Source organism: Pinus tabuliformis, chromosome 6 (assembly GCF_031772625.1).
Source record: "Pinus tabuliformis cultivar Carrire ecotype Pingquan chromosome 6, CPIR1, whole genome shotgun sequence".
In the NCBI taxonomy this organism is placed as follows: domain Eukaryota; kingdom Viridiplantae; phylum Streptophyta; class Pinopsida; order Pinales; family Pinaceae; genus Pinus; species Pinus tabuliformis.
This window is the reverse complement of record NC_142292.1, coordinates 275,493,796-275,565,884: the sequence shown is the minus strand read 5'-3', so window position 1 is coordinate 275,565,884 and position 72,089 is coordinate 275,493,796. Positions and strand designations below refer to the sequence as shown.

The window sequence follows — 72,089 nt, the reverse complement described above, 5'->3', positions numbered from 1 at the left end:
TCAGAAACAGAAAGGAAGGAATTTTTTTCTCATGCATATGCTATTTTCCGCCATGCCTTATTGCGATCTCAGAAAATCAGAAACATTGAGACAAATATTTAGTTTCCGGCTAAAGCTAACTTCAAGCCGTAAGGTTGTTTTTTTTGTATGTCCGTGTTGGGTTTTGTGTTTTTTGTTTTGTAGGCAAAAAGGAGGTTTCTCAAGTAAGCATGCACTCCAAAGCTTCAGTGGCTGAAAAACAAAAAAAACAAACAAACAAACAAACCCCCCTTCCTCTTTTCCAAAAATTACTAACCTTTTAATCTAGCTCACTTGGTCCAAAGCTACTTTATGAGAATAGAGGTCTTGAGTTCAAGTCTTTCATTTTGTTGAGCTAATTAGATTAAGTTTAGAAAGGGGGTAGATTTTTTTTTAAATATAACATTATCATTCATTTATGCACATTCCCGCACTTCGTCGGCATCTTCAACAACTTTTCTTCAAAAAGCCATAAATTCTTCATCCGAAAGCCGTTTTTAGAGCCGTTTTTTTTTAATCGGCCTAATTTTTTGAGATATTTCCATTGGAACACTTATTTTTAGCATCTATAGCTTCAGTTTCTGTTAAAATGGAAATTCCATGCCAAGTTATTCTTGACAGCACCAACTACTTCCAATGGTGGTCCTACATTGTGGATTTACTTAGAAGTAAAGGTCTTTATAGAATAGCCTTAGGCCAAGAAACCAAACTGAAAGATGAAGATAAAGCAACCAAATGGGAAAATAGGCAAGATCAAGCACGTGGGTTTATAGGGATGTCTATTTCTCCAGACCTTAGATTCCATATCACAAAACTTGATACTCCTAATGAAGCAATGAAATAGATCACTAAAGTTTTTGGAATTAAAAATGAACTTACAGCTCATCAACTCGAAAATGAGTTGCTTACATTGGACCCCAATAATTTTTCTTCCACTGAAGGTTTTTTGTCCAAGTTCAATACCCTTAGACTTCTCTTGGAAGGTGTTAAGGTTAAGAAAGAATATGTTAACCTTATCTATTCCATTCTTACTAAGTCGGGACTAGCCTACTCTGTGTTTGTTTCCACCTTCCATTCTACAAGAGAAGCCTTCATTTCTCAAGGACAAGACTACAAGTCCCCTTCCTCTGATGCTTTTTGTGATTCTTTAATAAGAGAACAAGAAAAACTCTTACATCTTGGTCTTCTTAATCTTGGAAACTCTTCTAAGAAAGCCTTAGCCACCCAGCAGCAACCAAATTCAAAGAATCCTAAGAAGCCATATCCTAATAAGAATGGTCCTAAACCAAACAAGGGTCCTAAGCCATTTTAGTCTCAAAATGAAAAATCATTTCAACAAAATGATAAGGCAAATAAAAACAAAGGGAAGAAGATTGATAGACATTGCCACTTTGTAATCGAGATGGACACTTAGAATCCAAATGCTTTAAGAAGATGGAAGCCTTGGAAGCAGCAATGAAGAAGCATAACATCCATTTGGAGCACTCAACATCTTCAACTTCATCTTCAGGAATAGCACTTTCTGCATGTGGTGGTTAAGCATCTCAGTCTAGATATGCACTAAATGTATCTTCTTCTTCTCATTCTCATGAGTGGCTCATTAATTCTGGAGCTTCTTATCACATGGCCAAAAACAAAGCCATGTTTTCTTCTTTAAATGATTGTAACACCAAAAATATATATGTTGGTTATGATAGATCTCTTAGTGTTGTAGGGATTGGAACTATTCATATAGACAATGGTCAATTCAATGATGTATTATGTGTTCCAACCTTATCCTGCAACCTTCTATCTGTATATCAGATAACCCATTAAAGTGAAGGTAAAATCATTGAATTTTCACCTCACAATGTTGTAATTAAGGACCTAAGAGATCCTAGACAGATTTTAGCTACTGGCAAGCTGATGATTCTACAAGGTTGTATAAGTTTAACAACTTTGGGTCATCAACTCTTCCCTCGGTATTTGTTGCTCATAATGATGAAGTGAGCAAACTTTGGCATGAGCAATTTGGTCACTTAAACTATCGCTCCCTTCAAAATCTATGTAAAGAAAATATGGTGACAAGTCTTCCAATGGTATCTTACAGAGATGGTGTTTGTTCGGATGTGTACTCAGAAAACATGATCAGGATAGTTTTGAAAAACATGCCTCTTGCCACGCCACAGCCCCTTTACAACTTGTGCATAGTGATTTATGTGTTCCACTTCCAGTTGTTTCATTCTCTAGCTACAAGTATTTCTTAACTTTCATTGATGATTTCTCCAGACGCACTTGGGTATACTTCTTAAAACTCAAGAGTGAAGTATTTAACATGTTCTTGGCCTTTAAGGCCTTTGTTGAAAAACAATTTGGACATAAAATTCTTAAGCTAAGATCTGATAATGGTGGAGAATATGTTAACAACAAATTCATCAACTTTTTCACTGAGAATGGAATTCAAATGCAACATATTGTTCCATATACTCCACAACAAAATGGTGTAGCTGAAAGGAAGAATCACACCTTAAAGGAAATGGCTAATTGTATGCTTCAATCTAAAGGAATTAGTCTTAATTTTTGGGCAGAAGCAGTTAACTATGTAAATTACATAATAAATCACACTCCTACTAAGGTTTTAAAGAATATCACTCTAGAAGAAGCATGGAGCTCAATTAAACCAGATGTAAGTCACTTTCGTGTTTTTGGAAGTGAAGCATGGGCCCATATTCCAGATGAGAAACATAAAACTTTAGAACCTAAGAGTGAAAAATGTATTTTTGTTGGATATTCTGAAGATGTCAAAGGATACAGACTTATTCCACTTAAGTCCAAAAATGTTATCATTAGAAGAGATGTAAATTTTGCTGAAAATATATCGGCCTACGAGCCTAGTTCGGTGGATGTGCCACCTCTCTCTATCCCTTCTACTTCTGAAAATATTTCTTCTTCAGATGATGACAGCGAGGATGACAATCCTCCCCCACCTCCTCAGGATCCTTCTTCAGCTCCTCAGCTTACAAAATGGGTCTGTGCTACTCGGGATGCAGCAGGGGCTCTTGTTGGTGATCCTACAGATCAGTGACGTACACATTCTCCGTTCGATAGAGCCTCTTCTTTACTAGATCAAGCTTCAGCTAATTATGATCCTGACACATTTGCAGAAGCTTCAGGACATCCAGATTGGGACACAGCTATGAATGAAGAATATCATTCATTATTGGCAAATGATACATGGGATCTTGTTCCCCTTACAAAAACTTGTTAGATGCAAATGGGTTTACAGAACAAAGTATGGACTAGATGGAAAAGTTGATAAACATAAAGCTCGTCTTGTTTCTAAGGGTTTTTCACAAGTTGAAGGCATTGACTATGCTAAAACCTTCTCCCCTGTTTCCAAAATGAACTCTATCCACCTTATTCTTTCCCTTGTTGCATCTTTCAAATGGGAAGTCCATCATATGGATGCTAAATCTGCCTTCTTGCATGGGGACTTGCATGAATAAATCTATATGGAACAACCTACTGGCTTTATCCAAACAGACTCCAGCCTTGTATGTCAGCTTAAGAAATCCTTTTATGGTCTCAAGCAAGCCCCCCGGGCTTGGTATGCAAAAACGGATAGCTTTCCTTTAGAAATTGGATTTTCTAGGTGTCATTCTAACAATATTGTCTACACCAAGAAAGTGGGCAAGTCTCTTATCATTATTGTTCTTTATGTTGATGATCTTATCCTTACTGGTAGTGATACCAACCTTATAAACCATGTGAAGTCCAGCCTTAAAAGGAAGTTTGAAATGACAAACTTGGGACACTTGCATTATTTTCTTGGTCTTCAAGTCTTGCAATCCAAGGAAGGTATTTCCCTTTCCCAGTCCAAGTATGCATGTGATCTTCTATGCCGTTTTCACATGGAAGACTGTAAGCCAGCCCCTTCTCCCTTTCATTCTGGAGCCAAACTTTCAATCACTTGTACTTCCCTTGAAGTTGATGCTACCTTATACTATCAACTTGTAGGAGAACTTTTGTATCTGACCCATACTCGTCCTAACCTTTCCTTTGTTGTCGGCCTTATTGCTCGTTTTATGCAAAACCCACATGAAAGTCATTGGAAAGCACCTAAAAGAATACTTCATTATGTTCAAGGTACAATTCAGTTTTGGATTCATTACAGTGCAGAAGCATCTCCTCTATTGGTTGGTTTCACTGATTCTGATTGGGCTGGTGACCCTGATGATCGGAAGTCTACTACAGGTTAGGTGTTCACTCTTGGTTCAGGACCTATTACATGGGCTTGCAAGAAACAAAGTGTCATTTCTCTTTCTTCAGTAGAAGCAGAGTATCATGGCGTCGTAGAAGCTAGTAAGGAAGCCCTGTGGCTTCGTCAGATCCTGTTAGAGTTTGGCTTTCAGCAGCAGCATCCGACTACACTTTGGTGTGATAATCAAAGTGCCATTCAATTATGCAAAGATCCAGTCCAACATCAGAGCAGCAAACACATTGAACTGCACATGAACTTCATCAGAAAGCTCATTCACAACCATGTTCTTGAAGTTCAATATTTTTCAATAGATGATCAAGTTGCAGAAATCTTTACAAAGGCTCTCATAGAGGCGAAGTTTACTAAACTTCGATTTATGGTTGGAGTTTAGGAAGTTTTCACTAAGGGGGGATAGGTTCTAATGCCTCCTTCCTTCTCCTATTGTGTCATATTTGTACATCCTTCAATCCTATCCCAAGTTGTTCTTAAGGGGGGATGTTAGGATATTCCGACACATAGGAAATAGTTAAGTATAACTTGGTCTAGTGTAGAGTTAGGTAAAGTGTGTTTCTTTACTATGTACTTTTGTAATTTAGAATCTGACAGTCACGATATGTAGTGATCCGACAGTTCATTCTCTCCTCGGTATTACCGACACTTGATCCGTGGCTTAACACCCGATTGGTCCATGATCTCTATTTAAAGAGCATGGAGGGTCATTTGTAGGGTAACCATTCATGAGAGAAGCTTATGTAAATTTTCATTCTTTTATTAATAAATTTCCTGAAGTGGTCGCGTTGGCTCAAGCCATGGACTGTTTCCCTCTTTGAGGGTTTTAACCACGTCAACAATATTGGTGTATTGATCTATGATCTGTTTGTGAGTGGTGTCCTTTGGTGTTCTATCTGAGGAACTTACCCTGTAAATTCCTACATAATTGTCACATCTTCAATGACCAACTTAACTTCAAGTCTAGGATTAGTTAATAAACTTATCTTAATTGTGAGAAATATCACTTTGTCTCATACAAAATATTAGGAAAACATTCCCTCTGTAAGCCAGATAGAAAACTCTTGGGTTTATCATCTAATCCTAGTTTGGTATTCGAATTATTTGTGTTGTGGACTGCTACTTCCAAATAGTTTGTCACCAATGTCATTTTTGGATTCATGGCAATAGTTGGTTAATTTTTACTGATACATATCCATTATGTCACTTTTAAGTTTTAAAAATTCATCAAGTTTCCTTATTTAACGTTCTACCATTGGAAGTACAAATCCTTATATTTTGTTTCTGATGTCTTTGAAGTTGTTTTAGGCAATGTTGCAAACATCCTAATTTTATCACGATTTTATCCCCATTTTGCGATTTTTTGGCCCAACTGATGTTTGTTGTTTGTTTACCGATATTTTGGTGGTATCTTAATTTTGTCGAGGTTTACTGAATTTTATTGAAATTTTCACTATTTTTATGATTTTTTGGTTTTCTGGACTCTTGCTGATTTTATCCCATTCTTGATGTTTGCAACATTGGTTTTAGGGTTGTCTTATCAGATCTTATTTCATAATTACACTTGAACTAGTAAGCAATAAAATATCAGCAAGTCCATGGATACATAAGTTACCCTTATTCTTGAGTTGATTGATGTTGTTATGGTCTCTGATGATTTGGTGAACTATGTAGTGGTGTGCAAATTAAGACCTGCAAGCAGAACATAATAGCTCCCTTAGACCCCACGACATTTGTGGATGCAGTGGTCCAAATCTATCTTGAGCATGATGGTGACTTGGTATGTTGTTTAAATGAAACTTTACATCTTTGTAATTATTTATGTCTCACCTTCAACAAATGGGGAAGTTAGTTGCACATTGTAATCAAATAAAAAAGATTTGTTAACTGGAAATGGTACACATTATTATCATGATCAATGAAACTAAAACTAATAAAATTGTAGCCCCAACTAAAAGGAATTTATTTTTTGCAAGAACTTGTTTCCAAGAGCATTGAATCCTCAGATCTTGACTTCTCAAGATATGGTGATACATTTTTTGAGGTCAAGATTTGTTATTTTTGTTTAATATGATTCTATATTGGACTTATTAATGGTAGTTTGGGTAACTACAATGGATTTGATGTCTGTGATGATGTATGAGTACTTTCTTTGAGGTTGGGTTTTAATTTTTAGTTGGACATCCTTACCTTTTTTGTTGTATGGTTCCATGCCCTTGTCTGTTGGATTTTTTGCACACATATCCTAATAGATTGTGTTATAAGTTAGAGAGCCTTAAAGTATAACTTTGCTGACAAGGAGTTGCCTTCATATAGTATAAGTTGTGGAACCAATGTGGCCCTTCTTCAAAGGTTTGGATGTGTTTTTAGTCTGTCGAGCCCTTTAAGAGTGACTTCATGATCATCTTGGTTTTTAGATCAATTTCTCACTGTGGTTGGTGGAGTAGGTCCATATGGAAATAATCCATTTATAGTTTGATACCTAAAACAAAATCTACTCCAACATTTGTGAGTCTACCATGGTAGGGTTCTACCTTGTGCATTGGCCCTTCACACTTAATGTTGATGAAGAAGTGTTCAAAAATTCCAAATGCTCAACCTGTTTCTCATCGGGAATGTTCAATGTGTTATTAGGATCAAGTATAAAATTTACACATTAATTTTTTAAATCTATTCAGCTAAAAAATTGTATGCCTTGGTATTTTTTTTGGTGAATTTTCCAAGGATAAGGTATCTATTTCACCAAAGTCACCTAAGACTTGTACATTCACTTGAAATAGTCCACTTGAGAATATTACAATATAGTGTAGCTTGCTTATAATATTTGAGGAAGATATCTTTAACTAATTTAGTTATGCCTCAGAATATATTCCCACTTCAGTGAACATCTCTCTAAAGGATTTGAACCTCGGTAAAGGGTATGAAATATGCCCACATTACAATCAAACCAAACCCTGTCAACATCGGGGATGATTATATGGAATGGCATAAGATTGACTAGGCTTTCTTTTTTATGGAAATTTTATGAGTGAAAGTATACATGATTCAAAATATCTTAAATAAGATTGAAATTCTTGATCTCAGATTATATTTTCCACAAAAATTGGCAAGGATCTGATATTTTGATGGATAAATTGAACATTCCAATTATTCTACTTTCTCTAATCGTAACCTGCCAATCATTAGAGTGGACGCAAATTTATTCTCGTAAGGAAATATGTTTTCTTATTTAATCCTTAGAATTTGATAAGTTTTTAACCATAGTTACGAGATCTGTGTTTCTACATGTTCGAATCGACTCAATATATGCTTCAGGTTTGGAAGTTTTGGAGATCCACTCGGGATCTGTTTCTAGCGAAAAGCATCCAACAGTCGGATCCTTAAAAACGTTTTTCAAAATGTAACATAAAATATAAAATAAAATTTTAAAATGACCAAGTATGGAGACCTAAAATCCTATTTTTTCCTTATAAAACAACCCTTCCCTCATCCTAAAACATACAAATATGGTCCTTTCATATCAGTCTGCATTTCTAAATTTTGTGATAGAGATTTGTAGCAAAACACATTTGAAAATGTGAATTTTCTATGTTTTTAATAAGTGTGGACACATGTTTCTAATACTATTTTTATATATCCAAATCTTAACTTAAAAAAAAAGATATGTTGTATCTGTTTGTTGTGTGTAGTTTCCATTTATCCAGATCTTGAGTTTTAAGAAATCTAGTGCATCCGTATCCGCATGTGTACGTGTTTCTATGCAACTTAGCTTTAGTACTGAAACATGGAGGTGATTTAAATAGTTCTACCTTTGTCAGATTTCAAGAGAATAGGAAGAGTAGATTTTGTTGTAATTGTAATTGTCAACTTCTTGTGTGTGCATTGGCAAGCTTATCAATTTTTTGCAATGTAATTTGGACAAAAGACACTTACGTTTTGGGAATATGCAACAGGTTTGAAAGAGTTAAAGTGGTCAAAGTTGTATATAAGAGGTTGGTATTAAGAATTCAAATCCTGGCATGTGTTCTTGAGGGGGAATGTAAGGACCTAGAAACTCAACTCCAGGAAGAAAAGAAAAGACACAACTCTACTTTGTTATAATTCAAAAACCTTGAAAGGGCAAGGTACATCGTCATATTTGCATAAACTCTCGTTTTCTTCTACTCCAGTTATAATTAAAAATGTTGTGTTGATATTTTCTTATGGTCCTGTAAGATAGAGTGAATAATGATTAACTCTGTTACTTTTTCTTGTATGGATGGAATCATTATTAAGCATATTTCTTCTTCCCTATGCTCTTAACAAGTTGTAGGTGTGTTATTGCTTTCCAGGATGATAAAAAAAATATTATGTTCTTGTTCTTGTTCTGTTAATGCTATATTGTACTTCTTCTCTTATGTGCATAAAACTTGAAGGTATCAACTTTACCCAAACTAGTGATTGTAGCAAGGGAAACCAAGGGTTATATTGTTTCTAATGATGGAAGGAATAGGTTTTGTGACCTGGATTCATGATTTGTTTCTTCCAAGAAGAGTATGAGTTTCCTCTGAATGTTCATATTTAGAGTTAAATTGGTGTAGGTTGTTTCTAGAGGCGATCTGGGATGGGTGACCTCCCGGGAAGTCTTGGTTACCAGGTGCAAACCCCGGAAGTGATGATTTACGCTATGTGATTCATTTCACTAGTTTCAATCCCACTTCTTCACCCCTTTGAGCATCACCCAATGCAATGAGTGCTAAGTCGATTATTCAAAAATCATGAGAAATTAGTCACTTATGACTACCTCTCATGGGAATGGTCATAGATGAATGACTTACTTAATGTAGTTGAATCCCAAAATGATATCTAAGTTTTAGAGTGTTGGAAATGTGGCCCTTAAACTAGGGTCTAGAGCATTTACAACATAGGTTTGATGGGGAGGGCTTTGGGTTGGTTGATGAAAAGTAGAGGTTTTGATTTATGGCATGCCATGCTTTCCCTCTTCCTTGGTCATCCTTTCTCAAAAGAGGTAGGTTGAGACATTTTTACCTCAATCTTGAATATTATGCTTACATTTGAAATATAGATGTCCCACATTAAATTTGCACGGTTTGGTCTTGGAATATAATTGATCATCAATTTAGCTATTAGTTGTTCAATAAATTTATTTTTTGTAAAACCATAATAATATATTAATGTTGTTTTTCATTGATAGGTGGTCTTCATTAGAGATTGCACACAATCGGGTACCATAAAACCTAAATAAGGGGATATGCATCCTTATTTTGTTTTGAATTGTGAACCTGTAAGGCATAATATATTGCCATATGTTCTGAATATACATAAGATACTTCACAAGAGGCCTTTCCTCATTAAGAATCTTGAAAATGTTATGCAAATTTTTTGTAGTCCCTTGATCTTTTTGAGGACAATGAAAGGAAAAAACTTGAAATTTTTACAGCACTCACTCTCTCATAAATTATCTGGGCTTCCACCCGCAATCATTTTTCAACCATTTCTCAAAGACAACCTTGTTTCCAAGGGGATTGTGCTTTCATTCATCACAATTTTTTTCAAGGAGTATCTAGTTGAAAACAGTCTTGATGATCTCATAGCATTGTTGAAGTGAGGGAAGATAGAAGATAATCTTCTTGATTTGTTCCCAATACAAAAATTCACCACTGAATTTTTTGCAGAATCGTTTAGGTGGGAAGACTTTTTTGTTGGAACCAAACTGTCTACTTAAAGTCACATGTTTTTGTTGTCGATTGTTACTAACATATGTCTTTTTGACTTTTTGTGTGGAAGTAAGGAGGGTTTGGATGCTCTTGTCAAATATAATGAAAAGAAAATGTTTGATGTGAAATTGAAGGACATGAAGAGTGCATTAACAACTTTGATTACAGAGAATGTTGATATTTCAGAAGTCATTGAAATTGTAAAGAAGTGCCATAAAGAGTCAAAGTTACCTGATATTGAAGTAGTGTGTATCTTATGGGATGTTATTATGGATGTTGTAGTGGTCTGGCAAAAACCAACAAAAAAATTCAAATTTGGTGTTGCATCAAGTTAGTATTTAATCTTTTTTGACCGTGTACTATCTTTTGTTTTTACCATATGTGTTATGCCTCATCATATCATTAACAATTTTATGGATTTTTACTGAATTTTGAAAATTATTTTCTTCTTGTTAAGTGTTTAATATGTTTACAACTTTTAGTCAATATTAGAATCTAATGGGAAAATGGGTCCATGGATAACTGTTTTAAGGGTCATCCCCATGGCTTGCATTTTGCTACTTTTAAGAATCATGTTTTGTTACATGCATTGATCATTTTATTGATGTGTTAGAGGAAATAGAATGTTTCAATTTCATAGACAGCATTTGTTAAAATATAATGCAACTATGGCTACTTCGTTTCTTGCTCTAGATATCATGTTTTTTCTTCTTGCACATGTTTGTTTTGTTTTATTCATGTGTATATAAATATTTTTATCAAACTCTCAATTCAATAGATTTTTCTTTTGGAAATTAATTATAGAATGTATACAGATGCAATATTCAATCCTTCAACCTGTGTTTCCATGAAGGTTTCATTCAATGTAAAGTGTGTGTGTTTATTTTCTTGGCCATAAATATGGTTACACTAGCTTTTCTAACATATGATACAAAAATTTAATTATTTCATTAATGTGTTTTGTTTTTATCTCACTTGGAATTCATAAGTCGATAATTTTTCATGCTTGTGCTAGATTTGATGTTAATTCCATGTTCAAGGAAAGGTGTTATAAGGATAAAACTTAACAGTGAGAGTATGTGTTTAATGGCAAGAGCTACCTCCTTTTGTTTGAGGGAATTATTATCTTGCAATTGCATTTTTTGTATGTAGTATGTGGGGATTAGTTATGCATGCAATATTTTTATCCATGGCTTTCCATCGAGCATGTACTTTTTTTCCCATGGAAAATTTCCTTGGGGAAATCCTTGAGGGGATTCCTCACATTCCTATGAATGGAAACCATGGTAAATGTTGTTGGTGTATATGTTGTACTCCTAACCCAGAGGGACTTTGTGGGACTTGAACCCATGACCTCTCTACCTTAAAGTTGGTCGATTCAAACTGATTGAGCTAACCCACTGGGTTACCATAATGTACTTATCAACTTTTGTGTGCAATATTTCTAATGAAAATTATCCATCTGACATGGATATTTTCCTTTTGCATGTAAAATGACAACATCTTTTGTTTTTTGGTTGGCATTTGGAATTCATTAGTTTTATGTTTATTTTATTTCTATTCAATGGGATTTTTAGAAACTGTATGAAGCTTACATATTTTACTAAAATTATTCTCTACTTTGTTGAATTATCAGGTTAAGAGATGGGAAAAATGCCTTGACAATTTATGTACAATTGCAAAACTACAGTTGGAGATAATGTACAAGATTCAAATTCAATGTTATGAGGATGTTATACTCATGAAATTGTTTCCTGAAATTGTGAGGTCTCTCTATGACGAGGAAGTTCTTGCTGAAGATATTATTCTGATGTGGTTTTGCAAAGGCAGTAACCCAAAGGGAAGGTATTAACAACCTAACATTCTTTTATTCTTTGGTTTTTTTACCTTTTTGTTATGAGGAAATGCAATTAATTTAGGTTTAGACAAATCTAATTGTATGATTTAGAGAGTTTTGAACTCTATTAAAATGAGACTTGAAATGCTTGATTAAGAAACTTTTGGGATTTCATAAAGCTAATATTGTTCTTATAGTTTGAGTTTTGTCAAGGTGAAAATAAGATCTGATGTGATTTTGGGCATTTCAGGAAAACCTTTGTGAAGTCACTAGATCCTTTTGTGAAATGGTTGGAGGAAGTTGAAGAAGAAGAATAATGTGAACTTATATTAGAAGCTTAATTATGACTACAATAGTTAGGGGGGAGGGGCGGTCAGGATGTTGTTTGCAACTCTGATCTATTGTGTTCAGTTGGTATATCAACTACGTTACATAGATAATAAATTTCTATTGACAATTTATGGAATATTAGTGTTATATTAGTGGAGTATGGTGTGATAGTATAAATACTTTAAGTGGATTCTATTGGAATTTGCATCACATATAAATTTATAATTGTTGTTTAGTATCTATAGTTTCCCTTGTGATTTTATTATTTTATAATTTAATTAGAGTTTTAGAATTTAGAATTTGTAAAGGTTCAAAATATAATTCTTTTAAGGGTGTTAGCTCAATGGAAGAGCACCTGCTTTACAAGTAAGTGGTTGGTGGTTCAATTCCATCACGCCCTAATATTCATAGGGAATGATGATGATCACTATCCATCCATATATATGTATTAATAGTGAGGGACATTAAAGGGCCATCATCAAAATTCATTGTTTATATATGACATGGTGATGATTAATGGACGCATCCATAAATATGCATCAATAGTGAGGGCCATGAAAGATTTGTCATCATAAATCACAGTTGTAAATTTGGGATGCAAACTAGGGCACAAAAAAAGAAAAAAAAAATATGTAAGAAAAGACAAAAAAAAGAAAAAGAAAAAAGAGATGCAAAATGGGGCTAAAAAAGGGTGAAAATAAGGACACCATATTGGATGCCAAAAATGATGCATAATCAGATGAAAATTCAATCTCAAACTTAGACACAAAATGAGGCAGAAAAAGGATGTAAATTTGGATGGAAAAAATGATGTAAAATTAGACAACAAAAATGATACAAAATTGGATGTAAATAATGGTGCAACATTGGACCACTTAAGTAGACACAAAAAATGGTGCAAAAATGGGCATAAAACTAGCTCAAAATTGGATGCAAAAAATGATGCAAACTTGGTGTAAAAACAAATACAAAAGTGGACATAAAAAATGGCTCAAAATAGAATGTAATAGTAGACACAAAATGTGATGCAAAGGTGGACACAACACATGTCTTAACATAGGATGCAAATATAGATGCAAATTTGGATGCTCAAAAGGATATAAAATTGGATGCAAGAAATGGTATTAAAAACGACGCAAAATTGGATGCAAGAAATGGTATTAAAAATGATGCAAAATTAGGGGCAAGAAATTGTATTAAAAACGATGCAAAATTGGATGCAACAAATGATGCAAAATATGGTGCAAAATGGGATGTGAAAAAGGGAGGCAAATCAAATTTAAAAGTGGATGTAAAAAATGGTCCAAAAAAAGATGCAAAAATGGGCACAAAAATGGATGCAAAATTTGGTGCTAAATCAAATTCAACACATGGTGCAAAGATAGACACCACAGTTGGTGTAAAACTAGGTACAAAATTAGAAGTAAAAGTTAATGTAAGACTAGATGCAAAACCTGGCACAAAATGGATGCAAAAAGACACTAAATTGGATGCAAAAGATGGTGTAAACTTGTTGCAAATGATGGTGCAAAAATGGAAGAAAAGAATGAACCAAAATAGGAAGAAAAAAACAATGAAAAATAGATGCAAAAATTCGCAGAAAACTAGAAGTAAAACTTTTCATAAACTCATATGCAAATCTTGCTTCAAAATTTTACGCAAATAATGATGTATAATCTAGTGTAAAACAGGATGTAAAATTTAGCGTGAAAAATGATGCAAAATCAGATGCCAAAAAGGAAGTTTTAAAAATTTGACAATAGAGTCAGATTGAGCGCCAGGTTGCTCATCCCAATTGTTAAAAAAGGGCACTAAAATCTTGTGCAAATTGTTGGTTTTATTGTAGTGAGTCGTTTATGTGTGTTATGCTATGTAGACTTCTCTTCAAGTACTGATCATTTTCTACTCTATAAACTGGACATATGTGATATGCTCCCCTTGAACATATACAACCACTGATTTGAATGCCTCTAGTTTTTGACAACTTATGGCTACTAGTTGAATACTCTCTTGTCAATGCATCATTTGTATCAGTTAAAAGTAAATTGATACCAATTAAACTACTTATGTTATTATTGTTGCTACAAATACCAATCATTACTGATGCATTTCAGCTTTCTCTTCACCATTTTTGTTGTTGTCGAGACTGTGTTTACTTCTATTGAGCATCTTAAACACTTCTCCCCTTGAGATCATACCTCTACAATAGGGACAACTGCCCAATTAATACCAATTTCACCAAACATTTGATACAAATTGGACAATGTACCAGGAAAACTCTTATATTTCTTTCTCAAAATAAATGCTCATTTACACAAATAGGTTTTCTCCACCTAAACCCAAGACTACCAATTGACATAGTGATACCAATTGAAGGTTAAGGGACATGCAAAGCTTGAACCAATTGTGTTTCATGAACACAAGACTGCTAGGCATAATCAAACTCACAACTTAAATGAAATAAGGGTATTTCACCCAAGATGAAAACCTTTCATTTCCTGAGCAATCTTTCTTCTTAAGGTTGATGATCATTGATTGTTACTACTTACTAAAGTAGCTCCCCCTGAGCCAATTCTCTTTGATCTCCTGCATTCGCTTCCTTACTTCTGTGTGGGGACTGATCATGTGGACCTAACTTGACTATGGACTTCCTGTCATTCCACACTTCTGCTACAGCTCATCTTCTTCTTCCCACAACACAAGATATTGTTGTGTACTCCCCCTATACTCAAGTTGGTTTCAATCCTCCTCTCTCTTTCAATGTTGATACATTTGAAATAAACAAATACATTATTGTAATCAACAAGGGGGACTCGACCATACCTTCAACAATCAGATGCACCTTTCTGTCTATTCTTTCTAGCTTCCCACATCTAACTTATTCGGCCTCCCTTGAGGCCATTCTCTTCCTTTACTGAAGAGAAATAGAGGATCTACACCCCCTAAGCAGATCATCCTCCTTCCTCATCCAAACCTTCTTTGGTCGAGTCCTGATAGGATCATTACTTTCCATCTTCTTATTTGCCCTTGTTTGGGCTTTCTCTTGGTTGTGCATGGATAGAGGAAACTTCTCCTTCAATTCCTCTTTCTTAACCCAAGTGTTCTTGCTACCTTTCTTCCTTATAGATGGGTCTACTACAATAGTAAGAGAACCATTCTTCCTAGTTTTCTTCTGATTCCTTCCTCCTCTCTTCATCTTTCTCTTTTTACACTAAGCACTGAAGACAAACTTGTATTCCTCTGCTCCATTGTTTATTCTTATCTGTTATAGGCCATTTTGTCACATTTGGTCAATAGGTCTTCAAATGTGACAAATTCACATCCTTCAACATATTGTCATCATCTCTACACAATTCCCTAAGCGTGACTATGTTGAATCCCTGAGTTTTTTCTCTTAACTGCTGAGTTTCTAATATTTTAAGGCCCAACGCACCCTAGATCTTTAAGGACCAACATTTACCACTAGGTTGACCCTCTCTGCACCTGTGTTGATCACCACCATGTTGTCCCTTGTTGGGGGTGTGCTGATTCTAGAAATTCGGGAAAATAAAAAGAATCTCAAAGCTTCCTCTTCCATAAGCTTCTTAAGGTTGTTTCAACCATTTACCTTGGATAAGAGTCTTGATTCCTATCTCATCCTACCTAGGAATTTTCACCTCTTATCCCTTGATTTCATCCTCCCATCTCAAGTGGATCTCAAGCTTATATTGGTAAATGGATAAGAACTCATGAACTACCTCCCTAATCTATATATTTGCAGCCATCCATGGGAAAGGGGTTTGTTTTTGGAGATTGATTCTACCCTCGCGATGTTGCTTTGAGAGTCATTATTCCATGAATTAGGGTGAAATAGAGGCATACTCTGTGGCAAGAAAAGGACAAGTCAACTTGGGGAGCTCTTCTACAAGATCAACTCCTGTTTTTTTTGTAACTCTCTCCATTTCTATTTATAAAAAGAGTATATTATTTTCCTATATATGTTGTTATGATTTCATGTATTTAAATACCATGTTGATCTATTGAATGAAGTGATTGGATTATGATATGTAGATGTCATAGATATTCGTCTTGTCTTGTTTGATTGTGCAGATTCAAATTATAGAAATCAAAGCTAGAATTTGAGTGTACAAGCCGAGGAAGGAGTGAAGCTTGTGACAAATACTAGGTAGGCCTTATCCCATCATTCAATTACTTTAAGGAAGACACTTTTATCCGCAGTCGTAGATTATGTATAACAAATTGGCGACCATAGTGGGGATCAATTCAATCCCTTGGTGGTTTTATTTTCCATTAGTGTCTATTTTCCCTCTTGTTTTGATCTTTATAGTTTCACTCAGTGCTGATTAGACATAGGAAGACTTGTCATTGAGATTCCATTACAATTTTGTTTCGAAACATGAGATTCCTTGATTAGCACACCCTTTTGTGTGGAGATAGTGCATTGCAGAGCACCTTATCCTTCCTTGTACCTGCATTGTAATGCACCCCAACCCTCTTTATGCCTAGGTTGCAGATCATTGGTGCCCCTTAAGAACCTACGCTAATCCCTGTTTCATGCCAAAATTTTCCTTGTTTTGGTTCGCTCTCTATCCAGCCTTCTTCCAACTGTGCTTCCTTGTGTCTGTCAATGTCTTAGTGTCTCTCAAAAGCCTCCATATAGTTTTCTTGTGGTTTGATTTCCTTTGATAAGAATTTGTTTAGATTTTCCTTTATTCTTGTCATTAGGTCATTAGCGAACTGATTTGTTTATTCATTGAGTACTTGAAAGAATTGGTGTTCCAATCATCGTTCTGAAAATTTTGTTTTTATTAGTGATTATACATGCATCTTACTTTTCTCTCATTTTGAAAATTAAAAGGAAATTGAAATGAAAAATCTCTTTGCATTGGAATCTAGGGTTTGTGAGTAAATTTGAATTGGACCAGTTGCATTTTAGGGAATTTCACTTAGGTATTGTCTGTTGCATTATTTTGTCTCTTCCCTTCTTTAGAGAGATTCTAATTGAAAGTGAAAGTTTACATTTCTTCATGCTAGCTTGTATTTTAGGATATTCAGGTGAAATTCGCAATGAGCCATGAAATTGAAACCTAATCAAAGATCAACTTTAAAATCTTCTGAATCAACCTAAGGAGCATTTGTCACATTAACGTAAACATTTAGAGGTCTAGGCTAGAGAGGTGTTCCGACGTCTATAAATGTAGGAGTTGTCATTGATTTCCAGTGTTGCATCCCGGGGGTGAAATCTCACTCCACGTATGTAAGTATATCAGATCATTCTCCACATACCTTTGGGTATATTGGATGGAGCTCCACGCATGAAAACTATATGGGAACGCTCTCATCGAATGGTTACACATTAGACAACACTAACACAGATTTCACGTCCATGTATTGTCAAGTATATTTTGGAATTCCACCATAGGTTTCTATCCTCTCCATAGGTAACCGAGTCAGTCGCTTTGTATACCATGATACATCGAACACAACATTCGGGGAGATTTCTTACATGTACGTTAATTCCTTGGTTCGCCAAGGTGTATATTGCAGTTCATGGTTGCTTGATAAACCTTTATGCCTAGTTTACCCTCTTTTTTATTTATTTTTTTTTTAATTATTAAATATTATTAATCCAACCTGGAATAACACACCCCTCCTCTTTGTTGTTCACGTAGAATGCAAAATAAGCCTCCTCTTCCACAAGAGGCTACTCCCGGTCATTGATAGAAGCATAAGAAGATGAAAACTGTTGAAACATGAACTTCGAGAACTACTTCTGGTCCTCCTCCTGAAGCTGATATGCTAGAATCATTTTTCCCTTTGAGTACTGAGCCTAAGATTACTTCATCATTTGTTGGTGAATCTGACTCAGTTGAAACTGAAGCACCTAAGACTTTGTTGCCGAAGGTAATTGAACTTGACTTTACTTAATTAGAGACTTTATTACCTGAGGTTATTCAACACGTGGTACCTTAACCATCTTCACCTGTCACTTCAGTACTTCCCTCTTCTCTTCCTCTGTCTCAAACACAATTGCAAACTATATATCTTGGACCGATAGTGAACCCCTTCCACCTGGTCTTATGAGTATTGAATAGATCCCACAGGAAGAGCCCCATCCCTCTACTCTTGTTCATTTGAGTGGAATCCATTTTTATCAGAATTATCATCTTCCTCTTCAAAATCCAACACAAACTCATTTACCTAATTCTTCCCACTCACCCATGAGTTTCTCATGAAAATATTCTTTGGGACAGTTAACAATGATTGAATCGGCTATGGTTTCCTAGCCTTTGTCCACCAATATGGCTGAGACAACTAGTGTTTCTTATTCATCCATGTTTTCGGCATCTCCAGAGGTACATTTATATGGTGGCATGTCCATCCCACCTGGTTATCAATCATTATCTAGCACCTTCTCTAGTGCGACATCCAGTCCATGGACCTCTCCCATGTCATCTACTTCTGAAATTCCATCTGGAACTTAATTAATGAGCGCTACACATCCTTCTCCTTCTCCTCCACCTACAACTACAGTTGAACAATAGGTTGGCCCTTATGTTAGTGGGCATGGTCACCTTCAATAGCCTAACTTTCCTTATGTTGGGTACCCTCTACAAGGGGGCAAGTTGCCTCCATCATCCCATCCTCCTTTGGCGAGGGGGGACCTATTCTTGGTATACCTCAAATTGATACTTAGCCTTATCCAAATCCTCCATATCTTGGAATGGCTACTAACGTTTGGAAACCTACTTTTCTTGTACAACCTGGTTCTATTATGGATCCATTTTGAATTCTTAACCTGTGTCGTCCACATCTCAAATTCCTACTTATCAGTTTGTACCTCTACAAGCTCAAATTCATGTAAGCCAACCTTTACAAGATGTAATTATGTCTCAATCTATTCTATCAGCCCAGCTCGGCTTACTCAACCTTTACAAGGTACCTTGCAATCTCAACCACTTGAACAAGGTATTCCTCAAATTCCAGTTGGACAGATTGCTTATCGTATGGCACAACCTCCACAAAATCCACCTTATGTTGGGATGATGAAAAATCCCATGGGGAAACCATATCAAACTTATCAGGGTATCCCTCAAGTTCTCTATCAAGGCCAGCAAGTCCAAACCCAGCCTCTCCAACATTCATAAGGTTATCCTGGAGCTAGACAATAAGGTTATGCATATGTTGGTTATCATAATCCTCCTTATTCTAGTGCCAAGTTTCCTTTTTATCAGAACCCTCCCTATCATGGAGCGCAGATACTTGGTTCTTAGGTTATTCCCTGTTATGTAGGTCATCCTCCACCGTATTTTAATAGGCAATTATCATTTGTGGCAACTCTCAAATTTCCAGATTTGACTCAGCTCACCAACGATTATATTGCTCATTCACCTTAGTGGTCAGTTATTCCTACAAAACTTCCTTCTAATATGCCAAAATTCAATGGGAATCTTGGAGAAGACGCATCGACACATGTCATGACTTATCATCAATGATATTCGTCAAACTCCCTTAATGATGATTCGATTCAATTACGTCTTTTCCAGTGCACTCTTACCAGTATGTCAGCTATATGGTATATTGAATTATCAAGATCTTGGTTCAACAATTTTAGTGCCTTGGCTACCACTCTCCTCACACATTTCTAGTTACCCATCAAACATGAAACTGGAATGAAACTTCTGACCAACTTCAAACAATATGATTCCACTCACATCTTTGATCATATTCATGAGGGGTGACATCATCGTCAGTTAGTTAAGACATATGCTTCAAATCAATTATTGGCGGAATGGTTTACTAAGTCTCTATTGGCACCTCATTAGAGGAAATTTCAACCTAAAAGTGCCCATGAAATTTTCACGTAATTTCCATGTCATAATATGTTAACCAATCAAAATCCTTTAAATTTAAAAATAAGTACATGTCCTAAATATTTTTTAATTGGTTAATCTGGGTATCCGTGAAAATATTTTATTCTTAATTTGGGTATCGATGAAATATTTTATTATTAATTTGGGTATTCATGAAATATTTTATTAATGTTATTTACCTACCTTACCCATATGAATTAGAATATTGAGACTTACTATTGAGCCACAATGAAGTTTGGTGAGGATGGAGCTCCAGGTAACTCCTTGGTCAGAGCCTGACACAGGCTAGGGTTTGGAATACTTTATTCCCTGCATTACTTGCACACCTTCCAGTGCCTGACCAACCTTAACGGTACCTACTCTTTCGCTTCCCCATTGTCGTTACCCTCCTTGTGTCCGTGAACTATTTCCTGGTCCCGTTTACCCTCCACAGGCAGTGTAGTTACGAAGACAGCGGATCGTGGTTTCTAGTGGCAGCTGGCACGTCATTCTCAGACGGTTAGGTATGGAACTCGAACAGGTTAATTACTCCAAGGATCCATATTCCAATGTCTCCATTTGGATGTCTCCTCCCTTGATATCGAAAGGGATGTTCCCTCAAAACAATGGCCTGCCGGATGTCCTTGTGCCCTCACCATTGCTTTCCACTCCCTCCTATCCGATCGTTTCCCTACTTGAAGACCGCCTCCCCTAGTCGGTTTCCGCTACTTACCCCCCCCCCCCCCCCCCAACCGCTAGCATCCCTACTGTTATAGACATTTTTGTGCCTTACAGCATAGAGCATGAAATGTCAATAATCTGAGGGATCCAAAGTCCCTAAACATTGTTGTTCCTACCCCTAGAGGAACAAGGTCAGCAAACCACAGCACTTCAGATCAGTTCTCCACTGAAAAACACTCAAAAACAGGTCAATTTTGGATCAAAGCAGCTGCTCCACTGAGCATCTGCGCTAAATGTCAACTGCTCCATGGTGTACCTGCGCTGAATGTCAACTCCATCAAAGGCTACCTGCGCTGAGCGAGTTTGGACATGTGGAGGAATCTTTCCTCAATGTGTCAGTGCCCAGGAAGCTTCCAAATTGACACTTGGATCAGAAGATTCGCCTAATGATGAGTAAAGAGGTTCTAAAACTCCAAGTGGAAGGTAGAATCTCTGAGTGGACTCAAGAACTAAAGAACAACTGGGGTTGAAGAGGACAACAGTCACACATCAAGCTGACTTATCTTCACTCCAAAACTCTATATAAGGATCTCATCCCATGGGATCTAGAGGCCGGAATTTTGTGCAAAGAATTGCTATTGGTTTACAGTTGAGAGTATTGGGTGATTGCTTGAGGGAGGTGAAGAGGAGATTTCTTTCCGTCGGGAAGGTGATGCTGGATTGGGCCTCTTATGGTTGTATCACCGCCTGAACCTTACTTTCTTCCATTAATAAAGCATTTGAGGTTCTTCTATTCGCATGTGTTTCAATGATGTATTGTCTTACTTGCGTATTTGATTTATGCTAATCCTTGAATCAATTATGAATGCATGCTTCTTGTAGTTTCCTTTTCTCGTCTTGTTTGCAGGATCTTGTGTAGCTGGGCCCGTGAGAAGACAAGGAGCTGGGAGCAAGCAGCAAAGAGAGAAGATTGGATCGACCATTTGCGCAAGACATCGGTGAGTGGATCTCTTCCTTTCCTCTTTTGCATGTCATAAAGAAGTAATCTTAGATAGCTTTGCTTTGACTGTTGCTAAGGAACTATCACCCTTAGAGTGGGATAGGGTCATTCCGTGTTGGATACTTTTCCCCACAACAGACTGGCGACTCCACTGGGGATCGTGTCTTGTTGGTAGCTTGTGTTTCTTGCTATTCATTTCCTAAACAAAGGGAGTACCGAATCGAACTGCATTCGAATCCTTCGAAGGCAAAGTAGAGGGCAGCTACTCTAGCTCAGTGCTGGGCATGTTTATGATTTGAAGAGCTGATCCACAAAGACTCTTATTAGCTCTTTGTGATAGTGTTCATCTTCCTTTAATCATCCTCTAGTGTATACCTGGTTGATAGCCTCTGATTTGGCCTAAAACAGTTGATTTTTGAGCAATCTGTGACCCGGAACCAAAGAGAGACGAGAGTTTTCTCTTCAGTGCAGCTGCAGTGAAGGCTACCTGCGCTGCAACGCAGGTCCCGAAGGGGCTACCTGCGCTGAATGTCAAACTGACAGTGTCTTACCTACGCTAAACCAGTTTTGCATTGTGCAACTGAGGTTCCCTGCCTTCTGTTGCCCAGTTTTCAGTATTGTTTTTACAGCCTGTTGTCAACCTGTATACCCATCTGAAACTATCTTTCTTTGCCATCATTCCGCCTCAGTTGTGTGAAGAAACCGTGATTGTTCTTATTGTATTTCTTACTTTCATTCACAGTTTCCCGTAGCGAAAGTGAACTAGTCTTGCTGTGGCCTCTTGGATCTAGACCTGTGATAAAGTGTCGTTGTGATTCTAAGAGCTAGTTTATTGTTGTTCATAGCTGCTTGAGCATTTGATTTCGTTATACGGTTCGGATTTCAGTATTTCTTGTGTTGAAACGAGTGAATCTTAAGGTGCTCTTTTGATTATTGGACAAAAGCTTGTTTATTTTCGCTTGAAATTGAATTCGAAATCATACAACAGCTTTCAACATTAAGGAAGAAGAAAAGAAATACTTGCATTGTGCATGTGCATTTTGACAGTTTGCATGTCGATTTAGGAAAGTGCATCAGTGTGTGCTCTATGATCTGTTTGAAAAGATGATGTCTTTCTTTTCCCTCGGTAGTTAAGATTTTCATAAGTTGAAAGAATTGAAAAAAAGCTTGCTTATCATTCTTAGACTGCATTTAGGAGTTGTATCATACATCACGTGGTGATCCATAAAGGCAAACTGCTAAGCAAGATCAACCTAAAACGAACTAAATTTACATAACAACGCTTTGAAACATAACGAAACACAGTAGAGGTCTAGGTAGAGACGTGTTCCGGCGTCGTTAAACATAGTGACTGTCGATCTCTACGAAGGTGGGTGATTCCTCCTGAGGGACGATAGCACTAATACGGACTTGTGCTCCCGCTTACCGTCGTGTATATTGAGAGACCCCTATAGGAACAAAGCCTTTATCCATAGGAAGCCGTGTCGGCCGCCCTACTGATCGCGATGCAGTGAACACAGCATTCACGAAGATCGACCACTCGTACCGTAAAACGTATTCTGTGGTTTCGCGAAAGGTTTGGCACACCCTCTGCCTAGAACTCCAGAGTAGTTTCTTTTGGCCTTTTTCAAACTCTATAACTGAAAAAGTCCATCCGAGCATTTGTCACTTCGGGCTCGTTAATACATCGAAGGAGACTAGAGTCATCTTTAGCTTTTTCTCGACTCTTAAAAAGTGAAAAAGCAAGTTGTGTCTAAAAGCGTCATCATAATAAAATTCATTTTAAACGGAACATAATCACCTCCTATTCCTGCGTTGATCTTCGAAGTTAGTATTTTGGCATCGTAAGTTCTTGTAGAATCGCTAAGAAATCTTTTGGATAGACTAGATATGTCTGAACAACCGTCGACATCTAGGACTGTGTCATCTGACACAGCAGCAGCAGAACCTCCTGCTGCTACTCCAACGATGTTCGCTGGTATACCATCTGTCCCGGCAAATTGTCAACAACAAGCCGGAGTCCAATCGGGGGCGACAATATGGTTAGTTCCTATTTCTTCATCCGGATTATCATCTGGTACTTCTTATGCTGAAACTCAACAAACTGATCCAATGTGTCTTCAAAGGCCAATTTACCCTTTAAGTACTGGATTTCCACCATATGGAGGGCAGTATGCTCTTTCATTGTTCCCTCCCGGAGAACAACCATATGGGAGTTTACAACAAGGTTCAGGTCAAACTGGAATTACATCCAGCGGTTGGGTACCAATACTGCCCCAACAACCAGGAGTTGTATATTCAATGCAACCAGTACACCCTGTGTCGAATATTACCACCACACCTGCTATGGCAAATGCGTCGCAAGTACAAGCGCTACCTGTTGTAATACAACAAGCTCTTGTCTCAGTGGCTCAATCACAATCTCAGGGTAGTGCCTCCTTATCTGGAGCGACTCAGGCTCAAACAAGTACTGTGACTCCTCATCTTGGTCAAACATCCAGTATTGGTCAACAGCAAATGGTCCAACAACCAGAGCTGGTTCAATCTCAACAACCGCCATTCCAGCAATCATATCAAGGACCTGAGCAACAAGTCTTTGTAAGTAATGGGCAACCATGCTATAATGGTTATGCCCATCAACTTTGTCAAAGTTGTCAGCATTATGCTGGTCTGCAAAGACCAATTGCTCAGGCGATACCATCTTATCCTGGATATGCTTCACCTAACCTGAACCAACAGTTGCCCTTTGTAGAAACTCTAGAATTACCAGATCTAAACCGGCTGACGAATGATCCAATTGCTTATGCCCCTTGGTGGCCAGCAATTCCGCATAAACTTCCATCGGACATTCCTAAATTCAATGGAAATCCAGGTGAAGACCCGTCGAATCACGTCATGACTTTTCATCTGTGGTGTTCATCGAACACTCTAAACGATGATTCGATAAGACTTCGCCTCTTCCAGAGGACATTGACAGGTCCAGCGGCTAAATGGTACATTGAATTGCCAAGAGCCTCTTTCAACAATTTCAGCTCCTTAGCCACGACTTTCTTAACCCATTTTCAATTACCGATAAGGTATGAAACGGGAACAGAACTCCTTACCAACTTCAAACAGACAACGGCCACTCACATATCTGATCATATACATGAGTGGCGACGTCGTCGTAGGATGATGAAAACTTACGTTCCCGATCAGCTGTTAGCTTAATGGTTTATAAAGTCGTTACTTCCGACTATAACGGAAGATGTGGCCAAGGGAGGAGTCGTAACAGAGGAGCAAGTCATTGCTCGTGCTCAATACTTAGACTTAGTATATACTCAGTCGGGTACGCTCTACGACAAAATACCTGATGCCCCTAGACCTGAATTTTCAATTCCTCCCCCTCCTAAATCGAATACTAACTCTCACGCCAGTAATGGCGTGACTGGCAAACGCAAAATCTCTAGTCAAAATGCAAATGAGGAACTTCTTGCCTCAGAAGTAAATGCCATGTCGACCGACAAGAGAAAACAACTGAAGCAACCAGGGGGCAAGAAGAAAAAGAAAAGGAAAGGGAAACCCCCGACAGGGTGTCATATATGCGATGAGGATCATTGGACAAAAGATTGTCCACATATAGCTGAAGTTAAGAAACTCTTCAAGAGTTCAAAAACCCCAGCAGTATTGACTGATCCGTTTCCTAATCCAAGACAAAATATGGTTGCTAATCAAAATGCTTCCCGATCCCAAGTGCTTATGTTGTCTACCTCAAAACAGCAGAATAATGCTTTGACAAGGAATAAAGATTACAGGAATCCAAAGCAGTTGAACAAAAAGGCAAATAAACAACCTAGTAGTTCAACAACAACTTTGACCAAAGTCGTGCCACCCATCATTCCTAAACCAATGATAAAGTTGCCAAAGGGAGTAGTACACAAATCGACATTTAATCCTCGTGCAAAAATAGCACAGAATTATAATATAATAGAGGACCTGGCCCAATCGCCATCCACTATGTCGACACTTGAGGTACCGCAAAATTGCCCCTCCCAAGAGCAAGCTTTACTAGCAGCGATAAGTGGGATTGGCCCAATGGATTCCAATCTTGTGGCCTTTGATCATAAAGGATATGACCCTCAGTTACCAGCTCAACTAGCTTTCCTTATTCAAGTGAAAGCCCTCAACAAAACTGTTCATCGAACAATTATTGATGAGGGGCATCTACATGCCTTATGTCGATGAGTTGCTGGAAAAGTTTAGGCTCACCACCCTTGTCAAAATCGTCAACGACATTAAAAGCATTTGATGGACGATCATACACTCCATACGGGATTTTAAGTAACTTGCGAGTTGAACTGGGGGGCAAAACAGTAGAAGTTGATGTGGAAGTAATCGAAGGAAACCTCGATTACAACATCCTACTGGGAAGGCCTTGGATATATGCCATGGCTGCAGTTGTGTCGACCTACTTCAGGAGGATTGTATTTCCTTTTCAAGGAAAAATTACAATCGTCGACCAACAAACATTTCTCCCCAACAGTTCTCAAGTTACGGGAAGCAGCACAATGATCCATGAAAGTAATCAATCGCTCCAAAATATTGGAGTAGGTCTCCTAAAAGACCCTGCCTTAATGGGTACTTTTGCCCTACCGCTGGCAGGTAATCTGGCGGAAGTAGCCACAGTGGAAACCTACAATATGGAATCTTCTATATCCAACGGATTCGGAAGATTCCTAAATATTTTGTCAGCATGGATCATCACCCTAATGGAAATACTGTAAATACAGTGGGCCCCGAGGACGGTTCTTATCTCGTGTCAACCTCGTTAAAAAATGAAACAAGGAGGCTTGAGGATGGTTCTTTTACTATGTCAACCTCATTAAAAAATGAAACAAACCCCCTTTTCAAAATTCAAAGGTAAACCTTCATTCCAACCACCAAGTTGAATGCAATGAAGCTTGGGGGGCACCCTCCTTTGACATGCGTTATTATGATGCTGGGGGCATGCAAAATAAACGAGCAGTTTTGGCAAACGTTCATGCTCGTTAAAAAATAAACGCAAAACCGAGCAGTTTTAACGCGGAATTCATGCTCGTTAAAAAATAAACATAAGCATGTGAGCAAGCTTCCTCCAGAGTTCGAGCTCATCCAGGAAAAATGAACCGGTAAATAACCATTTGAGACCGTAAATTCATCAGCCATAAAAAGCCTTGGTCGTGTTTGCACCGTCACCTCCACTTTTTCATTTGGCCGATCATTCACATCCACTTGATTGTTTACCTATTTTTGAGGAACAGCTGCAAAGAGTGATTTCACCTAGCCATCCTTGTGACACTGCCGTGATTGGAAAATTCCAACCTGTACCTGAAATCTGCTGCTATCCCTGTTTATCACTCGTTCCTCAAAATACGAGTCTTCTTTGAGCTCTTTTCACTGACTCGTAAAATATGAAAAGTTTGCCGAGTTTTGGCCTTCCAGCTCGTTAAAAGGACCGGAAGAGCTATCCCTCCTCTAGATTTTAATCTTTTTGGACCTGAGGGATTATTGCACAAAAAGATCGAGCGCTTGTCTAGTTCAGCTCGATAAAGCTATCGAACATTCATCCCTTCTGTATTGTTTTATACTTTTTCGGACTTAAGGGATTAGATGACGAAAAAGGACCTTTGGAGTTGACTTTATGTACCCTTTTTAGACTCTCTAAAAATGAAAAGGACCGAGTTGTCTTTGTCGCTAGGCTCGTTAAAAATACTGAATAGCGACAAACTTGTCTTTAGACGAGAACGAGTTTCCCTATCGCTAGGCTCGTTAAAATATAGCGATGGGCTTGCCCGAAGGGCAGGTTATAGAACAAGCATATGTTATCCTCCTCAAGCTTGACAAAAATAAAGAGGTACTGGTCAGAAATGACTGGGGAAAAATTGGGAGAACCTCAAAGCTTAATGGTAGCAAGTCGCTCTTGAACATGACACTTTTGCCTCCGTAAAAACATCGGGTTGGGTTCATTCACCGGTCCCTTCACCATGGTCTCGCCATGCCATCCACATTTGGGGTAATGCTACCGATCCATCACATCAGTGTCGTTATATGTTCAAGAGATGTCATTCAGAGAGTGTCAACCAGGTCCCATCCACTGCCATACATCATCTTTCATCCTTTCATGGCCGCCACCCTGAATCATTTTTCACAGATCATTTTCACCATCATCACAATTACTAGCTCCGTTCCGTGTCACTGATGTGGGATTCATTAAGGCCCTCCTTTGACAGATCGCTTCTTGTCGACATCAGCTCATTATCCAAGAAGTTGATCTAGGAACACCCCCTCAGTACTTTGAAGCTTGCATGCCTCAATGGCAAGTTTCTCACTTCCGGCGACAGGTATACATTAATGACCTTAGACCGGGAGACTTTGCGTGGTGTTCGATGCCAAATCCTATATTCATGCCACGTGAATTGTGCTGCAGTACCTTGAGGGTCATCATCATTATCGGTGATTCCTCTCGTGCTTGTTAACAGTTTACATCATTGACTGGTAATCAAGCGATGTCTTTCCATGTTCGACTCCAAGAAATTCTCACATGGATCGACCTGTACTTAGAGTGAAGATCAGACAAATTTGAAGACCCCGGATCTAGTTTCATCCATCTGGGCTGCGACATATATTCAGGAGATAAAGACATAGACATGTGCAACAGATGATCATCCTACTAAAAGGATGATAATTTAAGCAGAGAATTATCAGTCTACTATCAGACGATCGTCTGTTTATGTACAGAAAATGTATTTATAAAGCTGAGCATGGGAAATGCCCGCATCAGCTAGATCATGAAAGCAGTATGAAAAATAATGTATTGTCTTGTATTTTGTTACAGGTCACCTCCCGACGATTGAATGAACTTCGGATCCTCCTAATAAAGCATTTCACCCGATAAACGACCTCATACTTTAGGGGGAAACTGTTATAGACATTTTTGTGCCTTACAGCATAGAGCATGAAATGTCAATAATCTGAGGGATCCAAAGTCCCTAAACATTGTTGTTCCTACCCCTAGAGGAACAAGGTCAGCAAACCACAGCACTTCAGATCAGTTCTCCACTGAAAAACACTCAAAAACAGGTCAATTTTGGATCAAAGCAGCTGCTCCACTGAGCATCTGTGCTGAATGTCAACTGCTCCATGGTGTACCTGCGTTGAATGTCAACTCCATCAAAGGCTACCTGCGCTGAGCGAGTTTGGACATGTGGAGGAATCTTTCCTCAATGTGTCAATGCCCAGGAAGCTTCCAAATTGACACTTGGATCAGAAGATTCGCCTAATGATGAGTAAAGAGGTTCTAAAACTCCAAGTGGAAGGTAGAATCTCTGAGTGGACTCAAGAACTAAAGAACAACTGGGGTTGAAGAGGACAACAGTCACACATCAAGCTGACTTATCTTCACTCCAAAACTCTATATAAGGATCTCATCCCATGGGATCTAGAGGCCAGAATTTTGTGCAAAGAATTGCTGTTGGTTTACAGTTGAGAGTATTGGGTGATTGCTTGAGGGAGGTGAAGAGGAGATTTCTTTCCGTCGGGAAGGTGATGCTGGATTGGGCCTCTTATGGTTGTATCACCGCCTGAACCTTACTTTCTTCCATTAATAAAGCATTTGAGGTTCTTCTATTCGCATGTGTTTCAATGATGTATTGTCTTACCTGCGTATTTGATTTATGCTAATCCTTGAATCAATTATGAATGCATGCTTCTTGTAGTTTCCTTTTCTCGTCTTGTTTGCAGGATCTTGTGTAGCTGGGCCCGTGAGAAGACAAGGAGCTGGGAGCAAGCAGCAAAGAGAGAAGATTGGATCGACCATTTGCGCAAGACATCGGTGAGTGGATCTCTTCCTTTCCTCTTTTGCATGTCATAAAGAAGTAATCTTAGATAGCTTTGCTTTGACTGTTGCTAAGGAACTATCACTCTTAGAGTGGGATAGGGTCATTCCGTGTTGGATACTTTTCCCCACAACACCTACAGTTCATGGCTAGCTGCATAGTACCTGACCACACCATTGACCCCTTGGGTTACTCATCTCAACCTCAGTTTGATGTTTCTCATTATCCTACAACTTCCCTTGTAAGAGGACGCTCGGTATTACCTCAAGGACCCCCTTTTCCTCATCTTTCAACGCCTCCCTCCCGAGGTTGTTTTGTAGGCTTTCCTCCAGACCTAGAAGCGTACCCCACAGTACTTGGACCAGAAATACAGAATCCCCCTCAACGGGCACATCAAGCTGAAGAATTTGGCAAGGGTCACAGGACAAGGAAAAATGCGAAGTGTGTTAAGGCCAGGTCCCAAAATATTGTTGTGCGTTTGGGCGAGGACATCCAGTGGGGTGAAGCCATGGACACTGTTGATAGGGTTTTGGTGGGTAGGGTTCATGAGCAGAACTACACCACAGCTAGGCTGAGGCAATGGACTGCATATATTTGGGGAAACTATATGAATGAACTACCTTTTGTTCAAACCTTCGTGCAGGGATGGTTTGCGCTGCGCTTTCCAGAGTTGAATACACCACCTAGGTATTATCCAGTTTCTAGAATATTGATCAAACCCCTGTGCTTCTCAAAATATGGAACCCTCTCTTCAACCCTGAGAGGGAGCAGCTGGGGGTAGGTCCTTTGTGGGTCAGATTACCAATTTTGCCTCTTCACTTCTAGTCAGAGGACATTTTCAGGCACATCGAGAATGCTCTAGGAATGTATTTAGAGCACGATAATTCATACCTGTCCTCGGGCATCATGGCGTATGCAAGGATTCTGGTTCATCTTGATACTAGGGAGGTATTGGAAGAGAACATTACTCTGCACTAGAAACATTACACCCAAGTACAGATTCTTGATTATGAAGGGATCCCCTTTAGGTGTAGGAGGTGCCACAAGGTCAGACATTTATTTAAGGATTTCCCTCTGGACAAGACAACCAAAGTAGTGGACCAGGGGAAGACGCTTCCATCCAAATCTACCAAGGCACCTGAGCAAAGTGCTAGCTCTAAAGAAATAGCGACAAAGACGGCCTTGGAGAATCTGAAGAAGCGTGACAATGCTCCCATTCGGCCACCCTCTCCTCCTATTACAAGGGCCCGGGAAACTGTTGCAGCTAGGCTTTCTTCGAGTATGCCTTCTTCTACTCCTTGCTCTTTGAATTTCACTTATGTGTCTTGTATTTCTACATCTTCCACTGTTGGTCATCATGGTGCTGCATCTACTTTCCCAACTCCTTATTCTTTGACTTACACTCTACAACCTCCCCCCCCAACGCCCACATTCTCATGCACCCCCCAATCCCTCCCGGAGGCGAACACCCCTACCCAATCCTCTGACTCCGAGATGGGGTCTCACTCTCACAATTACCAGCTCAGATCTCTATCTCGATCACAGCCCCTTGATTCTATCGGCATTGGTATCATACCCCCTCCCATCCCTCTAAAACCTTCTTGGGGCAGACCCTCCTCCCTTTCTAAAGCTAAACATCAGGTGGGTGTGGAGGTCATCTCAGGCCTCCAATTAGCTATTGACCAAGTTCTTAGAGCACAGAACACCCTGGTGTCATCTCCCTCATGAAGCTGCTCTCCTTCAACTGTCGTGGGTTAGCTAGTCCTGATAAAAAACTAGCATTTCAGAGGCTTCTTAGCACTGAGCAGGTAGATATCATACTCCTTCAGGAGACCTTGGGTTTAACATATGCCATCTCTCACCTCCTTGAACCCATGCTTCCCGGCTGGTTGTTTCATGCCCTTGATGTAATCGGGAGACCTAGAGGAATTTTGATGGGGTTCAATACCAGAACTATCAAGTTATGTAACATTTTAGGGGGATCGGGTCATATTAGGGCTGACCTCTACTCATTTGAATTAGGCACAGACATCAGACTTATTAATGTATATGGTCCATGCCAAAATTGGGGATCCTACTGGGAGAAACTGCTAAGCTCTAATCTTATGCAAGTGGATAACCTTATACTAGGAGGATATCTTAACTTCTTTATTGGATACTCAGAATCATGGGGTCCTCATGCTTAGATTGATCCACTATCTGACTTCTTCAAAAATGTTTTGGAGGACCATAGCCTCATTGATATCCCATCTTCTAAATTACAACCCACTTGGAGGAATAGAAGAACTGGAGAGGATAGGCCAACTAGAAGACTAGATTGCTTCCTCATTAAAAAGCGGCTACTGTGTATGGGGTATAACTATAGGTAGTGGGTTGGTTCGGAGGACCTGTTAGACCACTTGCTGATATACCTAGAAGTCAGAGGCGGTATGAACAAGACCAAAGCACAATTTAAGTTCAATTCAACATGGTTAAATGATGCTAACTATGTTAAACTTGTATCTGATTATTGGAAGTCCCATCCTCTTACTACGGGTGGGAACATAGTAGAAGGATTTGCCCACAATCTAAGTGAGATGAAGATATTATCCAAAAGTTGGGCACACAACAAGAGATTGATGGATGATCAAACCCTGAGAAGCATTGAAGCTGAGATTGTCGAGTTGGAAGATGAGAATGGAAGGGGATACACATAACTTGAACAAAAGGAAAGGCTCACAACCTTGGTTGCACAGAGAGGAAAAATCCTAAAAGACAAAGAGGAATCATGGAGGTTGTGAAGTAGAGCCATCTGGCTTCTTGAAGGTGATGACAACACAAAATTCTATCGTAAGTTTGCTAATGGACGAAAGCTATAAATACCATTTAGCATTTGAATAATGAACAGGGCATCAGAGTGAATTCCTTCTAGCACTTAGCCTCCCTTGGCACATCTCACTTCAAGCAGCTCTATAAAGCTCCCCCAATGCAACATTGGTTGAAATCATCAGAGTGGAACAACTATTTCCCTGGTTCATTGAATAGGAGGATGGCATGGACCTCAATTAGGCTGTCACTATGGTGAAGCTCAAAGCCACACTGAAATGGTTCAAGAGAGACAAGAGTCCAGGACCAGATGGCTGGTTGGTTGAGTTCTACATTTCATTTTTCGAACTCCTTGGAGAAGGCCTCCTCAAGGTCATTGAATACTATAGAATCTCTGGGCATATGTACGAGGCTTTCAACACCACCTTCATTGTGCTCATCCCAAAATCTGACAACCTTGGCTCCTTTGATGACTTTCGTCCCATCTCCCTCTGTAATTGTATCTATAATATCATTGCCAAATAATTACTAATCACCTCCACCCCATTTTATCCTCACATATCTCCTCTAAACAATTTGCTTTCCTTCAGGACCGACAAATCCATGAAGTTGTAGGAACTGCACAAGAGGTGTTGTATTCCATTCAGATGAAGAAATTGAAAGGTATGATTCTCAAGGTAGACCTTTCCAAAGCTTTCGATCATGCTAGTTGGTTATACATTAGAATTCTCTTAACCCATCTTGGCTTCCCCATAGAGTTTATAAAATGGATCATGTGTTGCATAACAAATATAACTTTTAGTGTCCTTATCAATGGATCGGCATCCCCTTTTTTTCATTCAGAAAGAGGCCTCAGCTAGGGATGCCCACTCTCCCCTCTATTATTTTTTCTCATTATGGAGGGCCTTAGCAGACTCATCTTGGAAGAACACAGGATGGGAAGACTTCAGGGCATCAGGATTACAGACAGCTACATATTGACCCATCTGCTCTTTGTAGATGATGTATTGATCTTCCTTAATGGAGGTATAGGGGATTTGACTGATCTACAAAACATCATGGCTATATTTCGAACTGCTACTGGTATGGAGATCAACAACATAAAATCCACTATCACGGCTTCAGGCTGCTCACCTCATGAAATTTAGTTCGCCCTCCAGATATTCCCATTCACTCTACAACATTTGGATGATGGCCTTAGGTACTTGGGTTATCAGCTAAAACCTCTCAGATACAAGATTGATAATTGGATATGGTTAATTTCTAAGCTCGAGAGAAGACTTACCAAAGCAGGCCAATTGGTTCATATTAAAGATGTACTTGAAGCTACCGTTGTATACTGGATGTCCCTAGCCTGTATCCCTAGGGGCATACTCTCTCAAATACAAAATCTCTGCTGCAGATTCCTTTGGAAGGGCAAACAGACTGGAAGAATTTTTGCCTAGGCTAGATGGGAGTTACTAGCACTACCAAAGAAATGGGTAGGATGGGGAATTAAAATACTAGACTACTTCTCTACTACACTGGATGCTAAGTTGGGATGGAAGCTAGTTACTACAAACAGCTTATGGACAAGGGTGGCATACTCGAAATATATATTCCCCCACAACACGATGGACTAGATCCGATGACCCAACTGGAATAAGTCTGGGATATCCATCATTTGGAAAGCAGTATTAAACTCCCTGCCCCTCATCCAAGATGGGATCACACGGAAAATACAGTCCAGATCATCGGTGTGCATCAGTCTAGATCCCTAGATTGGTAGTGGCAACTCTCACAGGCTCCCTCAGGAATTGACCCTTCTACTCAACAAGTCAGGTATCATTCACATCAACCACATTACGGATTCAGAGCACACTTCTATATTTCATCAGGTATGGAAGACCGCTCGTCGCCTACATCTCCCATAGATTTGGCATCACCACTGGGGGGAATACATTTCTTCTCTGACTTAATCGCATATCAGGATTATAGAGGGGGAAGATGAGATAATATGGGCCCATTTCAAAAACAATATATACTCTCAAAAGGAAGGATATATATGTATCTTTTCTGACCATCGACCACCAATTGTTGAACATTGGTGGAAACATCTGTGGAAACTTAAGGCGCCTCCCAGAACGAGATTGTTTATGTGGATAGTGCTCAAGAACAAGGCCCCCACGGGGGACAACTTGCATAAGTGAGCCTTTCACGGACCATCTTGGTGTTGTATATGCAAGAATAGCACTGAAACTATTGATCACCTCTTCCTAAATTGCCCAATCACTGTGGACCTGTGGAATACCACCCTTCGGGCCATCAATATCCACTATCGATGGCAGGGTACATCTGTAATGGATGCATGGATATCTTGGTGGACATCGGCTGCTCCGATCAAGGCCAGAAACATTCCACTTCTTTTCTATTGGGCTATCGAGATAGCATGGAACCAATATATCTTCCAAAACACCATCCCTTATTGGCCCTCTATCTTTGCCCGCATATTGGCCACCTATAACTCCATCCCTGACAACGATGCTTCTCCCCCTTTAGGAACATTGTTTCTGAGGCCATCAACCGAGACTACCCCTGGGCTTATTTTGATGGATCTACTGAAGATGAAGGGTGTGGGGGGGGGGGGGGGGGGGCTATACTATACCTTTCTTACTCTCATTAATTTAAAATTCAAATGGGTCTGGGAAGGGGTGCCAATAATTATGCCGAGTTGATCACCCTCGGACATCTCCTTCACTTTTCCATGGAGAAACATTGCAGAAATATCCAAATCTTTGGGGACTCCAAGAATGTCATCAAATGGATAAACAATACATCTAATTGTCATGCATATTCTCTGAGACCCATTTTGGAAGAGGCTTCACCTAAAATCCATATGCTTTGGACGTGCTTCAAATTCTACAAACCTTGATTAACAAGTAAAACACCTGCGTTAGTTTACTTAGTAAATTGACCTGACACCATCTGCCCTCTTCCATTTGCTCATTTTTTTTAAATACCTTATGACTTGCACCATAGAAATTGCTTCAATAGGAGCATCCCCTATTTCAATTAACAAGATAGCATAAGGAACTAAACTTTTAATTTTGAATTTGTTTGTAATTAAACGCTTCTAAATTTTCTCAATTTGTTTCCACTGCATGTCGAATGTACTGCCAGCCCACAATTCACAACCATAGAGAATCACTAGAATCACTATAAGCCCAAAAAGAGTTTGAGTGGTTTTCTAGTCTCATAACTCTCAATCTCTACACCTATTTTGAAAATCATAAAATGCTTTCCAACCACCCAAAGGTTCTTTTCTTTCGACAGCCATCCCAGCTTAGATTTTTGTTGAAGTCCATTCTGAGGTATTTGTAATCCACAACTTCTTCCAGAATGTTTCATTCAAAGTAGAACATATGTTGGTTATGTTTTCTTTTTTAGAGAAAAGTACTACTTTTGTTTTGCTAATATTGACTTGCATCCCCACCCTTATACAAAAATTCTCAAGGTATAGTAAGTGCTCTTCCAAACCAAGAGTATATTTAACAATTATAATAAGGTCATCTGCATACAAAAGAAGCCTTATAACAAACTTGCCCAAATAGATACCATCACCTCTTGCAAATTTAGCCACTCCTTAATCTTGTCGATATATAAACCAAAAAGCGTAGGAGACAGTGGGAAACCTTGCTTGACCCTGATATCGCTCCTGAAACTTTAAGAAATGCATGTTGAAGTTCTAATTTTTACTTTCACCTATTCATACAACCTATATGCAACTGCTCTCAAATGTTTAGGAACCTTGAGTTCCTACATTATGTGCCGAAGCTTATCCCTAGTAACCATGTCAAATTCTTTTCTGAAATCAACAAAACAAAAAAAATACTTCTTCCTTTTTCTCCCAAACTTTTTCAATGATGTTCCTTAAATTTATACAATGATCAACTATGGAAGGTTTAGGTATAAAACTTGCTTGTCCTTTAGCACACTTATCTCTTTCTTCTGCCCACTTGCTGATTTTATTTTCTAACATGTTTCCAAATTGCAAACAAAGGATTTATCATTATGGTCCTCTAATTGGAGGGATTATTGACATCACCGCTATTGAAAAGAGGTATTGCCAGACTAGTTGTCCAATCTATGAGGAACCCATGTTGTATGATGTTGTTGAAATTTTTGTAATGTGAAGTGCAATAATCTCTAAGCCCCACTTTAGATACTCTGCTTGGAGTTCAACTAAGTCTTTTGCTTTTCCAACACCCAACTTCTTCATACCCATCTCTACCTCTTACAGCATGAAGAGTTTAGTATCAGTGTTGACCAAGGGGGAGGGTCAACCTTGGGATCTTGCTCATAGAGTTGTCTTGCATAGTCAAACCATTTAGAAGTTGTAATACTATTTTCAGTTTGCATCTTTCTCGGTTGGAGCTCCTTCCAAAATAATTTTGGATTATTTTTCCCAAGGAAGATTAGTTCTTCCCTCCTTGAAACCATGAAATCAATCTTTTTCTTTCTTAATATCTGCCTGTAAGTTTTGAGCATTATGTTATCCTTGGTTTACTCTTTCTGCATTCTCCTTGCCTTTTTTCATTCCTAGATAAACCAAGCATTCACTGAAAATAAATTTGTTTCAAACTTCTTAATTTTTTCTCTTTTGCACTTTGCAAGTGCACATTGAATTAAATGTGTTAATGCGTGACTATGAAGGTTGTGAATTGGGATTTTCTCCTTCTCAAAGAGCCTCTCTAACGTCATTTTGAAGGTATTACAATTTTTTGGAGTCAAAAGAATTATGCCCTTTGGGATATTTTGTTGAACACATTGAGTTTTTGACTTTAATTGCTTCTTTCCGGTCCAAGAGAAACTTAAATAAATTGGCTTGTGATTTGATTTTAAGTCCCAAAGTTGATCTCCAGTCAAAACTTCCTCCATTTTCTCACACAAACCATGCGAACAAATTACATAATCTACTACACTTGCTCCATTGTAAGTATTGCAAGTGAAATTATTGGACTTTGCCCATCTAGTCAAGCCATTACAAATGACTAAATCAAAGGCCCCACATAGATTAAGAAATTGTTCACCAAAGAGATTGTATCCCTTGTCCTCTTAAATTCTTTCCCACTTATGGTTACTCTCTTATGTAAGCCAAATAGGGTCGCAGACTTCTTTACAACAAATAATGCTAGCTTGCTCACTTGTAGTCCTAGCATTGAAATCACCTACTATAAGGACTTCACCTAGCTGAGAATATGTTGCAATATATGCTTTTAAGGTTGCAAAGGGATCTTTATGGTCAAGCCCTCTACTTTTGTATATTTTTTAAACTTGTGGTGCAAAATAACATGTTGCAATTCTGATGTGATTTTAATTTTCTAATATTTTAAACCAAATAGATTGTTTATTTGAGTCTTCTTTTTCTAATTGAATGAGAAGACCTTATTTTTCCCTCATTAATACCATGATACCCCCGTGTCCTTTGACATTCCCTATTGCCTTGTTCCACACTGCCATCTTCCAATATCCTTCAAACAAAGGTGTCTTGCACCCTTCATGCTCATGTGTTTCTAATGGAAGAAACACATCAAAATTGGAAGAAGCGATGCGGGAAAATGAGTTTTTCATGCAGAAATAAGTGTTGAGGACATCACTTCTTTGAAGGGGAGGAGCATGTTAAGCCCTATATAAGCCCCATGTTAACCCAAAAACCCGTTATTAAGCCCTTGATATTAAGTTATTACATTTCTATTGTTATATTGTTATATAGGCTAGAACCCCTAATTGTCCCATTTTATTATCATTGTACCTTCTTCTCCTATACACACATACACACACTAAGGAGACCTAATCTTAGGATCATAAAATATTTTTTTGTACATTATATTCATCAAAAAAGAAGGTTTCCCCCTTGAAGAGGACTATAATTACTAGTTTCTTATCATTTTTAAGGCATAAGGATCTTAAAATTGTTCCCAATCCCTCTCATTGAACATGTTCACCTACTTTCTTCACTACACCTATTGGTGTTTTTGACTCTATAGACACCACCCATCCATTTAGTGTACTTTCTGGACTCTCTTTTACTACCAATCATTTCTCTTTAAACTATTGATTGACTTTTTCTCCATGTTTTCCCAACACTTCCAACTACTTGAGATGCACTTTAGTATTTCCTTATCTATCTATTGTATTTTCCACTACTTCCTCCCTTGGGTGAACCTCGTTTCTTCTATTTATCCACCTTCTTCAATGCATGTTCCACTCTCCCTAGAGCCTATGCTTCATCCATGGTATTGTGCTACTTTAGTTACTTACTTTCACAAGCTCCATCCCGAGTCACCTCCATGCATAAGGGCTTACACTAGCATGACTAATAAGTTGAAGGGAATGTAATCTTCCCTTACCAAGAACGTGTTTATCCAATTCACAACCTTGTTCACTAGCATTCCATGAACTCCCCTCTTGAGTTTCTCTTTTTCTCTTGAAAAATATTGGTATAGCTCCACTATGCATTCAATGATGTGTTCTTCTATTGTGATCTTAACCCAAAATTCAATGAGCCTTGTGACCTTGTGACTAAACCCCTATTCCACTAAATCTCCCTACTCCTCTCCCAACTTGGTCATGCACGTTCTCCTAATCTCTTTAATGACTCAAATAGTGCCATTGAGAACTCTTCCCAAGATATCTCATAGTTTTCATGATTTTCATGCATTCAATAGGGTTGACAACCCTTGACATTACTTCTTGAAGAGACCAACTTGTGAAAACCAGGAATCTTCTACATATGTATGAGTCAACTTTTAGTAATACTATCAGAACATTTTACTCATTGCATATGGTGTCAACAATGAAACCATTTTTTGGTACAATTTTAAAGCAGGGTCCATAGCAATATCCAATGACAGGGGTCTTTTATAGTCTAAGCAGTGGCATTGTCAATCCTCATGGAGGGGAGGGTCTCACTCGAAGCAACATGTCGATACCAAAAGCTATATTGATGCATGGTTTTCATGCATCCAATAGGGTGGAAAACCCTTGACACTACTTCTCGAAGAGATCATCTTATTTAAACCACCAATATTCCACATATGTCTAGGTCAACTTATTAGTAATATTGTTATAATGTTGTTGTAATCATTACATAGGATGTCGATAATGAAATCATTTTTTGGCTTAGCTATAGGGAAGGGACCACAGTAGTCTCCAATGAAAGGGGTCTTCTATAGCCTAAGCATTGGCATGTTCAATCCTCATGGAAGGGAAGGCCTAATTTGAAGCACTATGTTGATACCAAAAGCTATATTGAGCTCATGTAGTATCATTGTCATGACTAACACCCAACCCATTACCCATACCTCCACCTTAACTATTCATTGATACTTAATCCATCACATTGCAACTAATATGAATGTATTCAACCTTCAAGGATCAAAATAACCAAAACCACCATCTTATTATAGCACACATAAGGTATTCAAGAAAATTGCATTCATTTAACAACGCAAATAAGGAAAACCATCAAAATACATGATCTCCACATAAAAGGAAGACAATAAAATTTTAAAATAAAAGCCTCATTCCATTCATATTCATCATGAACCAATATATCCTTCAAAAAATACTTGGAATTGCAACCATATAGAATGTGTTACAAAGGATAAGATCAATATTAGCCCAAAGCCCCTTACAATCATGGCCTCGTACTGAAAACCAAACTCCAAAATAAATGCATTAAATAAGTCAACAACCATATAATATCCAATTGATAACTAGTCAATCCCTCCTCAAGCCCAAGCCTTTACATTATGTAATGTCATGTCCAAGGTTGGGAACGTATATTCAAAATGTGCATGACCATTAGTCTCCTTTTAGTGTTGGCTTATGGACATTATTCTCTACTTCTACTTTGGTTATGTGTCTTCATCCTTTCACCACGTTGTTCCCTATTCCTCTAGAATCCTAGTTGTTATTTGGCTCTAAGCTCTCTTAGCATCAAGTTTCTTTACTACTACTAATGGTCTCTATGTTGCGTGGTGTCATTTCCATCTATTTTGCTTATCAAGTTTGCACCATTTTTTCCATTCCCACTACCACAATGTGGCTCTCTACAAAATTCAAAACGAGGGGCCAAATAAAAGCTCATAAACATGTATCAAAATGTTTGAACAAGATAATTAACATTTCCTCAACCAATAAAATCTAGGCATAAATGAACCATTATAAATAAATGGATTGGATTTATATTCATTTAGAAAGCATGTAACACCTATCACATAATGTATAGCAAATACTTACCTAAAACCATAGTAACAATATATAAGGAACTCTAATCTAAAGATGTAGACTAAAAAATATAAATACTACATATATATTGTGGGAATCCTTAATGGAGAAAAAAAGTCTAGTTTGAAATGTTATTTGGGATTAATAAATGATATTATAGTACATAGAAGTCATCACATCACATGATAAATAATGATATAGTTTCATCACACAACTAACTATTGCATCACCCAAGTAATATCAATGTAGTTACAACTCATAATTAGCTATCAAAATGATATTCATGTTGTTGCATCTCAATATAAACTCTAGATCCCATAGTTATTTCACAATTGGTCACTACATCTCATGGTATATCAATTCCATTAAAATCACACAACTAGCCACCACATCTAAAAATAATATTCATATTTATTGAGTCCCATTACTAGCCGTGGCATCTCCGAATGTCATCACTATAGTTGCATCTCATAACTAGTGTCTACATCCCCCAATGATATCAATATAGTTGCATCTCATAGTTGGCCACCACATCTCATCCAATTGATAACTAACCAACCCCTACCATATAAGCCTAAGCATTTACATTATATAAAGTCATGCCCGAGAGTGGGAAGGTATATTCAAAATCTGTGTGAGGTTATTAGTCTTTTTCTAATCTCGACTTGATGGAATCACTATTATCTACTACTCCAGCCTCATTCTTTTGCCACCTTGTTTCTCAATCATGTGAAATTTCCCCTAGTTCTTTTGCCTCTAATCTTCCTTTAGTTTTGAGTCTCTTCACCCTTACCAATAGTATCCACTACATGTCACACATCTTCCATCTACTTTGTTTGTAGAGTTGGCATTTATTTGTCCTTTCTTGCTACCATAACATGGCTATCTACAAAATTCAAAAAAATGGCTCAACAAAAGCTCATAAAGAAATGTGCATTAACATGTAAACAAAGTAATCTACAATTCCTTAATTAATAAAATATAAGCATAATGAACCTTCACAATAAATAGACTAGGGCTTTTAACAATGATATGTGTGTGTGAGAGAGATCATAAAGCAGTAACACCTATCACATAATGTATATAAGAAAGATATGTATCTAAACACTATGATCTCATCCAAAAATCACCACCATAAAATATACATATTACATATTTATAGTGAGAATCCTTATGGAGAGAAAAGCCCACCTCGAAATTCAATTTTGGATTAATCAATGATATCATAGTGTGTATAAATCACCACATCACATCTTACAAATAAACTCTACATCCAATAGTAATATCATAATTGACCACTACATATCATGGCATATCAATGTCATTGCATCACACAACCAACCTGGTGGCCTGGGTGCAGGGGTAATGGACAATTGTTCAAATCCATAAACGATTTCAACAAGTTCAGGTGGAATTTCTTCTTGGATTTCCTGCGGAGTATCAGTCATATACCTCCAAAGTTATCTATTCTGCTAAATTAGCAAAACTACTTAATTTGGCCGCAACGACAAGTGCTTTACAAGTCCCTTAAACATCGCACATTGCAATCGCAATTTATCTAGGTAGGGTTCATTCACTCATAACCATGCAATGTGATATTAATCGGCACTCCTCGTATCGCACGTTGCATTTCGTAACTCCGCCGGCCAAGGTTACTCACTCTTGAACCATGCGATGCAATATCAATTGGCGATCATCACACATCGCAATCACAAATCGCAATTCAGTCCTAAGTCTCTATCGCATATCGCAAAGGGAGCCGAGATTGCGATAAGCCAAATTGTGATGACCCTTTCTTGTTTGCGACATAGCGACTAGTATCCACCATTTGATCAAGGCACACTTGATCGAACAGTCAGTAGCAATATCACTCTGAAATCTTACGCGACGCTTACCCACCTCACGGAGCCGATAAGATTTATAAGTCCTCAATTTATAAAAGTTCGGGTTCGGGTTTAAGATTAGCGTCCGACCATCTTAAGACCTGATATCCATTGGATAACAGAGGCCATTAGATCCTAGGGCTCGCGGGACTTCGATTAACACACAGATTAAAACGAGGGCCAACCCCCACTGTTGACTATGACATAAGGCATTGATAACGAAATCAACGGTTAAGAATGAGTGCGGCGCTTCAACCCCGATTAAGAAATCTTTACACTTCCACCCCCGCAGTTACTAATACACAAAGAAAAGAGACTAAATGTGAACACACTAAATCAAATAGAACTCTTAATTTTTAGGCCAAACTGGAAATTCAATGATACACAGAGATACTTTGGAGGGACGCAACACCTCCGGATTGACCAATTTCACACACAAATACACAGTGATATATTTCTTTTGCAACTTAATCAAATCAGTCCAAATCCTTTTACAATCTTTCATAACTTACATAAATACTATTCCATCCTAACAATAAGATCCTTAAAACATTGGATCGAATTTGCCTAATCTTGAACAATATCTGATCTGGTTGATATTCTCCTCGAGAATCTCAACCGAATCAAAACTTCATGAATTAATTACAAAACCACTCAATCCCTAAATCCTAGCTCAAATCCTATCTAGAAAGTTTGTAAATTGACAGCTAAAGGATCCCACTCCTTTGCTTGTAACTTTTTTTGGATCTTTGAAATAAGTTCGAAGCCTTTTTCCTTGAAGCCTCATGCTCTTGCATCAGACTCCTGGGGACAAAATTCTTCATGGGCTCCTATCTATGAACTCTTCTACATAACTGTGAAACTTCTGTAGCATGGCATCTGTCATCCAAGTAGCTTTAGCAATTGGTTGACCCTTCCATTTGACCAAATACTGAAAATACTCCTGTCTCTTGTCTTCTTCAACAATTTCTTGTCCAAAATCCTCTCTGGCTTCAATTCCTTTGCTATATGTAACTGTTTTACCCAATCAATCTCTTGTTCTTCTTGATCCTCTGTTGTGTCATCTGCCTGTTCCTTTTCATACCTGTATAAGTCAGCAACATTAAAAATTGGAGATATTCCAATATCAGAGGGTAATTCAATTTCATATGCATTTGCAAAAAAATTTCTCAAGACTCTGCATGGTCCAATTTTCTTAAACTTTAATTTATTATACTCCCTTTTTGGAAATGTTTCCTTCCTTGGGTGTGCTAAAACCAAATCTCCAACCTCAAAATTAACTTCTCTTCTCTTCAAATATGTTATGTCCTTGTATTTTATGTTGTTTTCATGTAGTTGTTGTTTTACCTATTCATGTATTGCTTGAACTTCTGTAGCAAAATCTTCTCCTTTAGCACTTCGCCTTTCAGCGTTTCCCAAGTCTCTCAGTTCAGACACTCCTCTTGGGTGAATTCCATAAATTATATGGAATGGACTCTGCCCTGTACTCCTATTAGGAGAATCATTATATGCATATTCTGCTTGTGCCAATACTTGATCCCACTATTTTGGATGTTCACCTGCAAGACTTCTCAAAAGATTACCTAAGCTTCTATTTACAACTTCAGTCTGTCCATCAGTCTGAGGATGATAAGCAGAACTGAAACTCAATTTAGTTCCAAGCTTCTTCCACAATGTCCTCTAGAAATGTCCAACAAATCTGGTGTCTCTATTTGAAACGATGCTTTTAGGTAACCCATGTAATCTTACAATCTCCTTAAAAAACAGATTAAAAATATGAGTAGCATCACTGGTTTTATAACATGGAATAAAATGTGCCATTTTTGAAAATCTGTCAACTACTACATAAATTGAATCATTTCCTCTTTGAGTTTTTGGTAAACCCAAAACAAAGTCCATACTTACCATATCCCAAGGCCTATCTGGAATAGGTAATGGAACATACAAACCTGTGTTTTGACTCCTTCCCTTTGCGTACTGATAGACTTTACAATTTTTCACATACCTTTCCACTTCAGACCTCATTTTTGGCCAAAAATAAAACCTGTTCAATTGTTCATAAGTCTTGTTTGCACCGAAATGCCCTCCAAGTCCTCCACTATGTTTCTCCTTGATCAAATTCTCCCTCATAGAACAACTTGGTATGCACAGTTGATTTCTTTTAAACAACAGTCCCTCTTACAGGAAATAATCTAGCCACTTTCTTATGTCTAACAAAACAGGATTTCTACAAGCTTCAAATGCCTCTTTAAAATCTAGATCTTTCTCATATAACGCTTTAAGAAAATCAAAACCCAACACTTGAATTTGACTTTCTTGAACACAAATGAATTTTCTACTTAAGGCATCTTCTACTTCGTTTGATTAACCAATTATATGTTTTACTACAAACTTAAAACTTTGCGGGTATTCTACCCATTTGGCATGCTTCTGGTTAAGCTTTGGCTGTTGCATAATGTACTGTAATGCATGGTTATCTGGATATAGTATGAACTCCTTGGACATCAAGTAATGTATCTGTTATGAAACCAGCTCAAGAAAAGATAGAAAAGATAAATCCACGCCTTAGAATTCAGCCTCTTCGAGGGGGCAACCTCCTTTACATTACATAAATGAACAATTCTTGGATGATACAAATGAAAAGACCTCCTTTCTATATATAGGAGTCTAAGGGGTCATAACATAATTAGAGCCGACATAACAATAATAATGTAAGGGCACAATAATAACAATAATGGGCTTCTATGTGGCACAATAGTAACAATATGGGCACTACATGGGTACATCAATATAATAAGTGGGTTGTACTAATAACAATAAGGGGTTACACTAGTAGTATAGGGGCCTAACATGCCCCTCTCCTTCAAAAAGCGTTGTCCTCAACGCTTGAGTAGTTCTTGATGCTTCTGTATAAAATTCTTGTCCTCCCATGTGGAATCTTCAGCGGGTAAGCTCTTCCACTTGATGAAATACTCTGAAATTGATCGATTTCGTAGCTGTCGGGTTCTTGTTTCTATGACTGCTCCAAGTTCCAATATGATTTTTCCTTCTTCTTCAATTTCTGGCAATATTGTTTGAATTGGGATCTTTTGCAAATTTTGAATAAATGGCCATACTTCTTTGTCCTTCTTCCATTCATCCCTTGCTTCGTTTATCCAATCTGGTTGGATAATAGAAATAGCACAAAACAATGCTTCCACATCCTCATCCTTGATGAGTCTTCCCATTCGGTAAGGTCGCCATTTTTTAAGTGCATGTAGTATTGCCAACATTTCCTTCTCATAAATATCTTGCTTGAGATGTAGCAGTAAAAATACCCAATCACCTACATCAAAACATTTTTCACTACAATGTTGATCTACCTGTTGTTTCGTTTGATTTTGCACTGAAGTGGAGTTATCCTTTAAAAGTTGGAGAACTTGTTGTTGATGCTCGATGTGATCATTCTCTGCTTGAACCTTTTTCTTATTGATATATCCTTCTATCTCTAGATTTTGAGGAGTGGTAATTTCTTCCAATCCTTTACAAGATATGGTCGGATTCATTTCTTGATGCTTGATGTGATCTTTCACTTCTTGAACATTTTTCTTCTTGATATGTCCTTCTATCTTGATAGTTTGAGGAGTGGTAATTTCGACCAATGAATTACAAGATATGGTTGGATTCATTTCTTCTTTCTCGATGTTATCTTTCACTTCTTTCACCTTTTTCTTCTTGATATGTCCTTCTATCTTGATAGTTTGAGGAGTGGTAATTTCGACCAATGAATTACAATATATGATTGGGTTCATTTCTTCTTTATCAATGTGATCTTTCACTTCTTGCACCTTTTTCTTCTTGATATGTCCTTCTATCTTGAGAGTTTGAGGATTGGTAATTCTTGCCAATGCCTTACAAGATATGGTCTGATTCATTTCTTCTTTCTTTGGGGTGGGGTCCTGGCGTATATCTTCTTCTTTTGATGTTTCTTGATCCTTTTCTTCCTCCTCTTCATATTCTATGTAAAATAATTTCCTCTCAACGCACTTATGACTTTTAGTGCATTTGCTATCACAATTGTAACAAAGCCCTTTTTCTCTCTTTTCTTCCAATTGTTGTGGTGTAACCCTTGTAGGTCGTGGAAGGCTAGTAGAAACAACACTTCCACCATTATAGTTGTGAGGGGTATGCTTCTTGGTTTCCATAATTTTTCTTTCCACTATGTCACAAAGCCCTTTTACTCTTTCCAATTGTTGTGGTGTTGCTCTAAAGAAGGTGTTGCTCTTTGTATCATCATAATGTGCTATCATTTCCTCCGTGAAAATTGACCATGTAACAAGTTTTTTACGAGAACAAAGCCCTTCATACCATAAAAATTGATCCGGTTGTAAATATGAAGATGCAATACATACCTTTTGTAACAGTGGTACACCATGTAGGTCAAAATATTGCTCCATCTGAAGTATCCAATTTACCGGATCCTTGCCATCAAACTTCCTCATCTTGCTTTTTCTTGATTTTAGGAGCTCGATCTTGAAACAACTGTAACTCTATACTTTTGGATCTTTAAGTTCTGAAATTGTAACCTGTAGTATCCCTCTGTGTGCTCTTTCCAATGCCACAAGTCTAACCCAAATTGGATTCTCCAAGGAAGAGTTATGCGAAATCTCCCACAGTGACTTGATTATAGACTAGTTCAGTAGAGAGAACTTGTACGACGTGCCACGAGTCACTGTTTCAACCTTTGGATCTGAAAAATGCATACAAGAAACTACAGTCCTTCCTCTTTCTGTATCTTCTTATGAAATTTCAATCTGATCCTCAGAGAGAAAGTTATGATGATTTTCCCCAGGTCACCTGTTTGGAATGTAATTCAGGAGTCTGCAAAAAGACCAAGTTCCTCAGATCATATCTCCGCAAATATAGTGCAAAAAGCTCTGAAATTCAGACCCAAGGTTCAGCGCGATTTCTTCTCAAATGGGTTTTTTTTTGCAACTTCTGAAACGTCCCAGAAAACAAGTTATAGCGACAATGCCACGATGACCTGTTTGGAGCAGCGAAACCCTAGAATCCAAAGCTCTGATACCAAATGTTATGAAACCAGCTCAAGAAAAGATAGAAAAGATAAATCCACGCCTTAGAATTCAGCCTCTTCGAGGGGGCAACCTCCTTTACATTACATAAATGAACAATTCTTGGATGATACAAATGAAAAGACCTCCTTTCTATATATAGGAGTCTAAGGGGTCATAACATAATCAGAGCCGACATAACAATAATAATGTAAGGGCACAATAATAACAATAGTGGGCTTCTATGTGGCACAATAGTAACAATATGGGCACTACATGGGTACATCAATATAATAAGTGGGTTGTACTAATAACAATAAGGGGTTACACTAGTAGTATAGGGGCCTAACAATCTCCACTTCTTCAAAGACTGCACCAATGCATAAAACTCCTTGTCATAAGAAGAATATTTCTTCTTTGTCTCATTCAACGTTTCACTAAAATAAGCTATAGGTCTATCCTCCTGACTCAAAACATCTCCAATGGCTTCTCCACTGGCATCACACTTCACTTGAAAAGGTTTATTAAAATCAAGCAAAATCAAAATAGGTTTCTCAGTAATCTTTCTCTTCAATAGCTGGAAGTTCTTTTCTGCTTCAGCAATCCATTTAAATGGTTGTTTGTCCTTCTTTATTGTGTCAATAATTGAAGCATTAATCTTACTAAAATTCCTTATGAATTTCCTGTAAAAATTAGCAAGACCGTGAAAACTTCTTACCTCAAAGACACTTTTTGGTGAAGGCCACTCCATGATAGTCTTGATCTTCTCCGGATCCATTTTAACCCCTCAACAAAAACAATGAAGCCCAAATACACCAACTCCTCCTTCAGGAATGAACATTTCTTTAAATTTAACAGTAACTTTTCTTGTTGTAGCCTCTGTAAGACATAATTCAGATGTCTCACATGTTCCTCCTTAGATCCACTGTAAACTAATATATCATCCAGATATACTATTACAAATTTACCATCAAATTCCTTCAGAACTTCATTCATAAGTCTCATAAATGTACTAGGGGCATTCGACAATCCAAAAGGCATTACCATCCACTCATACAATCCTTCATTGGTTTTAAAAGCAGTGTTACACTCATCTCCCTCTCTAATTTTGATTTGATGATAACCACTTTTTAAATCTAACTTTGTAAAATATTTAGCTCCACTCAAACAATCCATCAAATATTTGATTCTATGTAAAGGAAATTTGTACCTGATTTTTATCTTATTGATTGCTCTCGAGTCAGTGCACATTCTCCAGCCTCCATCTTTCTTTGGGCTCAACACTGTTGGCACTGCACAAGGACTCAAACTCTCTCTAACCAGTCCCTTGTCTAATAGTTCCTGAACTTGTTTCCTGATCTCTTCATTCTCTGTGGAAATCATCCTATAAGTTGTTTTATTAGGTAGATTTTCTCCCGGAATCAAATCTATGTGATGACTAATTTTTCTAATGGGTGGTAACTCATCAGGAAAATCATCTACAATGATATAACAATAACTTTCTAACATCTCTTGACTTTCAATTGGTAAATCATAAACTTTTGTGGAAATAATTATTACCTTATGTTTGCAAACCAACGCAAAACTTACCTCATCTTCCTCCATCTATTGTAAGTACTCCTTTCCACTCAGCAAAAGGGTCTTTGGATCAGGTTTCTTCGATGTATCCTCTTCCTCTAGTGGCAACAATGTATGATTGACACCATCTTTGTTGAATTTGTATGTGTTCTTCTTTCCATCGTGCATAGCTCCTCTGTCATACTGCCATGGTCTACCCAACAATATATGACACACATCCATAGGCATCACATCGCACAGAATTTTGTCTCTGTATTTTCCCAACTGCAACTCCACTTCACATTGCTCATTCACTACCAACTAATATCCCTTTTGAAGCCATGACACCTTATAAGGTGTTGGATGTTTCTTTGTTTTCAATTTCAACTTCTCCACCACTTCTGTGGAGACCAAATTATCTGTACTACCACTGTCTATTATCATCTGACAACACTTCCCTTGAACCTTACACACAGTCTTGAACAAGGTTTTCCTTTGTGCTGGTTCAACAATTTCCTTAGCTGGTTTTAACAAAATTTTGTTGACTACCAAAGATTCCCCTTTCTCTAGTACATTCTCTTCGTCTATTACCTTTGTTGCTTCCTCTTCAGTTTTTGCAACAATTGCATTCCTCTGATTCGTTCCTATATTTTTTGGGCACTCATAAGCTCTGTGTCCCAGCTTGTTACATCTATAACATCTAACTTCTCTTCCTCTACCTCTACCTCCTATTCCTCTAGAAAAACTCCCTCTGCCACTTGCATCACCTCCTGTGGGTGCATGCTGACTTGAGTTGTTGCTAGCTCCATCTCCAGGTGCTATAGATCTTCCTCTACCACCTTGTCTTCCCCTTCCTCGGAAAAGTACCTCTATTTCTGGCAGACTACTTCCTCATGAGTTTTTCTTCAGCCTTCAGTACCATCTAATAAGCCTCTTCTATTCTTTTAGGAGACATTACACTTATCTCATCTTGAATGTCCATTCTAAGACCATTCACACATCTAGCAACGTTCTCATCTGTATCTTGGATTTGTCCTGCTCTTATACTCACTTTGTAGAGTTCCTTTGTGTATTCCTTTACTGTCATAGACTTCTGTCTAAGATTCTGCATCTGTCTAAATAATGTTTGTTGATAGTCACTTAGCATAAACTTACTTTTCAGTTTTGCCACCATCCTGTTCCAATTCTTAATTGGTTGTTTGTGAAGTCTTCTTCTTTCTGCCTGCACTCCATCCCACCAAAGTGTTGCATGTCCTTTTAGTTTTGTGACAGCAAACTTCACCTTTTTTCCTTCATCTGTTTCTTCATAATCGAATAATTTCTCCATGTCATTTATCCAATCTATCAATTCCTCAGGGGTTAATCTTTTTGTGTAGATTGAGACTTCAAGTCTAGGCTTGGACGTGGATCTCAATACTAACCTAAAGAATCTCATTTCAGGAGTTACATCTGCAGGTTCTTCATCTTCTACAGCTCCAACTTTAGGTTCACTAACATCTCCAGCATCTGCATCTCTTCCCATTTCCACTGCTTCCAATCTAGCTTGCATCTATTGCATAGCTTCCAACACTTCAGCATTTGCAGCTAGTCGTCCTCTTCTTCGACCACCACCTCTTCCTCCAACTCTGAAAGCCATGTTGGATTTCTTTTTCTGATCCTTGAGATCTTGGTCAATGTCAGTAAGCTGCTCTGATACCACAAATGATGGCCTAGGTGCAGGCATAATGGACAATCGTTCAAACCCAGAAACGATTTCAGCAAGTTCAGGCGGAATTTCTTCTTGGATTTCCTGCAAAGTATTAGTCATCTACCTCCAAAGTTATCTATTCTACTAAATTAGCAGAACTGTTTAATTTGGTTGCAACAACAAGTGCTTTACAAGTCCCTTAAACATCGCACATCGCAATCGCAATTTCTCCAGGCAAGGTTCATTCACTCATAACCATGTGATGTGATATTAATCGGCGCTCCTTGTATCGCACGTCGCATTTCGCAACTCCGTCGGCCAGGGTTACTCACTCTTGAACCATGCGATGTGATATCAATCGGCGATCATCGCACATCGCAAATCGCAAATCGCAATTCAATCCCGAGTCTCTATTGCATATCGCAAAGGGAGCCGAGATTGTGATAAGCGAAATTGCGATGACCCTTTTTTGTTTGCGACTTAGCGACTAGTCTCCACCGTTTGATCAAGGCACACTTGATCCAATGGTCAGTAGCGATATTGCCCGGAAATCTTACGCGACGCTTACCCGCCTCACGGAGCCGATAAGATTTATAAGTCCTCAATTTATAAAAGTTCGGGTCCGGGTTTGAGATTAACGTCCGACCATCTTAAGACCCGATATCCATTAGATAACAGAGGCCATTAGATCCTACGGCTCACGAGACTTCGATTAACACGCGGATTAAAACCAAGGCCAACCCCTACTGTTGACTATGACATAAGGCATTGATAATGAAATCAACGGTTAAGAATGAGTGCGGCGCTTCAACCCCGATTAAGAAATCTGTACACTTCCACCCCCACAGTTGCTAGTACACAGCAAAAAGAGATTAAATGCGATCACACTAGATCAAATAGAACTTTGAATTTTTAAGCCAAACTAGAAATTCAATGATACACAGAGATACTTCAGAGGGATGCAACACCTCCGGGATTGACCAATTACACACACAAATACACAGCGATATATTTCTTTCGCAACTTAATCAAATAAGTCCAAATCCTTTTACAATCATTCATAACTTACATAAATACTATTCCATCCTAACAATCAGATCCTTAAAACACTGGATCGAATTTGCCTAATCTTGAACAATATCTAATCTGGTTGATATTCTCCTCGAGAATCTCAACTAAATCAAAACTACATGAATTAATTACAAAACCACTCAATCCCTAAATCCTAGCTCAAATCCTATCTAGAAAGCTTGTAAATTGATAGCTAAAGGATCCCACTCCTTTGCTTGTAACTTTTTTTGGATTTTTGAAATAAGTTCGAAGCCTTTTGCCTTCAAGCCTCATGCTCCTGCATCACAACCACTACATTTAATAATAATATTTGCATTCATTGCATCTTTTGCTAGTCGTGGCATCTCACATTGTCATCAATATAGTTACATGTTATTGCATCTCATTACTATTCATTACTAGCCATGGCATCTCACATTATCATTAATATAGCCACATGTCATAACTAATCCTATATCAATATAGTCATCACATGTCAATGTTACTAGTGTCAATGTAACTACGTGAGTGAACTATCATTTCATGGTATTGAATCACCATGTTTCATGAAAAAGCTAATATAAGGGCATCTCTTAATTAACCCACTGTTTTTCACAATCAACATCAACATTCTTGTGATGATTACTTCACATCCCTAATAACAGCGATCACACCTTCCAAGTATAGTGACCAATACTTAGACGAATCCAATGAATTTGGATAAATTTATGCAAGTCCATAAAGATACAACTCGTTTCTAAATTAACAATTAAAAACGTAGAAAAAAAAATCCTTGCGGTTACAATGAATTTATGCGAATATACATTTTCTTTTGCAAAAGATTCTCTAAAACAAAGTCAATAGTTTACCCAAAATCTTCTATCCTTCCAAAAAAAAAAAATATATATATATATAACAATTAAATATTACGTATCCCAGAAATAAGATAATAAAAAAAAAAAATTCCTTATGCAATTACACTCATTTTCCTTTTGAAAGAGATTCTATATAAAACAAGGTCAATGCTTTTGATAAAATCTTCTCCACTTCAAAATAACATATATATAACAATTAAAAATTACATACCCCACCTTCAAGATTGTATGGTTTTCAGTCATAAAACATCAAACATTAATGAAACTGTAATTCATACTTTATTTTCAATTCACTTTTGTCAAGACCATGCCGTTGATATCCTAACTCTAGTGGGAAACACTACATTATTAAAACTTGGTTTGAAACTTGACGGCGTTGAACTGTAGTTGGAAAAACTGAACCAGCGAAGAACATGGGATTTATCATGGAAGACTCTTTTTTCTCTCTGCCAGTGGGTAAAGCTTCACCACAGAAAAGCTTGAGCTGTCACAGCGTGTTTTATTTTCTCTCTTTTTTGATAGGAAAGAGCTTTCCCCTGTCTGTCAGACACTCTGTTCTCTTTCTCACTTAATTGGTGAAAAAGCGCTTTGCTCTGGAACTGTCACACACTGTGTTTTCTTCCTTTATTGGTGAAAAAGGGCTTTGCTCTGGAACTGTCACACACTGTGTTTTCTTCCTTTATTGGTGAAAATTGGCTTTGCCCTGAACTGTCTCACACTATGTTTTGTTTTCTCCCTTTTATTGGTGAGAAGGGGTTTTGCCACCGCATGAATGCAAACTAAATTTCTGTACTTCTTCACATTTGTCAACCCATGTCTATTTCTATCAACACGCATGTTACTGTTGTCAATGGGGTTGACATCTTCCATGCTTATATCTGGTTTGATAAACAAAAGTAGGGGATAAAGCCAGTATGGAATAAATCCATTTCCTGTAACCAATAAAAGGATACAAATATTCAGATAATCACCAAATCACATATGACATTTAAGCATTTATTGTACAATGATTTCTCTTTCTATTTATATACAGTGGAACAACCTAGTATAAACCACAAAAGTGTTCAAATAATTCACCAGACTTTTTCTTGCATATCACTGTAATTTTTATACTTTATCCTCGTTGCAAATTTAACCATTTACCTATTATAAATATAAATAATTATTGATGATGTTATCTAACTAAATCCTCAATTAGATATTAGATTTCTTTGGGGTGGGAAAGAATTGATTGTAAATCTTCTTACTTGAATTTAATTTCCACACATCATAAATGAAAATTAATATAATGAGTTTGAAACTTGATATTACACAACCTTCAAACTCTTCATTTTTTATATGAATATTTCCTTATATCACAAATCATATTTTAAACTAATATCTTATATATGTACTTCTTCACTTTTGTCAATCCATGTCTATTTTTTATAATTATAATGGTTCTTTGAACCTGGTTATTATTCAAAGTTTATAATGGTTTGAACCTGGTTATTATTCAAAGTTTATAATGATTTGAACCTTGTTATTATTCAAATTTTAACTACTTTGCTCTTTATATAAGTTTATAATGATTTGAACCTTGTTATTATTCAAATTTTAACTACTTTGCTCTTTATATAAATCTCTCTTTGTATATCTTTTCCAATATTGCTTTTATCAACCTCTCCACTCCATGTTCTTTATGTTAATCTTTTCTTTAACTTGTTTTTGTCCATATCACCCATATCACCCATACTCTGTTATGCAAAATATTAACTCGCTTTTGCCCATATAACCCCTACTTGTTTTGCAAATTATTCCAAAAATACCAGACCATGTAAATTTAAAAAATTCAGAAAAAAATTAATGCCAGTTTTCTTAATTTTTAAGAATCATAGATTACACTAATATCTAATATATTATTATAATAAGTTTGAACTAATATCTAATATATTGTTTTTAAACGTTATTATTATACAAACTTCAACTCTTCACTCTTTATATAAATATTTTCCTTTATTATACAAACTTCAACTCTTCACTCTTTATATAAATATTTTCCTTTATCACCCATATCAAGCCTCTCCAATCCTTTTGTTAATCTTTTCTTAACTTTATCACCCAGACTTGTTTTGCAAAAATATCAGAACGTGTAGATTTAAGAAGTATTGAACATATAATTCACCTTGTACGTTTAACAAGTTGTGGTTTTGGATATATAATTCACATCTCATGTAAAAATATCAGAACGTGTAGATTTAAGAAGTATTGAATATATAATTCACCTTGTACGTTTAACAAGTTGTGGTTTTGGATATATAATTCACATCTCATGTAAAAATATCAGAACGTGTAGATTTAAGAAGTATTGAATATATAATTCACCTTGTACGTTTAACAAGTTGTGGTTTTGGATATATAATTCACATCTCATGTGATCGAGACTCCTCCTGACCCTGCAATTTTCACGTTACAATTTCTTCCACTTCTGTGGTACTTCGTGACTTGATAACTTCTTACCTTCTCAAATCTCACTATGGAATCATTCTAGTCAGATTATAACTATGGTTGTATGTTAAAAAAGTTCTAGTTTTGGATATATAATTCATATGTCACACAACTGTGATTGAGACAGCTGACCCTGCAATTTTCACCTTGCAATTTCTTCCAGTTCTGTGGTACTTCGTGACTTGATAACTTCTTACTTTTCTCAAACATCACAATGGCATCATTCTAGTTAGATTATAACTATGGTTGTACTGTGAATAGTGTAATTGGCATCATTCTAGTTAGATTACGACTATGGTTGTACTGTGAATAGTGTGTAATCGCCAATGAGTGAAAGTGAATGAGCTGACACAGCTGCCTATATTCTATCAGTACCAGTCTTTTTTACAACATTCCTCAATCATTATCCATTTACTTTCCACCACCATCCTGGTAAGGATGAAATGACAGGTGGCTTTTTCACAGCATTTCTCACTCATTTTCCTTGACTAAAAGATACCATTTTTCACCAATGTTCCTTGACTTCAAGATATCATTACTGCAGATTGATAGAGATTACTTCAAATTTGTTCAGCTTCTATAACCAGGTTGACTCTGTATTATACTGTCAAACCCATATAAATAAGTATTATGAAAAAACATTAGAATGTCAAAGTAGCTGTTAACCTAACTGTTTCATTAAAATCATATTAGGTTGCCACTATCAAGACTTAACATGAAAGACAGTGAAGAATGATAAGAATATGGTGAAATGCTTGAACTTGACATTTTCTTTTGGCCCATTTCAATGGAGTCCACAAGACACTGAAAATTGAAAAAATGCATCTTATTAATAATATACCGAATAGATGTCTTCCAGTCCCCAGTACAAATCAAATCCAATGGCAATAAATATGAGTAGAATATGTGAAAGCGATGGTCACAGAAAAAATTGAATTGAATAGAATTCTTCAATAAATAGTGTACGCCTGATGCGTGGTCTTTCAAAACATCAATAACAGCAGACAGCAGAGCACAACCTAGCAGCGGAGAGACGAAGATCTACGCCCCCATGAAGAAGAGGAGAGGGGAAGCAACTGCTAGGAAGAGGCTGAGGCTGCCCCAAACCCCGACGCTGAATGTTCTCATTCCTCCACTCTGCATTCCAACATTATACAAAAGCAAACCAAAATGTCAGATCTCAAAGAAAGCATGTAACAGTATTATATTCAGGAAATTCGAGTTGGGGAATTTACCGGTGAATCGGTTACTGAAGGGCCTGGAGTAATTGCATTCTCCGAGGCAGATGGCTGACTCGATGGAGGAGCAGGGGGGCTCGTTGCAGAACGAATGGGAGAAGGAGCAGGGGCGTGTTTGCCCTTCTTGGTCTTGCCAGTCTTGGGCTTGGTCTTTCCCTTGTGCTTTGTGGGGGCAGGTGCCGGGACTGTTTCTGACGCTGCCGGTGGTGGTGAAGACTCGGGCGCAGAAGCCGGAGGAGACGAAGCAGACGGAGTGGCCACTGGGGGAACAGAAGCGGCGGGAGGGTTAGCGGGTGCCAGGGGCGCTGGGGGGCTGGTGGGCGCCTCTGAGGGTGAGACGGCAGGGGCCTTTGAAGGGGGAGACTTGCTGGGAGCTTTTGCAGGGGAGCTTTTGCTGGGAGGTGGGGCGGTAGGAGGAGATGCTGCCGGAGCTTTGGAAGGTGGCTGCTCCGCTTTAGGGGAGGATGCTGCTGGCGGTGGTGATGTTGTGTTAGAGGGCTTAGGGCTGGCAGCAGGCATCGTAGACTTGGTGGATGCAGGCGTTGGAGCAGTTGCTAATACCACACCCTTATCACCAAGCACTGAATTTATCTCAGAAGTAGCAATGCAAAACCATAACATAATACATAAATAAGCCATTCTTCTCTGGTCTGAAGCCATTGGATTGACCTGCATTAATAAAACCAATGTGTTAGGGACTTGCATTATCAAAACCAGAAAAACTAGATCTAGCTATCAATGTATTTTTCCTGATCTACTCTTAAATAGATTAAAGACTAGGTTGAGCTTATAACAAGTTCAGCTTATTTATGGGATGGAAAAAGATCGATGAATATAAATAGGAATGGCATGTTTATGTTTATTATTAGGATGGTGCAAAGAGCAGTTTTTCAACCCATCTCCCACACCATTTTATTCATATATGTATTCATATATTGGATAGAAAGGTAAAAGGAAAAAGAAAAAAACAAATAGATCTAAAACCCAGAGTCCAGTCAATAAGAAGGTGAAAAAAAAAATAGATCTAGAAGTTATTTTGCACAGGCTGGAACTACTTGTTTTTCTTTTTTATCTGCAATGAAGACTGTACTGATAGTGAGGGAGGCATTTGGGAAGGCCCAAGTTATTATTTCCATCTAGTGAAGATGATTTAAGAGAAAAGAGCAACTTTTTTTAAAGCAGTTTTTTAATGGCTTCTTTAAAGTTACCTTTCCCATAAGGTTTCAACCTGACACCTGACTAAGACTTCTCATGGCTACAAAATAAACCCCACAGAGACCTACTCGTTTATACCTCATGAATAGCTATCCATATATACATATCACAACAATGTCAACTATTCTAGAAAGGAATATGAATAGTTATCAATATACACATATCACAACAATGTTGACTATTCTAGAAAGGAATATGAATAAGCAGAGCATACCTGGTGCTGTAGAAGCCCAGCAAAAGCAAAAACCTTAATGCTTATGCTGCTTCTAAGTTCTGGATCTCTTATCACTGGTAACCAGGACGGGAAACCCTAATGCTTATGCTGCTTCTAAGTTCTGGATGTCTTATCACTGGTAACCAGGACGGGAAGAAAAGGAGCGAAAATAGATATATATAGATGGCCCGAGATCGTGAAAAGAGCCGTTGGCGGATTCGTCTCGTTGAAAAGCAACAAAGGTAAGGGAATTTGGCTATCTTTATCGCATCACAGCACAGAGACAGAGAGGATCCCGCGTCCCCATGACATCACGGCAAATATATTAAAAAGAGTCGGAAAAATCATGCACTGCACATGCAGCTGTAACGCGGTTGCCAACCTGCACTGTCCCTTTTGGGCAGAGGAGATCGAATAAAAATATATAAAAAAACAAGCCCGGATTGGCTGGTGGTAGCAGTTACCGATATATAGTAATAACCCACCCCACTCGGATGCCCGTGATACCCTGTGCCCGCAACGTGTTTGAAGGGCAGGCAATAATTAAGTGTCCCTGGCAACGTTCGTGAACGTTGAAAGTTGTGCAGGTGGGTCGTTCCATTGCCTGGATTTAGGGCGTTTCAAGATGGTCGTCAAATCAAGAAAAACCCATGATTCTGTGCATTGGCTTCCCATTAATCCACCGGAAATTTGGTCTTGGCTGCCCATTAATTCCACCGGAAATCGCACTGCTCACGCAAAATCGAATCGTTGCTGCGGAAAATCGTGCAAAAATCGAGATTCAAGAAATGTGCTTTCCATCTGAGAATCGCAAGTACACTAACCGATCGTCATACCTCCCTTCATTTATTTTTCTGATAAACCCTAAATCTTAGGGTTAGATAGTTAATTCTAGAAGAGGTTTGATTGGTTAGAAAGCGAAATGGAGATTCTGTTTAGAGTTCAGTTTTGGGCAAAAGTAGTTAAAATTGGAGAGGATACCCTAGACAGCCCTTCATTTTAGGGTCACATTGGCTGGTCCAGCCAAGTGGACTTATTGTTTTTCCATTTTTGTAAAAGGTGAAAAGGGTTACATTGAAGAGGTGATATTGTTTTTAATGGAAGTTCAACTTTCGGAAACGATGAAAAAGGGTTACATTGAAGTTAAATATGAAAAAAATTATAAAAAACATGAATTTTGTTTAAATGTGAAAAGATTATAAAAAATATAATTTTTTTGCTTTGAGTATATTTTAAAACTGTGTTTGTTTGGTTAATAGTTTGTTTTTGCCATAGTCTAACTAGCCAGAGGAATTGCCTAGAAAGTTATGGAAATTCCGGTCATATGTAGATAAAATCTGGCAAGGATTTTTGTAAATCCAACTTATAGTTGTTAAACATCAAAATTTTAGGTGTTCTAGACGTTTTTTACAGTATTGAATCCATTTCCACCATCAAAAACATGATGCGAACACTGCTTCTACAAGATTTTTTGAATTTTTTTTTTCCGGATTCCAGCGACTTTTCGTCGTCCAGGCATTCCTCTGCCTCGGTAAACGACTCCTTTGTTTTTTTTGGATTTAAAGATAAAGGTTAACGACCCAAGACCAAGGAGGGAAAGTCCGAAAATCTACCCCCATAGAGGGAAAATCTACCCCCTTGTGGACCACAACTCCTTTGTTTTTTTTGGATTTAAAGATAAAGGTTAACGACCCAAGATCCAGGAGGGAAAGTCTACCCTCAAGAGGGAAAATCTACCCCATTAGAGGGAAAATCTACCCCCTTGTGGACCACTAGCGAGTATTTCAGGTGGTGGCATAAAGTATGAAAAAAAATAAAGTTATATTTTTATGATATAAAATTATATTTTAATTTGTATATTAAATTTTAACTAATAAAATTTATAAGAATAAATTAGAATTCCCATAATAAAGAATAAATTAGAATTCCCATAATAAAGGATTGAGTTTAAAATATTTTTGTATATTTTAAATGATATATAAAATGAAATAAAAATATTATATTTTTTAATATATATTGTATTTAAATTGAAAAGAGGTCAAGTAATTTAATTTGCAGTTGTTGGATCTTTGGGCTTTCATCTTAGTTTTTTTCTTACTTGATCTAATGGTTGTGTTGATTTCCTTGATTTTATTTTTTATTTCCTCGATTTTGGTATCTTATGAGTTTTCCCCTTGGGTTTATTGATTCTTCTTTGTTTCCTTTTGTCAGTTTATTTTACTCTTTAGTTGATTCTCCTTTTATATATATATATATATATATATATATATTCAACTTTTCACTGTGGTATTTTATAATTTATTTTAGTTTTTTATTTATTAAGTTTTGTAACAAGGATAATATTTCTCATTATTTTAATATATTTTTTACAATTTCTCCTTTAAATAATAAGGCATCCTGGGCCTCATTTTAAGCATGGAGTTGTCTTTAGTGCGACTTTTTGGAGAATCCGCGGGAAAAAAATTGAGGTTAAATCTTGATTTGTATTATTTAAAATGGGGTTTTAACTGCATATTTGGATTTAGCACCCTAAAAAACCCTTGGGACGCTTTGATTGTGCAGAAATTAGCTATCAAACTTGCGATTTTAATAAATTGCTACCAGATTTTGAGCGGAAAAACCCACCGGAAAAGCTTCCAAAAAGTCTCTTTAAAGACAACTCCTTTAAAGGATAATTTCAACAAATCTTGCAAAAACAACGTTTAAATCATGTTTTTGAAAATGGCAATGGATTCAGCTCCATCAAAAACCTTTTGAGCACCCACCATCTTGAAATTTAACAACTTTACCCTAGATTTACAAAAATCCTTGCTGGAATTTGTCAAAATATTGCCAGAATTTTCATGATTTTCAAGGAAAAAAAGCACTCTGGTTAGACTACCTCATCAGTTTATATATATATATATATATATATATATATATATGAAAATTAATTTTCTCATCATTCTTAGTCCAATCAAAAGTAATTTCAAATTTATTTATGTGAAAAATAATATTTATATTTATTTATATATAATCAATTTAATTATTTAAATTATGAAGAAAATTAATCTTTCGCCTATTTTTTGACCCAATAGTTGCTTTATCGCTGTAGTAGTAGTTTTCTTATAGCCATTGGATGATCTGTCTCTCTATTTAACCAGCTACCATTATCTAATTCTTCATCTTATCTTAATGATAAACCACACCAATTAGTTCGAAACTCATCAAATATATCTTAATAAAATTATTACAGAAAAAAAACAAAATAATAATAATAATAACAAAATAACAAAAAAAATTCTTAAAAAATATCAAATATATTTTATTTGAAATAATAATTTTAATCATTATACGGAGATTCTCTAAAAGAAAAAGAAAAAAATGAAAAAATGATATATTTTAATAAAATATCAAATGTCATTAGTACTTGGCATTTTCTACTTTGAGCATTTTCATAATTTTTTATATCACTTTCTATTTTGTAAAATTGAGATCCAACACCTAGTTCGTCATGTTAACTATAATACATTCTAGTTGTGTTTGTGGATCTTCCTTTTGTTGTTTGTGAGGGGATTTTTAGAGAGTAGCTGTCCATTTCTTTTCCTTATTTAAAAAGCCTTTTAATCTTATTTGATATTAATTGTAAATATTTTCTTCATGTTATCTCATGCAAATTACAAGAGGTGTGTTGTCATGTTGAGTGCAAGTTTTATTATAAATGAACAAAATGATTCACAGTGTCTACTTGACACAATGGATGGAGTGGTGCACATAGTTTGAACATGCAAACCCAAACTGACTTGCCCCTTGACTTGTAAAAGATGATATTGATGATGTATTGGACTTGGAGGTGGATAATTGGATGACTCGGGCTTGACACAAGAAGGACTCATTGAATGGAACGCTTAGGCATGAACGAATAGGTGTGGGGCAATGAGATGTGCTTGGAACGACTTAAGTGGACCAATGTGCACAATGAACAAGTTGACCTAAGATGAACTTGTGTTCGCTTAAGGTACGCATCTTGCTAGTGCACAAAGAAGGAATGTATAAATAAGTGTATGGTGGGATGAGCTAAAGTATAAATCAAGGAAGCATCAAGCAAGAAGATTGAAGGTAAGAAGTCAACTAGAGGTCTATGGTTATTTGGTCAAGGGTTTCGATATTGTAGTTTCGGTATTGTAGTTCACTAAGTTGGTTAAGTGATCAAGTTTGGATGGGGCTTATAGGAGGCACACATGTGAATTTGATAGGGGTTGCTCATGTGGAGAGTTGGAAATACTGAAAGGTGAATTGCCTTAATATTTGTAGAATTGTAATTGAATTACAGGTGATGGTGGAGCTCCCCTCTTTATAATGCTGTAACATTCTTCTATATATTGGATAAAAGGTTGTTAAGCATTGTCTTGGTGCCCCCCAACCACATATATTGTGTTCTATTCTCCATGTGTCGAATGTTTGTATTCTTTGTATGCTTATGTATTTCCTAAGTGTTAATTGAGTTAAATATTATTGGGGATGATTTAGGCAATGGTTGGACATGTGCCTAATACATTTGTTGAACAAGCTAAGTTGAGTATGACTTAGTTCATTATCTACTTGTTGTATTTCAAGGCGAAGTTATGGGAAAACTTTGAACAAAGAGGCATAGTTTAGCTGTAGTAGGAAAAATTTGGTCAAGTTGCCATGTCCAAGTTAATGCAATGTTGCATGATCAGAGACAATGAAATGAAAATTTTGTGCAATTCTCTTTGGTCCATGACAAGTGGTATCAAACCTCAATTCCTCCAAGGAGTTGGTTTCATAATTTTGTTAGGTGCTCTTCACCATGCCTAAAAAGGAAGCAGTGAGTTAGGAGGGTGACATGATAGGTTTGAGACTATTTTGGGTTCCATCCACCAACGAAGGAGCCACTTGGAATGATTGTATGTTTGAGTGAGTAATATTTTATTTAAGAATTGGAATGATCCTTTGAATAGGTTATTCGAGTGAAGTTAAAGGGTGTTTCACATTGGGCAAGGGTGGAGGATGGTGTCAAACTATTGTTATAAACAACAGTTGACCTAGGAGTAGCCTAGTTGAGTGTCCTACTATGACCTAGGATGCATTTCATTGGGGTGAAGATGCATGTTGTTGTTGTAAACGGCACGTTGTGAACCATTTTGGGGCCAAGGGAAGTTGGACTGAAACATTCCCCTTACTTTGTAGAGAATTTTTTGTTTGGTACTCATCAATAGCATGCTTTAAACAAAGGTAAAATGAATTGGCATTCTTGTTGTTATTCATTTCACTTAACAAATTGTGCATGGTAGAAACCCATAAATGGAAGGTTGTAAAGGATTGGTGCCTTGGCTAGTAACCAAGGGAAATGTGACCATTCATTGTGTTTTGTTGATTTGATCATTAATGGGACGATGGCTCATGCATTACTTGACTCCAGTGCCTTACACAATTTCTTGGGAACATTGTTGGCATGTGACTTGGGACATAGAGTTGGCTTGTGTGAAGTTATGATGAAGGTAGTCAACTCTAAGGAAAACACAACAATTGGGGACACCTCCTTGGTTCAGATTTAGTAGGACAAGTGGAGAGATCATGAAAACTCCATGGTGTTATTGATGGATGACTTTGAAGTCATCCTTGTTTAATAGTTCATTAGGAGGATGTAGTCCATATTCTTTCCATTCTGGTTAAGTTGGTTTTACTTGGTGAATAGGAGGCTTGGGTTGTGTGCACAATTGCAAGGAATCCAACTGGAACGATGTGGTTATTCTTCACATTAAGCATGAATAGGGTGACTAAGCACCTAGAATCGCATATTTAGGTAGCGGTTATTGGTGAAGTGGACGAGGATGGAGGCAAATGCCTATTCTGAATTGAAACTTATAAATGTGTTGAATGAGTTTGTCAATAGGATGCATGATCCTTTATAAGAAGTGCTCCCAGCTAGGCACATTATCGACTATCACATAGATATTGAACCAAGAATGTAGCTACTAGCCAAGGCTCCTTAGCAACTTTCTAGGCTCGAAATAGGAGTATTGAAGTAGGAATTGATAGAGTTGGTTGTTGCTTTTCGTTTATTCGACCCTTTAGGTCCCCATATGGTACATTATTTATCTTCTAAAGAACGGAGGACACTAAAAATATGAGGATGCCATTGGACTACCATGTCTTAAAAAAGTAGGCCATCAATAACTGGTATCAATTACCTTTGGCCATTGATTGCTTTAACATGTTGGCTACGCCCAAAGTCTTCTTAAAGTTTTAATTAAAGCAAGGATACTACAAAGTCATGATTGCAAAAGAGGATGAGGCAAAGATTACCATGGTGACAATGTATGGTAGTTTTGAGTTTTTAGTTATGCCTTTTGGTTTGTGCAATGCCCCAACAACCATTTTCACCTTGATGACCTATGTGTTCCATATATTATTAGATAAATTTATGGTTTTCTACCTAGATGACAGTGTGGTGTTCAATGAAAGCATTAAACATCATAAGAAAAACTTGATTGAAGTCTTTGAGGCATTGAGGTAGAATATACTAGAAGAAATTTGAGTGTTTCTTTGGCAAAAATTGAGATTCCAATCTTGGGCCATTAGATTGGGAAAGGATGCATTTGTGTGTACCCTATGAAGATAAGGGAGATTGAGAATTGGGAGGATACAAGGAAGGTTTATGAGGTGAAGAGTTTCTGCGGGTTGATAAACTACTACCATAAATTTGTGGAGGAATACTCTAAAATATTGGCACCATTGAGAAACTTGTTAAAGAAGGCCAAGCCATGGGACTACACATAAAATTTTAGAGCTACATTTTGTGAACTAAAATGTATGCTCATTTTGATGACTATGCTAAAATTTCCATACTTTGAGAAGTTGTTTGAAGTTCAAATAAACGCCTTGGAATTCATTGTTGGTGGTGTTTTGTTGCATGAGGGTCATTCAGTATCATATGAGAGCATAAAGCTACAAGAACATGAATGGAGGTACCATGTTCATGAGAAGGAGATGATCGAAATCATGCATTTACTACATGCATGGAGGCACTATTTGTGAGGCAAATTGTTCATTGTGAAAATGGAAAATGTGGAGATGAGATACTTTGCTACTCAACTGAAGTTGTCACTCAAGTAGGAATTGTTCCAATATTGCTTGGTAGATTTGATATGACCATTAAGTATCAATTGACAAGTTGAGCATAGTTTTGGATGCCCTAAGTAGGAAGGCTCAACTTATAGCCTCATAGGATGATGACTTGTCAACACCAATGGGAAATCAAATTCACGTCTTGATTAATTTTTGAGAAAAAATAAAGGAAGGTCTACACAAGGATCTTGTTGATTTGAATATAATGAAATGATTAAGGGAAAACAAGACATAGAATTTTTGAACAAGTGATGGTCTTATGTATTTTGGTGAATGGACTTATGCCTCAAATTCCATCCATAGGAAGTAATTCATATGGGTATGTCACAACTTTCCTACAAGGAAAATTTTTAAGGGTGGAAATTTATATTTAAGTGTCATGAAACCTTAGTGAATATTACTAGTCCCTAATATGTAAACTCTAAAATGTTTGGTAACATTTTTATAAAAAAGGGGTGGCAGGAGCGAAAGGGGTCATCCTATGCCCCAAAGAACAAATAGAGACTCAATATGCATGGGGATTGGGTATGGAAACCAATAACCAAGTTGAATACCAAGCGTTAGGGCGAGGCCTGGAAATTGCAATGGCAAAGAAAATCACAAAAATAGCAATGTTTAGGGACTCAATGGTTGTGATACAATAGTTGTAGAAAGTCAAAGGATCACAAAGCTAAGTTTTTCCTCCTATATTGTAGAGTAGCATTTTACAAATAATGCAATATGAGAAAATTAAATTATTTCATGTGTTTAGGTAGTTGAATACAAAGTTAGATTCATTGGCCAATAAAGGTGCTACACTAGAGAAGGGGGAATTAGAATTGGATCGCGGATCAACATATTACTCACCCATACCATGAATATTGAAACAAATCATTTTGGCTTTAATAATCAGTTTAATGGCCTATACAATTGAATAATTGAATGAATACCAAGGGTGGAGACTTTCCACACACTCCTCCCATCAAGTATTTGGATCACAACCTGTAAGTCGATGCATGCATGTAAGGATTGAAAAAAATCATTAATTTCCTGATCACGTAGACACAAGGAATGGAACCCTTGTCCAAATCATATCAACATCTAGTGAATTCAGGTGGTGAATCATAATAACAAGTGGCATAAGGTGTTAATTTTCTGATGAACTGCAAAATCATCCTTTTTGCTACAAAATTATTCCCTTTATTTTGCCTAATCTTGCCTCTTTTCCTTTACAAAATATTTTGATCCTATATCTAACACAGGTTGCTAAGGTATATTATATGTCTTGTTAGTTTTCTATTTCATGTCACAAAATAGAACTAGGAATTAGTTAAAAGAGTGACTTAACACCATATATATATATATATATATATATATATATATATATATATATATATAGAGGCACTAATCTATATTGTTCAAGGTTGCGGATGGATAGTCGATCCAAAACTTATTATTGAGGACTAATAAGCATATTCAAACTGACAAGACACTATAAGGAAGGAACAACAATGAGTATCTTTTTCAGGATTTGGCATATTAGTTATGAATTAATACAAGGATGTTGGCATCGTTTTCAGTTGTTTCTCGTGAGCCAATCAATTGGTTCAGTTGGTTCTTAGAACTCTTTCCGGTCTGAAAGAGGTGCTTGTATGTTCTATAGAATAATGTTCTAACATTCAAGATGATCAACGTGCAATAGTTGTTATGTCACCGAGGCTCAATTTAGAATTTTGTATGTAACTTATATCAAGTCTTTCTAGTCATATTTTAGAAGTTGAGGTGAACGAATTGGATAATGTAGCCTCTGAGTTTAGTTAGCTATCAAAACAAAGATTCATATGATATCTATAAATATGTATGCACAAACCCATGACATATACATCATTTGTCAAAGCTTTGTTATATTTTTGTTTAATAATGAAACTGCCTATGGTTGCATAATTGATCTGTTGATTTTGACTTTGTGAATTTGAGCATTGGGCGCAGGCAAAATCCCTAGTTGGGCCTGCTCAAGGTGAGGCCCTGTGCAAAATTTTCTTTCTAGTTATTTATATATATGTATGTATGTTTATTTGTTGGAACATGTGTTTTTATTATTTGTTCAGTAGATTAAATATTGGCCAAATAGATTTGAATGGTGTGTTTAAGTGTGATTGGTGATATTTATATTCTTGTAACTTTCTAGGGCCATTTTACTTGCTTCAGTGTGTTTGTAGCAGTGATTATATAGTTGTTGCGAAATCAATAGTTAGTGCTACGAAATCAACAGATTGTTGCAAAATTGCAGAAAGTGTTGTGGAATCAACCTTGATAGGAAACCTTTGTTATAATTGGGTACTTATTTTAAGGTTTGAACTCTATTATTTGGGTAAACTTATGGCTAACCAATTTGAGTAAATTAACCCGTCTTGATCCTAATTTCCATCACTTGTAGGTCTCATGCATAAGCATATAACTTGGTAGGAACTTTGGTACTTGTGCATACAACATAGATTCCTCACAAGTTAACAAACCCTTGTTGACAATTAAATGAATATGTGAATTGTCTTTAAATAGAAATACATATATTGACATCGTCATGTTGTAAGGTGGTAAATCATTTACACAAGTGAGGGGAGTCTCTACCCTAGTAGAACATGCAATCCACCATATACTAGCATTAATACTTCTATTACTTGGTACCATACTATTGACATTCCAAGGAGCTCAATGAGATTCAAGTATGGATTTGGTAGCCTGCATTTCAATGTTTCAAAGAGGCGGTCCAGAGGAAGGCATGTTTATATTGAGGATGGTGTGGTTCTTTGGTTCAACACCGCACTGCTGCTAAATGTTCACATGTGTGAAAAGAGGTGGGAATTATCCTTTGAAGCCTGAAGTGTGGAGCACCACACTTCTGTAATGGAGAACTTGGGAGACCATATTTAGGAGGACGAACAAGTCAAAACCAAGGCTTGTTGAACACCCTTAATCAGAAGAACTTTGTGGAGGAGCATGAGTGGTGGACGTACCAATTACTTGTGAACACCAAGTATGAATTGTTACAGGGTAAAATGGAGCAGTTTCAAGCTAAAATTCAGAAGTAGTTCACTTCCTCGGACATCCAAGTAGCCAAGTTAGAGGATAGATCTAGTAGTGGTGCTTTTTTCAACGCAGGAAAGGTCGGGACTAACAATGAACCTGAGAAGAAAAAGACCATAAATGATTAGGAGGTAGGAACAACAGGAACAACGGGTTAGGGATGAAGACTCATGCAACATGGTGAGATGGATGAATTTGGGCTCTCCTTCGATAGAATATTTTGAAATTTTTGAATTTTCTTCATGTTATGAAAGTATATATTCATATTAGGAGTCTATTTATTTATTTCTTTTCTGAGGAAAAATCGAAACTTTCTATTAAAAAAAATAAAAATTTACATAGAGAAGATTCAAAAGTGCATTCATATATTGTCCATAAGGACCACATGTATGTGCTTTAAGCATTCATAGTAGCTAGGCTACAAAGAAAATTTAAATTTAAATTACATTTGGCCAGATAAACTAGATTTTTCTTTCCTTTTTTTCTTTTGAACTTTTTGCCAAACCCCAAGTGATGGAGTAGTCGTAAAATTTCCAACTCATCACTTTTTGAAATGATTTTGGCTTTTTTTATCTAAGTTTGAGCTCTCAAAAACATGAGATTGCTTTGTTCCACCTGACCCTTGATTATTGCTCTTTTCCTTCTGTTGATTCACATGAATCAAAACCATTGTTGAATCATTGGGGTTCTCTGTCTGTTTGTCCTGATCCTTTAGCCTCTCTTCTCCCTCCTTTTGAGAACCTTGTTGATCCTATGTCTCTGGATGTTGTTGGGTCTCATCCATTTCTTCATCCTCATCATCTGAAGAAAGCGGGTCTGGGAAAGATATTAGGAGTCTACTGTTGAAACTATATTTGGAATTTATTTAGAATAATAGGTAAATGTTATCATAAAAATGGATTTTCAATTTTGTGGACCTATGAAAGTAGTGTTTTGTTGGAACATGAAGAAATTTGTAAGGGTCCTGTCCCAAAATCTAGTTTTTCTTTCTAATATATAATATTACCTATTTCTTTGAAAAAAAAAAATTATAACAATATTCAAATTTCTAATAATTTTATATAGACTCTTATAAAATTTTGTCAAATTTTAAAGATAAATTTATCTTATAAAATTTGGGTGAATCTCTTTAAAATGAAATGGAATTTGGTGAATATTTTTATTTTAAGGCATGGAAAATTAGACCATGTGCAAAATTTAGCTCCTAAAAGTTTCCTTGCTTGCCTTAGGTTGGCCGCCCAAACAAAGGAAAAAATCATAACTACTTAAACGAGGGTACTACTTGGAGTGGATGAGATATGGAATTGAGGCATATGTTTAGACTTTTAATGTGTATTAACAAGACAATCCAGACACCGATATACAAGCAAGTACATTGCAACATTTACCTATTCTAGAGAGATCTTGGGCAAGCATCTCGATGGACTTCATCACCCACCTTCTAGTGGTGCATGGGTGTAATAGAATCATTGTCATGATTGATTAGTTTTCTAAGTATGCCATATTCATTTCGAAAAAGGTGTCTTGCATAAAAAAAGAAGTGGCAAAGTTGTTCTACAATAATGTAGTGAAGTATTGAAGTATTCCTTTAAGAATCATGCTGGACAAGGGAAATGGTTCACTAGTCGAATTTGGATAGAGCTATTTAGCCTCTTGGGGACTAAGTTATTGATTATCTTGAGCTAACATATGCAAACAAAATGCATCAACGATATCTTGATGTACTACTTGAGAATCTTTGTATGAGTAGATTAGTTGAACTAGCTTGAACTATTAGATGTTGCCTAGTTTAGTAATAACTTGTAGAAGAGCTTAATGATGGGCTACAACCTATTTGAGTTGGAAAATGGACAACAATCTTTGACTCCAGAAATGATGTTGCAAGGATATTATATATGAAATCCATTAGGGTTGGGGTTCATGAGGGGTTGACAAGATAAACTAGAGATGACTCACATTCACTGTTATGAACCTTGTGCCTTAAAAATGATAAGAACCTAATAATTATAGTGCTCTTTGAGGCAGAAACATCCTTTTATAATGGATACAATGTACAAGACAAGATTTGATGATCCTGAGACTAGGTCTCCTTAGCTTATGTATATCTATATATATATATATATATATATATATATATATATATATATATATATATATATATATATATATATATATATATATATATATATATGGAAAACTATTATGCTCTTGACCTGCGAGAAGATACTAGAATACCAAATATGCGAAGAAATATAACCTAGAACAGAGAACAATGAGAAATAACAACATGTATTTTATTATTCAGAAAGGAAAGCAATGTTCACTTGCCTCTTTAAGGGGGCAACCTCCAATAGAGCAGGGCTCGATTACAAAATAAGACACGACGCTCCTCAATGGGGAGTCTCTATCCTTTATATAGGATTCATACATGCAATACCATGGGTCAGTACCATGGTTCTTATTAATACCATCTATCTAATACCATGGCCCATTTGCAACTAACTATGGTCCCTTCTTTAAATGTGGGTCAACCAATTACAATTATTAATATGGGCTTTATTGACTCTTTAACTAACTATAACTATGACTCGACCCTATTACATAAATAAGGGGGTTAGGGTTGGATCCTAACATGCCCTCCCCATAAAAATAGCCTTGTCCTCAAGGCTGAAGCTGTAGAAACTGTTGAAGAACAGTGGCTGGTTCCCAGGTCGCATCTTCTGGAGAGGTGTCTTTCCACTTGACGAGGACTTCCTTGATCGTGCGGCTGCGCAGGTGCCGTTCTCGCGTGTCAAGAACCTGTTCAGGTTGGAGCCAGATTGAACCTTCTTCATCCACTTCCAGTAGACTGGTTTGAATTCTGCAATTGTTCCCCACCACTTTCTTGAGGCATGAGATGTTAGGCCCCTATACTACTAGTGTAACCCCTTATTGTTATTAGTACAACCCACTTAATATATTGATGTACCCATGTAGTGCCCATATTGTTACTATTGTGCCCCATAGAAGCCCACTATTGTTATTATTGTGCCCTTACATTATTATTGTTATGTCGGCTTTGATTATGTTATGACCCCTTGGACTCCTATATATAGAAAGGAGGTCTTTTCATTTGTATCATCCAAGAATTGTTCATTTATGTAATGTAAAGGAGGTTGCCCCCTCGAAGAGGCTAAATTCTAAGGCATTGATCTATCTTTTCTATCTTTTCTTGAGCTGGTTTCATAACATTTGGTATCAGAGCTTTGGATTCTAGGGTTTCGCTGCTCCAAACAGGTCATCGTGGAATTTTCGCTATAACTTTTTTTCTGCGATGTTTCAGATTTTGCAAAAAAACCATTTGAGAAGAAATCGCGCTGAACCTCGGGTCCAAATTTCAGAGCTTTTCGCGCTATATTTGCGGAGATATGATCTGAGGAAGTTGGTCTTTTTGCAGACTCCTGAATTACATTCCAAATAGGTGACTTGGGAAAAATCGTCATAACTTTCTCTCTGGGGATCAGATTGAAATTTCGTAAGAAGGTACAGAAAGAGCATAGACTGTAGTTTCTTGTAAATATTTTTCAGAGCCAAAGGTCAAAACAGGGACACGTGGCACGTCGTACAAGTTCGCTCTACTGAATTAGTCTATAATCAGGTCACTGTGGGATATTTGGCATAACTCTTAATTGGAAAATCCAATTGGGGTCAGACTGGTGGCATTGGAAAGAGGACACCGAGGGCTAGCACAGATCACAATTTCAGAACTTAAAAATCCGAAAGTATAGATTTACAGTCGTTTCAAGATCGAGCTCCTAAAATCAAGAAAAAGCAAGATGAGGAAGTTTGATGGCAAGGATCTGGTAAATTGGATACTTCAGATGGAGCAATATTTTGATCGACATGGTGTACCACTGTTACAAAAGGTATGTATTGCATCTTCATATTTAGAACCAGATCAATTTTTATGGTATAAAGGGCTTTGTTCTCGTAAACAACTTGTTACGTGGTCAATTTTCATGGAGGAAATGATAGCACATTATGA

The 72,089-nt window shown here is 37.3% G+C and overlaps 1 protein-coding gene and 1 pseudogene across 1 annotated transcript; one reads left to right on the top strand and one right to left on the bottom strand.

Moving 5' to 3' along the window:
- The first annotated feature begins 5,410 nt into the window (after positions 1-5,410).
- LOC149258429 (uncharacterized) lies at positions 5,411-12,138 on the top strand (annotated as a pseudogene).
- Positions 12,139-56,070: 43,932 nt separating this feature from the next.
- LOC149258428 (uncharacterized) lies at positions 56,071-58,800 on the bottom strand. Its single transcript, XM_089415351.1, has 3 exons — positions 57,872-58,800; positions 56,440-57,111; positions 56,071-56,341 (listed from the first exon to the last, which is right to left on the bottom strand). The coding sequence occupies exons 2-3, from the start codon at positions 57,100-57,102 to the stop codon at positions 56,246-56,248; spliced, it is 759 nt and encodes a 252-aa protein (XP_089271477.1). The 5' UTR covers positions 57,103-57,111; positions 57,872-58,800; the 3' UTR covers positions 56,071-56,245.
- Positions 58,801-72,089: the final 13,289 nt, after the last annotated feature.

Bases quoted from the DNA above. Each gene is read 5' to 3' on its own strand.
- LOC149258428 (XM_089415351.1), bottom strand. From the start codon at position 57,102: ATGGCTTCAGACCAGAGAAGAATGGCTTATTTATGTATTATGTTATGG. The intron at 56,342-56,439 runs GTAAATTCCCCA...GTTGGAATGCAG, and splicing joins CTTCAGTAACCGATTCACCG to AGTGGAGGAATGAGAACATT.